The sequence below is a fragment of the Osmerus mordax genome, chromosome 25 (assembly GCF_038355195.1).
Source record: "Osmerus mordax isolate fOsmMor3 chromosome 25, fOsmMor3.pri, whole genome shotgun sequence".
Classification (NCBI taxonomy): Eukaryota; Metazoa; Chordata; class Actinopteri; order Osmeriformes; family Osmeridae; genus Osmerus; species Osmerus mordax.
The window spans coordinates 5,947,756-6,012,414 of NC_090074.1; the positions used below are offsets into that span (position 1 = coordinate 5,947,756).

Sequence of the window (64,659 nt, forward strand, 5' to 3'; positions counted from 1 at the left end):
ACGGTGTTACATGTTTTCTCCAGACAAAATAAACCTGAAAAACATACACCTCACCAAATGATCACAATTACATATGCAGGGTGGACATTATGACAGACAAAATATTTCCTTTATATGTAAAATCTGAGTTCTCATTAGCTTGGTGCTGTTTCCTCCAGATCCCCCAATGGCCATCCATACTTGATTGTGGGCGGAGACTAGACAGAGAAGACATCTTGTGGCTCCAGAGAGACTCACCAGAGAGACTACAGAGAGAGATTCAACCAGAGACCGCAGTGCCCAGAGAGAGGATCAACCAGAGACCGCAGTGCCCAGAGAGAGGATCAACCAGAAAGAGCAGTGACAGAGAGAAACAAACTTCTAGAGACTAGATACAAGACAGGATCCAGAGATACTAGACAGAGAAGAAAGAGACACCAGAGTTATGGAGAAACATCACTGCGACTCTTGTGGGAAGAGCCTTTCCTCATCCAGTAGCCTCCAGAAGCACATGCTGATCCACACTGGAGAGAAGCCCTACAGCTGTGACGTCTGTGGTAAAACCTTTAGACAGGCTGGTACTCTCAACGTTCACCGCAGGATCCACACTGAAGAGAAGCCATACAGCTGTGACCTCTGTGGTAAAACCTTTAGCCAGATTGGCAATTTCACAGCTCACCGCAGGATCCACACTGGAGAGAAGCCCTACAGCTGTGACCTCTGTGATGAAACCTTTAGCCTGGCTAATACTCTCAACGTTCACCGCAGGATCCATACTGGAGAGAAGCCCTACAGCTGTGACCTCTGTGGAAAAACTTTTAGCCAGGCTGGCAGTTTAAGAGGTCACCGCAGGATCCACACTGAGGAGAAGCCCTACAGCTGTGACCTCTGTGGTAAAACCTTTAAAAAGGCTGGCCATTTCACAGTTCACCGCAGGACCCACACTGAAGAGAAGCCCTACAGCTGTGACCTCTGTGATAAAACCTTTAGCCTGGCTAGTACTCTCAATGATCACCGCAGGATCCACACTGAAGAGAAGCCCTACAGCTGTGACCTCTGTGATAAAACCTTTAAAAAGGCTGGCCATTTCACAGTTCACCGCAGGACCCACACTGAAGAGAAGCCCTACAGCTGTGACCTCTGTGGTAAAACCTTTAGCTTGGCTAGTACTCTCAATGATCACCGCAGGACACACACTGAAGAGAAGCCCTACAGCTGTGACCTCTGTGATAAAACCTTTAAAAAGGCTGGCCATTTCACAGTTCACCGCAGGACCCACACTGAAGAGAAGCCCTACAGCTGTGACCTCTGTGGTAAAACCTTTAGCTTGGCTAGTACTCTCAATGATCACCGCAGGACACACACTGAAGAGAAGCCCTACAGTTGTGACCTCTGTGATAAAACCTTTAAAAAGGCTGGCCATTTCACAGTTCACCGCAGGACCCACACTGAAGAGAAGCCCTACAGCTGTGACCTCTGTGGTAAAACCTTTAGCTTGGCTAGTACTCTCAATGATCACCGCAGGACACACACTGAAGAGAAGCCCTACAGCTGTGACCTCTGTGATAAAACCTTTAAAAAGGCTGGCCATTTCACAGTTCACCGCAGGACCCACACTGAAGAGAAGCCCTACAGCTGTGACCTCTGTGATAAAACCTTTAGCCTGGCTAGTACTCTCAATGATCACCGCAGGACACACACTGAAGAGAAGCCCTACAGCTGTGACCTCTGTGATAAAACCTTTAGCCTGGCTAGTACTCTCAATGATCACCGCAGGACACACACTGAAGAGAAGCCCTACAGCTGTGACCTCTGTGATAAAACCTTTAGCCTGGCTAGTACTCTCAATGATCACCGCAGGATCCACACTGAAGAGAAGCCCTACAGCTGTGACCTCTGTGATAAAACCTTTAGCCTGGCTAGTACTCTCAATGATCACCGCAGGATCCACACTGAAGAGAAGCCCTACAGCTGTGACCTCTGTGATAAAACCTTTAGCATAGCTAGTACTCTCAATGATCACCGCAGGACCCATAATGAAGAGAAGCCCTACAGCTGTGACCTCTGTGATGAAACCTTTAGCCTGGCTAGTACTCTCAATGATCACCGCAGGGTCCACACCAAAGAGAAGCCCTACAGCTGTGACCTCTGTGATGAAACCTTTAGCCTGGCTAGTACTCTCAACGTTCACCGCAGGATCCACACTGGAGAGAAGCCCTACAGCTGTGACGTCTGTGGTAAAACCTTTAAAAAGGCTGGCCATTTCACTGATCACCACAGGACCCACACTGAAGAGAAGCCCTACAGCTGTGACCTCTGTGATAAGACCTTTAGCCTGGCTAGTACTCTCAATGATCACCGCAGGACACACACTGAAAAGAAGCCCTACAGCTGTGACCTCTGTGATAAAACCTTTAGCCTGGCTAGTACTCTCAACGTTCACCGCAGGATCCACAATGGAGAGAAGCCCTACAGCTGTGACGTCTGTGGTAAAACCTTTAGCCTGGCTAGTACTCTCAATGATCACTGCAGGACACACACTGAAAAGAAGCCCTACAGCTGTGACCTCTGTGATAAAACCTTTAGCATGGCTAGTACTCTCAATGATCACCACAGGACCCATACTGAAAAGAAGCCCTACAGCTGTGACCTCTGTGATAAAACCTTTAGCCTGGCTAGTACTCTCAACGTTCACCGCAGGACCCACACTGAAGAGAAGCCCTACAGCTGTGACCTCTGTGGTAAAACCTTTAAAAAGGCTGGCCATTTCACAGTTCACCGCAGGATCCACACCGGAGAGAAGCCCTACGGCTGTGACCTCTGTGGTAAAACCTTTAGCCAGGCTAGTACTCTCAACGTTCACCGCAGGACCCACACTGGAGAGAAGCCCTACAGCTGTGACCTCTGTGATAAAACCTTTAGCCTGGCTAGTACTCTCAACGTTCACTGCAGGACCCACACTGAAAAAAAGCTCTACAGCTGTGATGTCTGTAATGAAACCTTTAGCCATGCTCGCAATTTCACAGCTCATCGCAGGATCCACACTGGAGAGAAGCCCTACAGCTGTGACCTCTGTGGTAAAACCTTTGCACGGGTTGACAGTTTCACAGTTCACTGCAGGATACACACAGGAGAAAAGCCCTACAGCTGTGACCTCTGTGATAAAACCTTTAGACAGGTTGGCCATTTCACAGCTCACCGCAGGATCCACACTAGAGAGAAGCCCTACAGCTGTGACCTCTGTAGTAAAACCTTTAGACTGGCTAGTACTCTCAACGTTCACCGCAGGATCCACACTGGAGAGAAGCCCTACAGCTGTGACCTCTGTGGTAAAACCTTTAGCCATGCTGCCAGTTTAAGAGGTCACCGCAGGATCCACACTGAAGAGAAGCCCTACAGCTGTGACCTCTGTGGTAAAACCTTTAAAAAGGCTGTCCATTTCACAGTTCACCGCAGGATCCACACCGGAGAGAAGCCCTACAGCTGTGACCTCTGTGGTAAAACCTTTAGCCAGGCTAGTGCTCTCAACATTCACCGCAGGATCCACACTGGGGAAAAGCCCTACACCTGTGAATGCTGCGATAAAGCCTTCTCTACCTCAGGTACTTTGAAGAATCACAGTAGGATCCACACAGGAGAGAAGCCCTACAGCTGCCCACACTGTGACTACTCAGGTAAAACAAATGGCAATCTGAAGAGTCACCTGCGTATCCACAATAGAAAAAACCCAAAGCAGTGATGTGTGGGGCCAAGCTGTCCCAGCAGTCACCACCTGAGAGAACTTCTGTATGACCCACAGCTGGAAGAACTACTGGCCTACACCTACTGGGACAGCACATGCAGTAACACCAGATCTACAGTCCAACATGTCAGCACACACACAGGAAATGATACTCTACCCCTCTAACGATGGAGGGGAAGCTCTGTCAGACTGGGTAGAAACCTGGTCAACTCTGGCTGACACCTTTCTGTTCTGAAGCAACTGAATTCAAGCACGTATAATTTTCTGTTGTTGTTTTAAAGGATCTGGTATTGTAAATATAGAAGATGTTGAGGGGCGTGTGGGTTGTTCCAAACACACCATGAAATGTATTTCCTGTGATCGTAGACTTGGTGGTTCTGATGTAGAGGGTTACTGTGTCTCTCACCAAGTGATCATTTGCTATGGTTTTTCAGACCATACGGAATATGCTTCAGACAAAACTGACTATGTTGAATCTGTCTATATTTACTCTGACTATATTGAAGTCCTGTTGTTCTATGAACTTTCTTTCTGCTATTCTTTCTACATACACTAGTTGTTGCTTTGGATAAAAGTGCCTGCTAAATGAATATTCATTGCTTCACGTTGATACTTAATTATCACTTAGATTCAGTCTGTTAGCTTTTGTGGTAAAGCTTTGGTGGTAAAGCCTTTTGTCAAACTGATTTGAAAAGTAATGTACAAATAAAGCTGCCTGAAATACCTTCTCTATCTCTATATATGTTTTGTGACAGTTCACCTAAATTGGGTGGTGTTTCCAAACTACTTGTGAACATAGGACAGAAGTTACTGACAAACTGTATTTCACTGCATTTTAGACTTGTTTACAGAAGGATGTTATTGTCAGCTTTGGATGTCCATTATGCTCATGAGTATGTGTAACATTCAGGATTGTAATAATAATTCAAATCGTATCTCAACAAACTTCTTTCTTAAGTTTAATATTGTGCTTTATCGCGTTGTACATTCACACTACAATACTGGATATGATCCTAACATTGGAAGGCCAGAAAATGTTTTTTTTTTTTTGTATTCAAAATAACACACCATTTAGGCTTACTGAGATGGGCTTGTAGCTGTGAATAAATTCACCTATACACGTCAAGACACACAAACTTGTTTCTTAAGTTTAATATTGTGCTTTATCGCTTTTATTACATTAATGTTACAATAGTGGATAGGATCCTGACACTGGAAGGCCAGAAAAAGTAGTTGTTATCCAAATTAACACACCATTTAGGCTTACTTAGATGGGCTTGTAGATGTGAAGGAATTTCCCTTACACTTCAAGTATCATAGAAAGCGATTTACTCGATTGGATACCAAAATAGTCAGAATCTGTTTCAATAATTAGTTGTCCTAAAAAAAAATCCTGAATAATGTTGCCTATGACCAGTCCAATGCACACTGATCTTCATCCATTGTAGAATATGGACACACATTCTCTGTATTTACATTTGCAAGTCAAGGGTCATGAGCATGAATGGTTGTAAAACAAAGGGGTTAATAGTCCTATTTACCAGATGATAGCCTGATAACAGGGCATTTACACTTTTCTCTCCTGCCTCACTGGAACCTTTTCATACAAACTGTATTTTACCCTCCAAGTTAGATCTCTTAGACTATTGCATAACCTGCTGTGTGTCTATAATATAAACTTTGATAAAGTTCCTCTTTGTTTGGGTTAAATGAACGTCTTCAGATGTGCAATTTGCATCCGGCAGAGAAATGATTCACAAAAAAGTGGAAACTATGAAAGTTTTCATATTTGAGTCAAGTTCCTGTAAGGATACAATATTTCTCCTTATTCAACTGTCTATGGCTGGCTGCCATCTTGGAGACACACAAAAAAGGGCCTGTCCATATTCCTCGTAGTAAGATCGGACTTCTCCAGGGGGGGCATACCGTTAGAGAAAGAAATAGGTGGGGTTGTTTTTTATAATCTAGACAATAATTTCTGTAGGTAGCAAGAGTCCATGTACTCAAAGAGATCTTGCCATCTAAACTGACACATAGGGTACATGAACCATTTGTTACAATATAATTACACCTCCCATTCCCTTTGAAGGTCATATTAGCTGCAAACACACTACAGAGGAACCGTTTTGGTAAAGTGCAACAGTTTCCATTAAGGTTATGATATAGGCTAATGCATTTCACCTAGAGTGACAGTAAGAATGCTTTGCTGGAAAGAGGGGAGGACGCACTGGTGTTACATGTCATTATGGACTGTACCAGCGACTTGAACCTACCTAATATGCTCAAACAAAAGCATCAGAAACACAAAAAGTGATATTATCCTTCTTCATGAACATCAGTAGTTAAATTGAACTCTAAAGGTTGCACAACCACACAGAGACAGTAATTTGCATGAAATGCTTGTGTAGTAACTAATCCTATATTATTATTTAGAAGAAAATGTAATTACTATAAGGAGGAGTTGTATGCCAGGGATAACGTTTTTATCACAGTGTTACATGTTTCTCCAGACAAAATAAACCTGAGAAACATACACCTCACCAAATGATCACCATTACATATGCAGAGTGGACATTATGACAGACAAAAGATTTCCTTTATATGTAAAATCTGAGTTCTCATTAGCTTGGTGCTGTTTCCTCCAGATCCCCCATTGGCCAACCATACTTGATTGTGGGCGGAGACTAGACAGAGAAGACATCTTATGGCTCCAGAGAGACCCAACCAGAGAGACTACAGCAAGAGAGAATCACCCAGACAGCAGTTCAGTTGCTCTACAGAGAAAGGATCAACCAGAAAGGAGAAGTTCTAAAAAAAGTTCTAAAACAAGCTTCTAGAGACTACATAGGATCCAAGACAGGATCCAGAGAGACTAGACAGAGAACAAAGAGAGATCAGAGTTATGGAGACGCATCCATGTGACACCTGTGGGAAGAGCCTTTCCTCATCCAGTGGCCTCAAGAAGCACATGCTGATCCACACTGGAGAGAAGCCCTACAGCTGTGACGTCTGTGGTAAAACCTTTAGACAGGCTGGTAATCTCAATGTTCACCGTAGGACCCACACTGAAGAGAAGCCATACAGCTGTGACTTCTGTGGTAAAACCTTTAACGAGGCTGGCAATTTCACAGTTCACCGCAGGATCCACACTGAAGAGAACCCCTACAGCTGTGACATTTGTGGTAAAAAGTTTAACCAGGCTGGCAATTTCACAGTTCACCGCAGGATCCACACTGGGGAAAAGCCTTACAGCTGTTACCTCTGTGGTAAAACCTTTGGACGGCTTGATAGTTTCAGAAATCACAGCTGGATCCATACTGGGGAGAAGCCCTACAGCTGTGACCTCTGTGGTAAAAAGTTTAACCGGCTTGACAATTTCACAGTTCACTGCAGGATCCACACTGGGGAAAAGCCCCACGGCTGTGAATACTGTGATAAAGCTTTCTCTACCTCAGCTTCTCTGAAGAATCACAGCAGGATCCACACAGGAGAGAAGCCCTACAGCTGCCCACACTGTGACTACTCAGGTAAAACAAATGGCAATCTGAAGAGTCACCTGCGTACCCACAATAGAAAAGACCCAAAGCAGTGATGTGTGGGGCCAAGCTGACCCAGCAGTCACCACCTGAGAGAACTTCTGTATGACCCACAGCTGGAAGAACTACTGGCCTACACCAACTGGGACAGCACATGCAGTAACACCAGATCTACAGTCCAACATGACTGCACACACACAGGAAATAATACTCCTGTAACGATGGAGGGAAGCTGTGTCAGACTGGGTAGAAACCTGGTCAACTCTGGCTGACACCTTTCTGCTCTGAAGCAATTGAATTCAAGCACATATAATTTTCTGTTGTCGTTTAAAAGGATCTGGTATTGTAAATATAGGAGGTGTTGAGGGGTGTGTGGGTTGTTCCAAAGCACCATGAAAATGTATTAGCATTTCCTGTGATCGTAGACTTGGTGGTTCTGATGTAGAGGGTTACTGTGTCTCTCACCAAGGGATCATTTGCTATGGTTTTTCAGACCATAAGGAATGTATTTCAGACAATATTGACTGATTATGTTGAATCTGTCTATATTTACTCTGACTATATTGAAGTCCTGTTGTTCTATGAACTTTCTTTCTGCTATTCTTTCTACATACACTAGTTGTTGCTTTGGATAAAAGTGCCTGCTAAATGAATATTCATTACTTCATGTCGATACTTCATTATCACTTGGATTCAGTCTGTTAGCTTTGTTGGTAAATGTAAAGCCTTATGTAAAAATTGATTTGAAAAGTGATAAACAAATAAAGTTGTCTAAAATTCCTTCGCTATCTTGGTTGATTTGTTTTGTGACAGTTCACCTAAATTGGGTGAAGTGTTTGCAAACTACTTGTGAACATAGGACAGAAGTTACTGACAAACTGTATTTCACTGCATTTTAGACTTGTTTACAGAAGGATGTTATTGTCAGCTTTGGATGTCCATTATGCTCATGAGTATGTGTCAGGGTTTGAGGGGTGACCTAGTGGTCACTGGGTTTCGTGGCAGCGCTCTTTCTGTCAGCAGCTTTTTCCTTCTCATCACCTGTTCCCTGTTTTGCGCTGATTACACCCCTTATAAATACCCTCTGTTTTCCCTCCTTCTTTGCCGAAGAGTTTTGTTATGTTTGAGACCAGGGGGGTATTCCAGGTAGCGGGTTTAACAAACTCTGAGATTAACCCTGAACTCAGAGTTGAGTTACTCTAACATGGGAAACTCCGAAAATTCGGTTCCAGAACACCTGATATGAATTAGTTAATTCGACTCGGAGTACGTCAACTCTGAGTTTAGCGCGTGCACGAGTTCTACTAAAAGCCAACATCTATGGAGCTCCGATACTAGGATTCACCATGGAAAAAGGCGACAAAAAAAGGGCTTCCTATTTCACCGCAATGGAATTGGAAATTTTAATCCGTGCGTATGGCGAGTCCGAGCACATATTTCAGAAAAAAAGTAATAAGGCTGTAGCTGCGAAGGACAGACAATTGGCGTGGGAAAGAATTGCTGATCGAGTCAATGCGTAAGTTTGAATTTAGTCCATAAATCGAACATTTAATTTCCGTTAATATTACAAGTGTTGGAATTGTAATTTAATCAAATACAATGTCCATATAGGTGCAATCCCACAGGCGTGAAGCGCACTTGGCAACAACTGAAAATTAAATATAAAAACGTAATACAAATAGGTAAGGCATATTTAGCCTTTTGGCCTATGATGGGGATGTGGGTGCCATCAATGCAGCCAATCACATTGGGAAATCCTGCAAAATGGAAAGGATTTACTCATCCCAGTCTGAGATTGCAACATTGTCATTCACATGATTTCAAATTTCTTCATTGACTTAAACTGAATGTGTGCTACATCAGTCACCTGAAATCATGTGAAATTCCTCTTTGATGGTCCTTAGAGGTTTGTGCCCAGGAAAGACTACGTAGGTCTGCAGTAGGCTTTTCAGTGCCAGGGCCACTTTTCTTATGGCTCGGCTGACTGTTGCTTTTCCGAGATGTTCTGCATCGCCAATGTTGTATAGGAAACTCCCGTTGGCAAAGAAACGGAGAGCAACGCATATCATTTGGTCTGTTCTGAGAGCACGTCCACGGTGTGTTACATTAGCAATGTATGGGTGGAGAATGTTGGTGAGATAAATTATTGAATGTGATGAAAAACGGTAACGTTCGCGTAGGTATTCATCGGGGAATGAAAGTACATCCAATCGCGGTCTTAAAATCCTCTCCTAGCGTAAGGCTATGCGAATTATATTTTGCTCAAAATCGATTGGCCGACCCAGGAAAGGACACCCCATGTCTGCAAACTGTTTCAAGATCCGAAAGTGGGTGGGGATTGCTAGGAAAACGCAGAGTTTTTCATAGAAAACCTGCTAGCGAGCAGGTTAGTTTCACCGCGTAAGTTACCATGGCAACTTACCAAAAGGTTTCGTTACCTCTCTTTCTGGAACGTGGAACTCGGAGTATGCCTCTTTTCAGGGTTAAACAACTCAAAGTTTTCACTAAACCCGCTACTTGGAATACCCCCCAGTTCTAGACCCTGCGATACGCTCCTTGTTCCAGCCATGTTGAACCGCTGCCTTACCCTTCCCTGGACGTACTGGATTGCCTTCCCGATCTCAGACCCTGCCTTTCCTGACTACGTTTTTCGGACCATCCCTTTTTGAGTTACCTTCTACGGCTTGTTTTCTGTTTTTGTTCCAGAGCTTTGCTTGTGAGATTTCAGTTGTCCTTTAATAAACTTCCCGTTCCGCACTCCGCTTTTGGGTCCTCCTTGCAGCCAGCCGTGACAAGTATGTGTAATATTCAGGATTGTAATAATAATTCAAATCGTATCTCAACAAACTTCTTTCTTAAGTTTAATATTGTGCTTTATCGCGTTGTACATTCACACTACAATACTGGATATGATCCTAACATTGGAAGGCCAGAAAATGTTTTTATTTTATTTTATTCAAAATAACACACCATTTAGGCTTACTGAGATGGGCTTGTAGCTGTGAATAAATTCACCTATACACGTCAAGTATCATAGAAAACAATTTGCTTGATTGGATACCAAAATAGTCAGAAGCTATTTCAATAATTACTTGTCCTAAACAAACATCCTGAATAATGTTGCTGGTGACCAGTCCAATGCACACTGATCTTCATCCATTGTAGTGTACGGACACACAAACTTGTTTCTTAAGTTTAATATTGTGCTTTATCGCTTTTATTACATTAATGTTACAATAGTGGATAGGATCCTGACACTGGAAGGCCAGAAAAAGTAGTTTTTATCCAAATTAACACACCATTTAGGCTTACTTAGATGGGCTTGTAGATGTGAAGGAATTCCCCTTTACACTTCAAGTATCATAGAAAGCGATTTACTCGATTGGATACCAAAATAGTCAGAAGCTGTTTCAATAATTAGTTGTCCTAAAAAAAACTCATGAATAATGTTGCTTATGACCAGTCCAATGCACACTGATCTTCATCCATTGTAGAGTACAGACACACATTCTCTGTATTTACATTTGCAAGTCAAGGGTCATGAGCATGAATGGTTGTAAAACAAAGGGGTTAATAGTCCTATTTACCAGATGATAGCCTGATAACAGGGCATTTACACTTTTCTCTCCTGCCTCACTGGAACCTTTTCATACAAACTGTATTTTACCCTCCAAGTTAGATCTCTTAGACTATTGCATAACCTGCTGTGTGTCCATAATATAAACTTTGATAAAGTTCCTCTTTGTTTGGGTTAAATGAACGTCTTCAGATGTGCAATTTGCATCCGGCAGAGAAATGACTCACAAAAAAGTGGAAACTATGAAAGTTTTCATATTTGAGTCAAGTTCCTGTAAGGATACAATATTTCTCCTTATTCAACTGTCTATGGTTGGCTGCCATCTTGGAGACACACAAAAAGGGCCTGTCCATATTCCTCATAGTAAGACCGGACTTCTCCAGGGGGGCATACTGTTAGAGAAAGAAATAGGTGGGGTTGTTTTTTATAATCTAGACAATAATTTCTGTAGGTAGCAAGAGTCCATGTACTCAAAGAGATCTTGCCATCTAAACTGACACATAGGGTACATGAACCATTTGTTACAATATAATTACACCTCCCATTCCCTTTGAAGGTCATATTAGCTGCAAACACACTACAGAGGAACCGTTTTGGTAAAGTGCAACAGTTTCCATTAAGGTTATGATATAGGCTAATGCATTTCACCTAGAGTGACAGTAAGAATGCTTTGCTGGAAAGAGGGGAGGACGCACTGGTGTTACATGTCATTATGGACTGTACTAGCGACTTGAACCTGCCTAATATGCTCAAACAAAAGCATCAGAAACACAAAAAGTGATATTATCCTTCTTCATGAACATCAGTAGTTAAATTGAACTCTAAAGGTTGCACAACCACACAGAGACAGTAATTTGCAAGAAATGCTTGTGTAGTAACTAATCCTATATTATTATTTAGAAGAAAATGTAATTACTATAAGGAGGAGTTGTATGCCAGGGATAACGTTTTTATCACAGTGTTACATGTTTCTCCAGACAAAATAAACCTGAGAAACATACACCTCACCAAATGATCACCATTACATATGCAGAGTGGACATTATGACAGACAAAAGATTTCCTTTATATGTAAAATCTGAGTTCTCATTAGCTTGGTGCTGTTTCCTCCAGATCCCCCATTGGCCAACCATACTTGATTGTGGGCGGAGACTAGACAGAAAAGACATCTTATGGCTCCAGAGAGACCCAACCAGAGAGACTACAGCAAGAGAGACTCACCCAGACAGCAGTTCAGTTGCTCTACAGAGAAAGGATCAACCAGAAAGGAGAAGTTCTAAAAAAAGTTCTAAAACAAGCTTCTAGAGACTACATAGGATCCAAGACAGGATCCAGAGAGACTAGACAGAGAACAAAGAGAGATCAGAGTTATGGAGACGCATCCATGTGACACCTGTGGGAAGAGCCTTTCCTCATCCAGTGGCCTCAAGAAGCACATGCTGATCCACACTGGAGAGAAGCCCTACAGCTGTGACGTCTGTGGTAAAACCTTTAGACAGGCTGGTAATCTCAATGTTCACCGTAGGACCCACACTGAAGAGAAGCCATACAGCTGTGACTTCTGTGGTAAAACCTTTAACGAGGCTGGCAATTTCACAGTTCACCGCAGGATCCACACTGAAGAGAACCCCTACAGCTGTGACATTTGTGGTAAAAAGTTTAACCAGGCTGGCAATTTCACAGTTCACCGCAGGATCCACACTGGGGAAAAGCCCCACAGCTGTGACCTCTGTGGTAAAACCTTTAGGGTGGCTACAACTCTCAATGTTCACCGCAGGATCCATACTGGAGAGAAGCCCTACAGCTGTGACCTCTGTGGTAAAACTTTTAACCAGGTTGGCCATTTCACAGCTCACCGCAGGATCCACACTGAAGAGAAGCCTTACAGCTGTTACCTCTGTGGTAAAACCTTTGGACGGCTTGATAGTTTCAGAAATCACAGCTGGATCCATACTGGGGAGAAGCCCTACAGCTGTGACCTCTGTGGTAAAAAGTTTAACCGGCTTGACAATTTCACAGTTCACTGCAGGATCCACACTGGGGAAAAGCCCCACGGCTGTGAATACTGTGATAAAGCTTTCTCTACCTCAGCTTCTCTGAAGAATCACAGCAGGATCCACACAGGAGAGAAGCCCTACAGCTGCCCACACTGTGACTACTCAGGTAAAACAAATGGCAATCTGAAGAGTCACCTGCGTACCCACAATAGAAAAGACCCAAAGCAGTGATGTGTGGGGCCAAGCTGACCCAGCAGTCACCACCTGAGAGAACTTCTGTATGACCCACAGCTGGAAGAACTACTGGCCTACACCAACTGGGACACCACATGCAGTAACACCAGATCTACAGTCCAACATGACTGCACACACACAGGAAATAATACTCCTGTAATGATGGAGGGAAGCTGTGTCAGACTGGGTAGAAACCTGGTCAACTCTGGCTGACACCTTTCTGCTCTGAAGCAATTGAATTCAAGCACATATAATTTTCTGTTGTCGTTTAAAAGGATCTGGTATTGTAAATATAGGAGGTGTTGAGGGGTGTGTGGGTTGTTCCAAGGCACCATGAAAATGTATTAGCATTTCCTGTGATCGTAGACTTGGTGGTTCTGATGTAGAGGGTTACTGTGTCTCTCACCAAGGGATAATTTGCTATTGTTTTTCAGACCATAAGGAATGTATTTCAGACAATATTGACTGATTATGTTGAATCTGTCTATATTTACTCTGACTATATTGAAGTCCTGTTGTTCTATGAACTTTCTTTCTGCTATTCTTTCTACATACACTAGTTGTTGCTTTTGATAAAAGTGCCTGCTAAATGAATATTCATTGCTTCACGTCGATACTTCATTATCACTTGGATTCAGTCTGTTAGCTTTGTTGGTAAATGTAAAGCCTTTTGTAAAAATTGATTTGAAAAGTGATAAATAAAGTTGTCTAAAATTCCTTCGCTATCTTGGTTGATTTGTTTTGTGACAGTTCACCTAAATTGGATGAAGTGTTTCCAAACTACTTGTGAACATAGGACAGAAGTTACTGACAAACTGTATTTCACATTTTTTACATGTTTACAGAAGGATGTTATTGTCAGCATTGGATGTTCATTGTTCTCATGAGTATGTGTAATATTCGGGATTGTAATAATAATTCAAATCGCATCTCAATAAACATGTTTCTTAAGTTTAATATTGTGTGTTATCCCTGTTTGTACATGTATGTTACAGTAGTGGATAGGATCCTAACATTGGAAGACCAGAAAAAGTAGTTTTTATCCTAAATAACACACCATTTAGGCTTACTTAGATGGGCTTGTAGATGTGAAGGAATTTCCCTTTACACTTCAAGTATCATAGAAAGGGATTTACTCTATTGGATACCAAAATAGTCAGAGGCTATTTCAATAATTACTTGTCCTAAACAAACATCCTGAATAATGTTGGTGGTGAACAGTCCAATGCACACTGATCTTCATCCATTCTTGTAGAATATGGACACACATTCTCTGTATTCGCAAGTCACGGGTCATGAGACTGAATGGTTGTAAAACAAAGGGGTTAATTGTCCTATTTACTAGATGATAGCCTGATAACAGGGCATTTACACATTTATTTCCTACCTCACTGGAATCTTCTCATACAAACTGTATTTTACCCTCCAAGTTAGTTTAGATTTGTTCTTATTAGACTATCGCATAACCTGCAGTGTGTCTATAATATAAACTTAGATAAAATTCCTCTTTGTTGGGGTTAAATGAATGTCTTCAGATGTGCAATTTGCATCTGGGAGAGAAGTTACTCACAAAGCAGTAGAAACTATTAAAGTGTTCATATTTAAGTCATTCCTCTAAGGATACAATGTTTCTTCTTATTCAACTGTTTATGTCTGGCTGCCTTCTTGTGTGTGTGTGGAGACAAAGAAGACTGTGGAACAGAGCTGTGTTAAACATCAACTTAATGGAGGAGTTTTGGGTACATTGGGAGTTTTTTGGAGTTATCATCAAAAAGAGCAATACTGCCTCAATTAACAGGGTGAGGGAGATTGCTAAGCAAAACTAGCTGGCTGGTTAAGTGCATAAGTTGTAGGCCTATCCTAGGCATGGAGGCTAATTGACAAAAACAGACATAAGTGCAATGCTGTTAATTAGCCAACTTGGATGTGGACAAAGTGAAGCCTTTCTGACAGTAATCATTTGTCTGTCTTCTCAACAGGAGCCATCTCAACAGCCAAAGAGTAATGTAACAGTAAGTAAAAACTGTATTTGGACAAAAACACTGCAGAACATCTTTGTTTGGATGTAATTAGGCAACCCTCAACTCCACCCTTTGCAGGGCTCTCAAGTTTTATCAAAAGTTTGCTGGTGAAGTTTCTGATTGGCTGGTTTATAACTGTGTAACTCGAGACAACTATCTACTCGGCAGAAATCTGCACCTCATCCATTAATTGTATATAGCGGGACAAGTTATCCCTTACTTCTCAGCGAGAGAAATTGTTGAAATTCGTGAGAGCTCTGGATTAGCTTGTTTGATTTGAAGAGGGGCTTGTATGATTTTGGGCTTTCCTGCATTGCCTTTAAAATGTCAGCATTTAGTAGATGCTTCAATCCAAGCCATTTACAGGGGGGATATGAATTTACCACCTCTTGATGTGCTGTCAAATGCTATGCTAATCTGCTATATCAAACAATTGTGAATAGTTACAAAAATGACTCTCCCATATCTTTCCAATAAATCTATATATATTACTCCTAAATAATAAATGTAACAATCAAGAAGATATGGAATTCAAAAAGTGATGCCAACTGTTTTCTTAAAACAATTGACTGCTTTTATATGCGAAGGACCAAAAAAAGATTTCAAAGCAGAATAGATTCCAAATGGAGAATGAATAGGAGGGTTTCTGTTGCTCCTCAGGATTAAAAGGCAAAATGTGTGCTCTTGCATCAGTTCCACTCACATCAAAAAATGACATGACAAGCACGTGTAGTTAACACTTAACTACACTTAACTGAGGAGGGACTGAGACTTTGAAAATTACATATTTTCCAGACGGGTGGATATCATTTACAAACGACAGCAATATCACAAACTCCGCAAACACATCTCAGAAGCATACCAAATACGATGCAAGAGCAGAGCAGTATGTTCTGCACAGATCGTCCTTCAAAAAGGAACATCTTTGAAACCATAACTTAACGGATCACTCAACAGCGCATCAAAAACAGTCAATTAAGAAGGCAGCGAAAAAACTTCTTGTATTTATTCAAATACAAATTTAAAAGGTCTTGTTTTTTTAATGCTAGGTAATGGAAGGAACAGGACAGTTCTGCAGAGAAATGGAGGAGTCATCCGGAGCAGCGTACAATCATGATTGGCCCCAGAGAGGCTGCCGATCAGTCCTTAGAAGGCCGGGCCAGACCAGGCCCAACAGGACCAATGTGTCAGAGCATAGCAGCGCCAGTTCAACTGAGGGTCTGGCAGGAGGGCTCTGACCCAGTGTCCACACCACCCTCCCTCCCCCCGGTCCTGCTCTTGGGGGGAGCTCGTGGCCGAGTCCTGGGCCGCCTCCTTCTTGTCCAGTTCCTGTTGAGTTTGGATCTTCCGGATGAGCTCCTTAATCTCCTCACGCTTAGTCTTTCATCCGTTGCTGTGGGAACCATTACGATAAAACCTAAGAAGTGGATTCTGCGTGTCAACATCGATAAAAAAGGGTTATCGTTAGTTCATTGATATATTAAAAGATAATCGTGGTTTATATTCAAAATATATAATAATAAATGTTTCTAAATAACTACTCCACATCCCCAAAGCTTTTTGGGCTGGTGTGCTGAATGTCCGGTCCAACCTCTGCTCTCACCTGGATGAAGCTTTCCACATACAGCAGGATGTACAGTCCACAGTCGCTGAAGTTGTCCTACTGAGACACTCGAGCCCTTCATCACGTCCTTCCCAAAGCTCCGCTGGCTTCCTTTCCTTTCTTCGCCTCCCATTCCACCTCCGGGTACCTGCAGCCACACACACACACACACACACACACACACACACACACACACACACACACACACACACACACACACACACACACACACACACACACACACACACACACACACACACACACACACACACACACAATGTCACCACCATCTTATGACACAGAGGAGCGTCCCATGTTCTGAATGAGGGTCACTTACTCTCAAGTTTTTCACAACAGTGCATCTGGCAGGGCCACGCAGAGTCCATCAGAATCAGAATTGTTTTTGATTGCCATGTAAGTTTACACAAACACAGAATTTACTGTGGCAGGAAGGCTTATACAGATCTTAATTGAAAAAAGTAGAATGTATGAATAAGAGAGAGAGTGCGTCCAGCACAGACAGTGATTCACCCTGCCCTTCCGCTGGACTATCCAGCTGACCCTAACCCGCTCCACAACCCACCAGAGACCCACCGCACCCAATACTTCTACTCTCAGTACACCCACAGCAACACGCAACCCTAAGTAAGGAAACTTAAGGGTGAACAGTTGTCCTGGGAGTAAGCAGTGGCTTACCTCCCAGGTGTGTGTTGAGCAGCCTTGTGGGTGTGCGTTCATGCTACTCTCTAGTGTCCCCTGTGGCATTTAGATGTCATGGTCAGCGTCTACATGGCGGCTTCCCTGTCTTCCTCCTCTCCCAGCGTGTTTCTCTGCAGCTGCTCGCTCCTTGTTGTCTCTTGTTGTCTCTTGCTCTCCCGTACAGAGTCTTCACCTATTTTGGTGAGGGGCAAAGTGTCCTACCCCCACCCCACTCCCATAGGCCCAGCGGGCAGACACTCACATATCCTTTTGACCGCTTGCCCTGTCGGTCAATGTTCATTAGTTAGGTTTAGAGGGCATAAGTCATCAAAAAGACAATAACATTTGATGAAAAATAATAATACACAACTACACAGAGGAAAAATAAAAGTAACTGCAAACCAAGTTATAAATCACTGCAAACCAAGTAAACACAGTGGAAAAATGGACAGTGGACTGTCACCCCTTCCTCCACAAGGACTTTGATGATAATAAAAACCCATGATTTATTTTATTCACAGACAAAAATGGTAATCCACTTATGGAAAAAGTCTTACAAGGAGAGGTAACCTTTGTTTTTAAAGTAATACAATTATGAACATGCCCGTCTGGTATTTTAGTCCTTTTAAATGAATGAAATGCACATAAAAAATGATTTGCTTACAGTAAGTAAAACTGATTATAATGGTGTGTTATTGTGTAACAATCACTTCCATCATCATAGTTTCAGGGCTGACTGTAACACCTACACGTCCCTATGTACTTTCACCTGTTCACCACCAGAGGGCATCATCTCCTGAATTCTAGCCAGTCTCTCTCTCTCTCTCTCTCTCTCTCTCTCTCTCTCTCTCTCTCTCTCTCTCTCTCCCCTCTCTCTCTCCTCTCTCTCTCTCTCTCTCTCTCTCTCTCTCTCTCTCTCTCTCTCTCTCTCTCTCTCTCTCTCTCTCTCTCTCTCCCCTCTCTCTCTCCTCTCTCTCTCTCTCTCTCTCTCTCTCTCTCTCTCTCTCTCTCTGTGAAAACCATGAGACGATCCTTGATCCTGAGAGAAGCCCTGTGTCCCCTGTCTGTCAGCAGCAGCACCATGGACAACAACCCTGCAACACACCACCCCAAGCACCCCAGCTGGGCCCCGTCCACCAATCAGCTGCCAGCGAGCTCCCCTGTGGTCTCCAGAGAGAGACAGAGGTCAGACGATGAGTAGGAAGGGCCTGACCCCCGTGCTGTCTCTCCCCACCAGCGTCTACATCAAAGACCACCACACCACCACCTGGCGCATCCCGTACCGTGAGGTCCAGACGGCCCAGGCCCCGGTCCATCCCGTACCGTGAGGTCCAGACGGCTCAGGCCCCGGTCCATCCCGTACCGTGAGGTCCAGACGGCCCAGGCCCCGGTCCATCCCGTACCGTGAGGTCCAGACGGCTCAGGCCCCGGCCCATCCCGTACCGTGAGGTCCAGACGGCTCAGGCCCCGGTCCAGTGGGGGGGGCAGCTGAACCCTCGGCACGCCTCATCTCTCCCTTTCCCCCCCAACATTGAAGAAACGCCCCCTCGGGGCTTAGCAGCTTCTGGAGGGTGTCAGTCTCTGGGTTCTCCCTGACTCACTATGGAAGACAGATCCTACTTCTTACAAGATCTCAGAGCCCCAGTGATCAGGTACTTGTGTTGTTGCCGGTTGTCGGGTCTCCTTTTCAAGCCAGGTTTATCTGTCCGTATTCAGTGGTTCATAATGTTTTGGATCAGAACGATCTGATTGCTCCACCCAATAGGAAAAGAGTTGAAACCTGGGGCTTTGGCTGCGGGTGTGGGGGTTGCAGACTCTCCTCCTTTCCTGGTGGCAGCAGGGTTGAGGGGGAGCTGTCCACACCAGACGACCGTGTGCTCAGAGGTCGACTGAGGAACTCCGAGGCCCTGGGTGCGGTTCTTCAATGCTGGGGGGAAAGATGTTCAGAGAGCGCACACACGCACACGCACACACACACACGCACACAGACGCTCACATGCACTCACATGCACACACACACACACACACACATGCAAGCACGTGCACAGGATCGATGCAAGGAGCCAATGAAAGAAGAGCCATGTGCTCTGCCACGGTGTGGTCTGCTCCACAAATGGATCAGCTGTTTGCCCTGTATGTGGATGCCAGCAAGGTGGGGGGTGCTTTTGCAAGCTGGTCCAGAAAGCATTGAGCCTCCAGTCAGTTTCTACTCCAAAACGTTTCATTCTTACCAGTTGAACTCTTCAGTCATAGAGAAAGAGGTGTTGGCGTTGGACTGGGCACTACAGCATTTTGAGGTTTATGTTGGGACAGGTCCCTTGGTTGTGTATAGTGACCACAACCCACTTACCTTTTTGCATTCCTTCCAGAACCCCAACCAGCGCCTGATGAGGTGGGGTCTGTTCTTGCAGCCTTACCATCTGGATGTCCGGCATGTGAAGGGCTGTGGAAACGTGTTGGCTGATGCGCTGTCCAGCGCGCCTTGTGCCTCAGTGACCTTGCCCTTCCTCATGTCCGTGTCTTCCCAGTGTGAGCGTTCTGCTCTCGTCTCTTCTAGGAGCTTCTCTAGGGGCCTTGCTGTGAGGTGCTGTGGCTGGAGCCGTGCTGGTGGGATCGGGCATGGACAGGCCTCGGGGTTGTGCTTGGAACACCGGTGGTGACCTGGTGACCCTGGTCACACACACCCCTTTTATGGGGGGGGGGGGGGGGGGGGGGTGCAGGAGTGGGTGGGGGCTCCCCACCTGAGCTGACCGTCTCACTGAGGAAGCCTCGTCTTTGCTGCACATACATGCATGCTTACGCACTGACACTCAATAACACTGGCTGATAAGTTTGTATCATGTTGCATTAGATGTTTAGTAAATGAAATGACTCTTGTAAAAACCTTTAGTTGTCTTTACTTTGTCTCGCAAACCTTGAGTACGGTGGCCGAGAGGGGCAAAACAACATTACAAAATCTGAAACACTTTTACAAAGCTTGAGACAAATTTACATTTTGGAAAACATTTTTACATATCATTAAACAAAATTACATTACCAAACCACATTACCAAGTCCCGAAACAAATTTACATTTCAGAAAACAAATTAACTAGACGCGAAACACTTTTACAAGTCCCGAAACAAATTTACAAGTGGCGAAACAAATTTACAAACGACATTAGCCGGAAAGGGAATGTACCAATTCCAAAGTTGACGCGGAAGTGATAACGGAAGCGCTCAGTTTGAGTTGATGGCGGTTGATGGAGTTCATGGTGACCCAAAATGGACAGCGATAGAGTGGTGTTTTGCCCGTTTTGTGGCAAACATATGAGCCAATTAACAAGATTTTGTTTTTCGTGTGGTCGGTCTTTGGAGTTTTTAAATGGCGCAGACCAGACAGAAGGACCAAACACACAGGGGACATCTCAACAGCCGGATAATGCTAAACAAAGTAAGTGCAGCATAACGCTCGCTACCTGAATGAAAGTGAATAGCGCTTTTGGTTAGCGGCCGTTAACTTTCTATTTTGAAACTGAGCTTTGCTAATTTCAGCAGAAAAACCTTGCACATCATACAAACAGTTCATGGAGTACAGAAGTTCAAAGTCCAAAGAGCGTCAGTCTTTTAACTACGGGCCGAGAGGAAAACACGTCCAGGTAAATTGTACTGACTGTTAGCTTATAACTCGACTGTCTGACTCGAGGTGACTCTTAAATGGATCTGTATCATAGTAGATTTATTGTACAGATTAAATTAAGTTAAAAAGAAAAACTAACATATTTGAAGAGGGTATCTTTGCGTAGATTTAGGCAGAATAACAGAAGCTCTCGTGCAGGGCGAGATGCTCGCCCGAGATGCAGGGCGAGACACTATCGAATTGGAGAGTGCAGCTTATTGACATGTTCGGCTCACTATGAATCTGTGGTGGCACCAATTAGACCATGGAGGGACAACACATTCTCCATAATTAATGGGAAACACAGATGTATGTATAGTCTTTTATTTTACCTATGTTTAATACATCTTTGTCATTTTATTAGATAAACATTGGATTGATGGTGCCAAATGGAACTGATTTAAAACCTCTAAGAGGGAAAACACTCCCGTTATTTGTAGACCCAGAGGTAGCAGCACCTGATGTACTGACACAAGCTGTCCAGAAAATGAAAACATTTAACAAGGACATGCCAGAAGGACCGTACATCCTTTTGTATCCAGACTGCTCAGAGGTGGTCCATGTGCCTGGATCAGAAAGGCCATTCAAATTGGCAGAATATAAAAAGGAACTAGGAAGGCCATATTGCAGGATCACATTTTTCATTTGCCTAGAAACATATTTTAAAGGAGGAGGTTAGTGGATCTCAGGATTCAACATTTTTACATATTTTAGATACTCTACTGAAGGATGCATCTGCATTATCTACATGATCTGTTTGTTTGTTTTTACAGCAACGGATAATACTTCAGACTCTGATTCTGAAATTGTCATCGCATCAAGGAGCACAGCTGAATTCAATCGAGCTGACACAGTGGTACATCAATTATTTATTTATTTTAATACTTATTTATTTATGAATGCATGTATTGATTTATCTATGACAATACTGACAACCTTTCACCATCATATATATATATACTGTATGGGGTAAGGGAACAGTTATCGAAGCTATTACAAATTGTTGATAAATTAATGCGTTTCCTCTCAGGTTTTTGAACCACAAAACCGAAGTACTCCCAAACTCAAACCTAAAGATGAAAGGTAGGTACATTTTGACATCTAGCCTTTGTCACACAGTCAACATTTTTTATCCTTTCTAGTGGTAATCAAACAATAGGAATCTTGCCTGTATTCGTTTACATTCTTACATGACTATTGTAGGCCTGAAGAACAGTAATAATTAATGTAGTAATTGTATTATTTGTATCATGTTTTAGAGATGCACCGGGACATTCAGCAACAATTCGGCCTGGACAGGTAATAGGGCAGACTGTGGCAGCCTGACCTTTCTTAGAGTTGTTGTTTCTCCCTTGTACGTCGCTTTGGACAAAAGCGTCTGCTAAATGTAATGTAAATGCTTCAGACATTTTAATTTGTTTTTCAGATAGTAATATCTGATGCTGAGGATATGGATCCATCTGAAACAAATCCAGACAAGACTTGCTACAGGTAAAAAATAAATTAAAAAAAGGATAGTGACACATACTTTCAATTTAATTCATGGGGAAGAAATTTGTGTTTGTAAGATGTTTTAACATGGAAATTGTAATTTCCCAACAGTAAATACACGGACCTGTATGCACCAGGTGTTGAGGAAGAGGATGAGGAGCTGGTTGCAGTCAATGTGGAGAATTTCCAACACACGGCAGTGTAAAATTAGCTTTTGAGTGTGGCATTCCGGTATTTAAATAACTGTTGTAAAAGTGTGCACTGTCTGGGATATCCATTAATTAAATCACTTTTTGTCATTACAGGGAGGAGATGGACATTACACTACCTGACATTGTAGCAAACCTGGCGCTTCATATTGATCACAAAAGAGTCAGCAGGTTCAACATCTCAAGGGCTAATGTTTGGGATGGAGCCGTCAGAGGTTTCAAGCGTACAACATATTCTGAAACCTGTGACATGCTGGTCAGATTTACTGATGATGCTGGTATTTTTGAGGAGGGAATTGACACTGGTGGTCCAAGACGAGAATTTTTATCTCTGCTAATGAAACACCTGAAAGACCGGCCCATTTTTGATGGACCAGAAGGACATCGGTTCTTGGTCTACAATGCAAATGGTATGTATGGGGTTAGAAGTGTGCTATACTAATGGTTGGTTAATGATCAGTAAACAAATAGATGACACAGCATATGCTTTTTTCCTCAATATCTTAAAGTATATAATGTATTGTATGTTTTCATTTTGCAATATGAATTCATTCATAGCTGTTAGGGAGGATGAATACTTCATGGCAGGAAAGATGATCGCAGTGTCAGTTGTACATGGAGGTCCAGGACCCCATTTCCTGTCAGAAGATCTTGTACATTATCTTGCCGGCCAGCCTTCATTCAAATCAACAGTTAATTTAATAACTGATGAAGAAATAGGTAAAGCTTTGCGAGAGGTGAGAATAGCATAAATCTACAATGTGGTAGGACAGAGTTTGACATAGTTCCTGCACTGTTTTAAGACAATGTTTACTTCCTATATTGCATACACAGAATTTGCAGAATGTATTTGTTTTTGATAGGGTAGGGTTACTGCATGTCACAGAATAAAAATGGGCAAGGATAGTACATAGTTATTTACTGGGGTGTTTATGACTATTTGTCTTTAAGATTGAGAATGCTGCTTCATTGGATGCTCTGCAAGAATGTATCATGAGACACAGCACAATGTTACAGACAGCAGGCTGTCTGAGACATGTGGCTGCTGTGGAAGAAAAGAAAGAAATTGTGGCAGACTACCTCCAGTGGTATATTATTGACCGCAACTCATCTGTAATTGACAGGTAAGATAATATTTTGAATTATGATGGTGATTTTCTTTTTTATGTTTATGTATGACATTTTTGTTTAAAATGCTTCATGGCATGTGTATCTGTTATTAGTTAGCCACTGTGACAAATGTTTTGCCTTAGGCTTTCAGTTGTAATACACTATGTGATGTCTGTCTCTCCATTCCTTGCCAACCTGCCCTCTGTGTCATTCCTCCGTGTGATTTTTTTTTTGCAGTTTGTAACACCTTTCCATGTGCAAATCAAAAGAATGTTATCACACAACCATTTTCCCCAAATGTTTTTTTTTAGGTGGATCATAATTGTCGTGAAGAGAACCTCAAAAAGTTTTCTTTAGATAATTTAACCCTTGTGCTGCCTTCGGGTCACATGACCCAAAGGTTCATAACGAACCATCGTTGTGTTTACCCAATTTTACGCAATACAAAAACAAATAAAAATATTTTTCTTTTAACCTTCGCAATGTGGGGGGTCTGAGACAGCCCAACGGTTAAAAGAAAATGCTTCACTTTGTTTTTGTATGCGTTAAAGTTGCCGCAATACGACGGTGGGTCACAATGACTGATGGGCCAGAATGACCCGAAGATAACTCAAGGGTTAAATGCAGTTGGCACTACACAGCAGTGAAACAGTGTTTGTGTTCACTTTGTAGATTCAAAGATGGTCTTTCAGCCCTTCAGTTTCTGACTACACTACAGCAACACCCAACTTTGCTGACCCCTGTCCTGTGCCACTTTGAAAAGCGACTCACTGGCTTTGAGCTCGAAAAACTCTTCAAACCTGACCTCAGCCCTTCAGGGAGTAATAGGAGACTAAAAGAAAGTCAAACTGTGGCCTACTGGGCAGACTATCTCCTTGACTGTGAAGGTTTGTAAGGTTTTTTGTAACTAATTGGAAAACCACATTACCATGGTATATCTGAACATTTATTTCTTTGCAGAAGGCGCGGCTGCTGTGTCTGTGGAGGACGTTTTGATGTTTGCAACTGGGCTGACATCACTTCCCCCATCTGGCTTGCAACCATTGCCACAAATAGAGTTCCTGGATGACTCCCCATTCCCAATGGCAAATACATGTTCAAACTTGTTGAAATTACCACTCCTGGACACATATAGTGTGTTTAAATCACAAATGGACTTTGGAATTCAAAATAGTCCAGGATTTGGCTGTCTATAAGCCCTATGACTGGATAACCCCTAGAGCTCTGACTCTAAAAATGTTGTTTCTTTGTTGCTGTTATAGGTTATAGTTGCATTTGTTAAGGAGGCTTTTATAATGTAAGGGTATGTGAGCATTCTCAGTTAGCATTTTGACAATTGTTTTAGATTGTGATCCATGACCCATTATTTTTATTCCCACTTTGAAATATTGAAGCTGTGGAAGACACTTTGTGTACATGTTCCACCACCATTACAATAAATCTCCCAATCAATCAATTCATAGATGAGCAATTTCTTTTAATCTCAGATACAGTTCAGTTGAAGACTGCCAGTACTCTGGCTTCTGTAAATGATTGTGCTCCATGGCTAAGTCCAAGTACTCCTGAATGTTTGGGTCCCCACATGGAGCTCTTGTCAGGTGAGTCTCAGGAAAGGCATCCAGTTCAGCCTGCTCAATTTGAAATCCACAGTCTCTGGAGCCAAACCTATGTTAAACAGAAGATATAATTAAAAGTATTTAAATTTAAGATAAAAGCAAAACAAATACCATCTATCACCAAAGTATTACCTGTGTGGTAAGTAGTAGAGCTCATTGGGCAATCCTCCTGGACATAATGCTGTTTTGGAGGGGCGAATCCTGTGACTGTTCCACAGTCTCACACACTCATCCAAGTCCTTCTGAAGAACATCACCAAAGCAATATCTCAGTAGACACTGATGCTCGTGACTCCCGTTGAAGTATCCGGCATCTGTAAGGTCTGCAAATAGCTCCATCCAGAACTGAGCCCTATAGAAATCAATAAATAATAAAAAAGTTAAAGTTTTAAGCATATACGTTTGAATGAATGAAGGTTACACATAATTAAATGACTTTATGAAGGCCACTTACCTTCCCTTTCTGAATATGGACCACCATGACTCAATCCTCTGGTTGCTTGTGGATGAGCCATACATGTGGCTGGACGCTCCAGAGTAGTAGTCATTGTGGTGGTGGCGTAGGGTGCACTGAATTGCGGCCATGGTCCCGTTTTCCGTGCCGCAATCAGTCCTCAGTCTCATGGGGATGACACCGAGGTTTCGCACACATGACAGGAAATAGTGAGCGATCACAGTTGGATCATTATTTGTTGATCCACATACAAGCCACAGTACTTTACGCGAAAATCCATCGATACACCCTGAAAGAGCCAAACCGAATGGCTTGAGTTTATCATAACCATCCGCGTGCCAAATATAGTTCGGTCCCATGGAGTGGTAGGTTCTCCTTATAAACCTTCTGCGTGCTCTCCTCTCGCACCCTCTAGGATTGAGCTCCCGGAGCAAATTCATTACATGATCCCTCTTCACTCGCAGATTGTACTTTTGTTTGAGCACCTACCACATCATGCGGTAGCCAAACAGCTGTCCAGGTCCACGAAGTTCCAGTCGTATTGCCCTAATTATGACGTTTGTAGAGGAGAAATCCTTTCTGCGATATAACCCAGCATCATTCAGTTTGCTTTTCAGAGACCTCAAGCTGATGTGCACACCGTGTAGACATGACATCATGTCCACGATTACAGCGTACGAGTGTCCCTCATTAAAATATGGTATGCACTGCTGCAACACATCTGGTCCTTCACTCTGGTCTGCGCCATTTAAAAACTCCAAAGACCGACCACACGAAAAACAAAATCTTGTTAATTGGTTCATATGTATGCCACAAAACGGGCAAAACACCACTCTATCGCTGTCCATTTTGGGTCACCATGAACTCCATCAACCGCCATCAACTCAAACTGAGCGCTTCCGTTATCACTTCCGCGTCAACTTTGGAATTGGTACATTCCCTTTCCGGTTAATGTCGTTTGTAAATTTGTTTCGCCACTTGTAAATTTGTTTCGGGACTTGTAAAAGTGTTTCGCGTCTAGTTAATTTGTTTTCTGAAATGTAAATTTGTTTTGGGACTTGGTAATGTGTTTTGGTAATGTAATTTTGTTTTATGATATGTAAAAATGTTTTCCAAAATGTAAATTTGTCTCAAGCTTTGTAAAAGTGTTTCAGATTTTGTAATGTTGTTTTGCCCCTCTCGGCCACCGTTCAGATTTTGTAATGTTGGTTTGCCCCTCTCGGCCACCGTACTTGAGCCAGTTTGTAACAAACACAAAGATACATTGTTATCTTTCTTAAACCTAATATTTACTACTTCAAACATGTTTTAAAATTTCACTTACATTATAATCATAAAATATAATTGAAACGGATTTACTTTAATTTTGTTTGTGCTGTACATATAGAAATAGGCTACTCAAAGATCTACTGATTTTAAAACCATGAACAAATCAGTTAGTGGAGATCTGCTGCATGACATCTTAACACAAATATGTCACAAAAATGATCACAGTAAAATTCAGCAATTATAGCTGACGATGTTTGTATGAATGAAGTCTCTGACTTCCTCTGTTTCTCTACATGTGAGGAGTGCTCCTTTTACTACCTTCTCTTACAGCGTGGACCTCTGTCAAGAAGTCTTCACTGAGATCTCTCAGTTTGTTCTTAAGTCTCTATATATCCAAATCCTTCTCCTCTCATCTACACTCTTGCCCTCCTCTCCTCTCTCGTCCTCTCCTCCTCTATGTTTGAGGGCTTTTCCATTCACTGATTTCATTGACCTCCTCTATAAACTGACCACTGAGATCCATCAGTCGTTGTATCAGTTTCTCTATCTCTATATCCTTCACCTCCATCTCTCTAGCCTTCTCCTGTATCTGTCTATCCTTCTCCTGAATTTGTCTGCTGAAATCTCTCTGCATCTTAGTGTGTGAGATCATGATGCTCCTCTGTAGCTCAGGTAGGACCACCTTCATCAGGTTTCTCTCTGCTTCAACTCTGGCCTCTCCTTCATAGTTCTCCCTGAACTCCTCCATCTCCTGCCTGTGTCTCTCCTCCCTCTCCCTCCTCTCATTCTCTCCCTCCTCTCTAAATCTCTCCAGCTTTCTCTCCATCTCCTCTCTCCGGTCAGTCTCTCTCTTCAGCTCCCTCTCCAGCTCTCTCTTCTTCTCCTCATCCCTCTCTTCCTTCACCTGTCTCTCCAGTTCAGATGTTCGATGGCTGAGTGTTCTGATGTCTCCCTCGTGCTCCTGGATCACTCCCTCTATCTTCTTCAGAGAGTTCTGCAACTCTGTCTCAAACTTCTCTTTCCTCTCTGTCTCCTCCCTCTGCATCTTCTCCTCTCTCTCCCTCTGAATCTTTCCCTCCATCTCTCTGACCTGGGCCTCTGCCCCCTGGTAGGTCTGACTGCTGTAGAAGCTCTCTCTGTTTCCTGCCACCATCTCCTCTACCTGGTGCAGCAGCTCTGGGACCTGAGTGCCATGGGCCCTGTCCTTCATGTTGAGGACGTGGTACCTGTTCCCACATTTCTCTACAAGCTGCTGGAGGTCCTGACTTCCTGTTTGGAGAAACTCCTCCATGCTCTGCTCTCTCAGACTGTCATCATGGGTGAACAGGATGACAGTGTGTCCCCAACAACCCTCTCCAAACATGTCCTCCATTCTCTCCATGGCTCCTCTCTCCTCCCCCTCAGAGGGCTCCACTGGTATGACCAGAAGGAAGGCGTGGGGTCCCGGGGCGGACAGACGGACACACAGCCCCACATCCTGTCTCATGTCCTCCAGAGAGAGTCCAGGGCAGAACCAGTCTGGAGTGTCCACCAGCACCAGCCGTCTCCCACACACGTCCCCCTCTCTCCTCCTGCTCCTCTGGGTGACTGCAGAGGGGCTGTCCTGGGCCCCAAACTCCTGTCTGCCCAGGATGGTGTTTCCTGCTGCCCTCCTCCCAGCCCCAGTCCTCCCCAGCAGCACCAGTCTCAGCTCAGACACACTGGGAGACACTGGAGGGTCTGGACTGCTGCTCTCTCCCCCCACTGCAACACAACACAGGGACATGGTCACACCACTGGTCTAGTTAGAGAGGAAAGTACATCGGCACATCAAGGCTAATATTAACTACTCAGTTAGCTGTGTTTTAAAACTGTAATTGATATCTGACAAATACAGACAACATAGAATAACATGAATTAAAGGCTATAACGAACATCTCTTTCAGAATAAATCATAATAAAATAAATAAAATAAAAAACTGCAGAGCAGTATACATAGTAGTATCAGGCCGTTTGAGATTATAAACCTGAACTCAATAATCACTATGAAACACACAGTAGGATAGAAGATGTAAGGACAGTAGAGGATGGGTTAGATGTTCAGGTGTTTGTAGGTGTCTGTAACAGAGTTGATGACTCACTGTTTGGAGGGTCATCCTTGCTGCGTCTCCTCCTGACTACAGGGACCACAGTAGAACCTTCATCCTGTGGTAGTGGTGGGTCTGTATCTGGGGTCTCTCCTCCCACTGCAACACAACACAGGACACAGCTCAAACTACTGACGTGAGGGTCACCCTGGACATTCATACCAGATGTTCACCTCAACAGAGTCATCTGACGGTGATACTGAACACAGAGTTAGACAGGTTCCTGTAGGTGCATGACCAGTGTATAGAGAATGGACTGGGTCAGATATTCAGGTGTTGAGGGCTCACTGTTTAGAGGAGGCTCCATGCTGTCTCTCCTCCTGATTGGTAGTTTGGGGCCTGTTTCTGAGATATCTCCTCTCTCTAACACACAAGATGAAACAACCATTCAGAGGGCATCATATTTAGAGGGAAATATTCAAACTAAAACTTCACATTATAACACTCACCAGTGGTTTTAACCGATAACTCATTTCTCTGTCTCTCTACCTCAGTGTTTAGGTCACATATCTGCTGTGCTGAAATAATAGAAAATAAAAACCATAACCATACCATTTCCAAACACAAAACACTTCAAATGTATCACAGAAATGATATGAAATTCAAGTTACGCCATGAAATCTTACCAAGTTTAAAGTTTTCATTTTTGACATCTTCAACATGTCTGTCTCTCTCCTTCAGCAGTTCACCTCTCTCTGCCAGTTGAATGTCCTTCTCTTCCAGTCTCTTCTGTGTCTCTTTACCTTCACTCTCTAGTCTCTCCAGTCGTTGGTCTCTCTCTTCTAATTCTCCCTCCTTCTCTCTCAGTCTCTGGTTCCTCTCCTCCAGTTCAGAGTCTTTCTCCTGCAGTTGGACTGTGAGCTTCTCTACTTGGTTGTTCTTGTCCTGCAGGTCTTTTCTAAGCTCCTCCTGTTGTCTCTCCTTCTCTCTCACCTGCTGGCTCATGTCATCCAGTTGTTTCTCTTTCTCCTGAAGGTGTTGGTTCTTCTCCTTCAGTTGTGTTGTGGTTTCCTCCAGTCTGCTCTCTGTGTTCTCTAGTTGTTTATTCCTCTCCTCCAGGAGTGAATCCTTCTCTTCTATCCTCTTTTCACTCTCCCTCAGTGTCTTGTTCACCTCCTCCAGGTGTCGGTCCTTTTCCTCCAGCTTCTTGTTCCTGTCCTCTAGAAGTTCATCTCTCTCTCTTAGCTGTTTGTCCTTCCCTTCCAGACTCTTCTCTAACTCTTTACCTTCACTCTCTAGTCTCTCCAGTCGTTGGTCTCTCTCTTCTAGTTGTTTGTTTTTCTCTCCCAGTTCCTCCTGCCTCCTCTTTAGTTCATCATCTTTCTCCTTCAGCTGCTTGTCTTTCTCTTCACACACTTTATCTCTCTCCTTCAGTAGTTTATCTCTCTCTGCTAGTTGTTTGTCTTTCTCTTCCAGTCTCTTCTCTCTCTCTTTACCTTCACTCTCTAGTCTCTCTAGTGTCCGATCTCTTTCTTTTAATTGTACTCTAGATGCTCGTAACTCTTCTTCAAGTTCATTCCTCTTTTTCTCTGTCTCCTTGTGTTTCTCTTCCAGCTCCCTCTTCTCATCCAGATGTTTCTCTAACTCCTTCATTTGATTGGTCTCTCTCTCTAGTTCCTTTTGTTTGTCTTTTAGTAGTTGGTCTTTCTCGTCTACTAGTTTACGGTACATCTGATTCTCTAGAGGGGATGAGAAGACTTTAGTAGTAGAGCAGTAGATCTATACATCACTGACTTAGCAGGCTGATCATTTGTAGACATTTTAAATTCAGCAATACTGTAAGTCTGACTACCTGACACATTAAACACAGTTCACAAAATGCCCGTTTTGATCAAATTAAACTTTAAATGTAAATTAATCTGTATTAAGAACATAAATATACTTGATAATGTATTTTCACTATAGAAATTGAAATCCTTTTTATACATTTTTCTATTATTGTAGTTTTATACTCACCAAGTAACCAAGCAGATTCCTCTCTACTCCTCTTGTCCTCTGGACTCTCTCTTTGTAAATACTCTGCAGCTGAAACAATGATGGAGAACTGACAGGTTTGATCTGCATGTATTACACTACAGGTGCACATTCTACACTACATGGATGAAAGTATTGGGACACCTGACCGTCACACCTACAGTGGGTTCCAACATTACTGGCACCCCTTGGCAAAGATGAGTGAAAAGTGTTTTCACCTTTTTGTAATTCAACTTAATGTCACATTGGAAACAATTTGAACAATTCAACCTTCAATTGAAGTAAATTTATTTAGGTGCAAATACAGACGCAAATGGTTAACTGAACACAAAAACAGTCTTCTGCCATAGTCATCTCAGTCCCCTGATCTAAACCTCCTTTAAAACCAGTGGGCTGAGCTGAAGAGAAGAGTGCACAAGGGAGGACCTCGGACCCTGGATGATCTGGAGAGATTCTGTAAAGAGGAATGTTCTCAGACTCCTAGCTGTGTATTCTCCAACCTTAATAGACGTTAAGTGCTGTTTTATCGACGAAGAGAGGTTGTACAAAGCATTAAATGTAGGGGTGCCAATAATTGTGTCACACATGGTTTCACCAAAAATAATTATTTCTTGATGTCAGATTTTCTTTCTCTCAAAATGAATCTACTTCAATTAAAGGTTGGATTGCTTGCATTTCCCAATGTGACATTAAGCTGTCACTTAAAAAAAAAAACACCTACTGTACTGGAGTGTGGTCCAGAGACAGACATCTAAATCCTCCCTATTGGTCTGGTTTCTCTTAGAAAAGGACCAGTGAAGATCTCTCTCTGCTTGTACAATCCCACAACAAGACCTCCACCGTCAGTCTTGTAATACCCTGAGCCCTCAGACTCACCTTTAACCTCTCCCTTTCCCTCCGTCCATATCAGGGCCTCAGCATCTGCCTTACTGATAGACACCATCACCTCACCCCCCTCCTCCCTGAGGGCCTGCTTAGCCAGACTGTCTGCACTCTGGAACCCACATCAGTTTTACCCACACCCCCATCCTCCTCACACCATTGTGACCTCAGAGCACCTCATCCAGCAGGTCCTGTCTACTGTGGGATGTGAAGGACTGTACACTCATCAGAACTGCACTAGACTCTGAGCATATAACCACTCCAACCTCCTCCATCCACTGTAAGGCCGGTCAAATCACCAACAGCTCCACTGTAAATACAGCCAGGTGATCTTAGAAGCACTTTCAGACCAGGACCTCCCTATCAGGTACAACAAACGCTGCCCACTTGTGAATATTTGTAGTCATCCATTGTACACAGAAACACCCGACTACAGAACATCTCAGCCAAGTTGGCTCCCACCCTGTCCTCATACTGCCCCACTGCACAGTGTTAGGACCTGGGCTTGCACTGTGTCTAGCTTGGTCAGAGAAGAGCTGCTCCCCCATAGACAATACACCCATAATCTATAACTGCTCTAACCAGAACCACATAGTACGTGTTCACATACACTTCTTCAATATGATCAGCCCAGGTCAAACTCTCATCAAAATAGACCCCAGAAACCTGAGTACCTGCTCCCTCTCCAAATCATTCCCATACAACATCAGGCAGCTTCTTAAACGAGAAGTTTGACTAACATCAGACCTGGACCCAGGCTCAAGTGGATCTCAGGAGCAAAGCTTATTATGGGATACATCTGAATAATACTGTGAGTGTATCTCTGCTCACAGGTTTGACCATGAAGGGAGGGTTTTCAGATATTTAAATAATGGCAACATGAAATTTAAAAGAAAACAATAGCAGTGTTATCTTCAAAGTCTGAAATATATTGGTACATTCTTAAACCATGATAATGTATGTCATATAACAGATATATGACATTACTCACCAGCTATTGAAGTTGTGTAGAAGGACATAAAATAGAAAGTTAAAACATCATTATAATAGAACACTTCAGTTATATACTGTGTGAGTTTATCTTAAACATTGATTATGAATAACATGGTAGTGTCAGTAACCAGATTTGTTGAAAACAAGGATGCTCTATGAGATGCAGCTGCTGTATGTTAATGGTCCTACATCAACATACATCCGTGTAATCTATGGCGCTATGAGTTGCATGTTTTTTTCAACATGTTCTTCACTATGCACCACTGCTAAGTGAGCCTCTCTTATCAAACACTGTAGATATATACAAGCTTAGAGTATAGAGTGGTTAGAATGGGCAGCATAACCAGCTAACCACCTCTAATGCTCCAACTCCTACTTACATTTGAAAGTATAATTGTATTTGTACATGCAGAGAGACTGTATCGTCATAGTTAATGTAAAGATGTTCATAATTATGTTCTTTACCTATAGAACAATGACCCTCCCTGGACCACAAACCCACACTACGATGACCTGACAGATGTCCCCTCCTCTATCTGACCTCCTGTAGTCTCTCAGCCTCAGAGACAAGTTGCCTCTCTCCAGCTCCTGGGTGACCAGACTCACTCTGCCCTCATAGCCCCTCCCCTCTATCACCTGGCCATTCTTATACAGGTTAATACACTCTGTTCATCAAACTACAGCTACATCAAAGTTCCCTCTAAACTGATCAAAACATGATAGTATGTTTTAATACATGTTAGAGGACAGCCTAGATGCATACCTTCTTTGCCAAAATATCTTAAATGTGAGAGTTTATAACACATTGTATTCACCCTCTCCTTATTAGGGTCCTTCTCTATGTGGTGTTGTACCAGGGAGCAGGTTCAAGTGCAGCTTAGCAGCACAACTTATTATGGGATACATCAGAATAATACTGTGAGTGTATCTCTGCTCACAGGTTTGACCATGACGGGAGGGTTTTCAGATATTGAAATAATGGCAACATGAAATTTAAAAGAAAACAATAGCAGTGTTATCTTCAAAGTCTGAAATATATTGATACATTCTTAAACCATGATAATGTATGTCATATAACAGATATATGACATTACTCACCAGCTATTGAAGTTGTGTAGAAGGACATAAAATAGAAAGTTAAAACATCATTATAATAGAACACTTCAGTTATATACTGTGTGAGTTTATCTTAAACATTGATTATGAATAACATGGTAGTGTCAGTAACCAGATTTGTTGAAAACAAGGATGCTCTATGAGATGCAGCTGCTGTATGTTAATGGTCCTACATCAACATACATCCGTGTAGTCTATGGCGCTATGAGTTGCATGTTTTTTTCAACATGTTCTTCACTATGCACCACTGCTAAGTGAGCCTCTCTTATCAAACACTGTAGATATATACAAGCTTAGAGTATAGAGTGGTTAGAATGGGCAGCATAACCAGCTAACCACCTCTAATGCTCCAACTCCTACTTACATTTGAAAGTATAATTGTATTTGTACATGCAGAGAGACTGTATTGTCATAGTTAATGTAAAGATGTTCATAATTATGTTCTTTACCCATAGAACAATGACCCTCCCTGGACCACAAACCCACACTACGATGACCTGACAGATGTCCCCTCCTCTATCTGACCTCCTGTAGTCTCTCAGCCTCAGAGACAAGTTGCCTCTCTCCAGCTCCTGGGTGACCAGACTCACTCTGCCCTCATAGCCCCTCCCCTCTATCACCTGGCCATTCTTATACAGGTTAATACACTCTGTTCATCAAACTACAGCTACATCAAAGTTCCCTCTAAACTGATCAAAACATGATAGTATGTTTTAATACATGTTAGAGGACAGCCTAGATGCATACTTTCTTTGCCAAAATATCTTAAATGTGAGAGTTTATAACACATTGTATTCATCCTCTCCTTATTAGGGTCCTTCTCTATGTGGTGTTGTACCAGGGAGCAGGTTCAAGTGCAGCTTAGCAGCACAACTTATTATGGGATACATCAGAATAATACTGTGAGTGTATCTCTGCTCACAGGTTTGACCATGAAGGGAGGGTTTTCAGATATTGAAATAATGGCACCATGAAATTTAAAAGAAAACAATAGCAGTGTTATCTTCAAAGTCTGAAATATATTGGTACATTCTTAACCCATGATGTTGTAGGTCATAAAACAGATATATGAAATTACTCACATAGTGCTGAAGTTGTGTAGAAGGATATGAAATAGAAAGTTAAAACATCATTAAAACAGAACACTACGATGACCTGACAGATGTCCCCTCCTCTATCTGACCTCCTGTAGTCTCTCAGCCTCAGAGACAAGTTGCCTCTCTCCAGCTCCCGGGTGACCAGACTCACTCTGCCCTCATAGCCCCTCCCCTCTATCACCTGGCCATTCTTATACAGGTTAATACACTCCGTTCATCAAACTACAGCTACATCAAAGTTCCCTCTAAACTGATCAGAACATGATTGTATGTGTTAATGGAGTTAGATTAACTGAAGTTCGGGAGGAAGATAGCGCACCAAGACTCCTCCTTCACTCCAATCAACTGATACGCATCAGCCCAGTTAAAGCACGGAGGAATGCGACCAAACACAACTCCCTGTTTCCAATTACAAGTTCTGCATGAAGTCTTCTCCGTTCCTCTGGTCCTTGTGCTAGCATGTTATTGTTTGGCATGCGTACATCTCGCTGTCTTCGCTGCTGCGTGTTTGTGTGTCTGCTGCTCCCGTTGCTGTTTCAACTCGTCGGCTCTTCGCCTCGTCTCCTGGCTCCCGCAGATCGCCTCCCGGCCCTGACGTCTACGGAGGAATGGACGTTCTGGACCTGTTCCCGTTGGACGACGAGTTCCCCTCCCGGCTGGAAAGGCGGTCCCGTCCCCGGCGTTCTGGCTGCGTCCCCGAGACCCCCGGTCGCTCCCCGTGTGGTGCTGCTCCGGGCTCCTCCGCCTCCCTGGGTCCCACGGCTCCACTTCCTGTTCCCGGGCTTCGGTTCTGCCGTCCTCCGAAGTCTCCGCCTCCGGGGCCTTCCGCTCGGGATCGCTCCCGGGCTCGGCGGCTGGCTTCTTGCCTCGCCCCCCCCCCCCCCCCCCCACCCCCCCCGTTATCTTAAATATCTTAAATGTGAGAGTTTATAACACATTGTATTCACCCTCTCCTTATTAGGGTCTTTCTCTATGTGGTGTTGTACCAGGGAGCAGGTTCAAGTGCAGCTTAGCAGCACAACTTATTATGGGATACATCAGAATAATACTGAGTGTATCTCTGCTCACAGGTTTGACCATGAAGGGAGGGTTTTCAGATATTTAAATAATGGCACCATGAAATTTAAAAGAGAGCAATAGCAGTGTTATCTTCAAAATCTAAAATATATTGGTACATTCTTAACCTATAATGTTTTATGTCTTGAATCAGATATTTGAAATTACTCACTTCTTGCTGAAGTTGTGGAGAAGGATATGAAACAGAAAGTTAAAACATCATTAAAACAGAACACATCAGTATACTGTGCGAGTTCATCTTAAACATTGATGATGAATAACATGGTAGTGTCAGCAACCAGATTTTTGGAAAGCAAGGATTCTCTATGAGATGCAGCTGCTGCATGTTAATGGTCCTACATCAACATACATCCGTGTAATCTATGGCGCTATGAGTTGCATGTTTTTTCAACATGTTCTTCACTATGCACCACTGCTAAGTGAGCCTCTCTTATCAAACACTGTAGATATATACAAGCTTAGAGTATAGAGTGGTTAGAATGGGCAGCATAACCAGCTAACCACCTCTAATGCTCCAACTCCTACTTACATTTGAAAGTATAATTGTATTTGTACATGCAGAGAGACTTTGTCGTCATAGTTAATGTAAAGATGTTCATAATTATGTTCTTTACCTATGGAACAATGACCCTCCCTGGACCACAAACCCACACTACGATGACCTGACAGATGTCCCCTCCTCTATCTGACCTCCTGTAGTCTCTCAGCCTCAGAGACAAGTTGCCTCTCTCCAGCTCCTGGGTGACCAGACTCACTCTGCCCTCATAGCCCCTCCCCTCTATCACCTGGCCATTCTTATACAGGTTAATACACTCTGTTCATCAAACTACAGCTACATCAAAGTTCCCTCTAAACTGATCAAAACATGATAGTATGTTTTAATACATGTTAGAGGACAGCCTAGATGCATACCTTCTTTGCCAAAATATCTTAAATGTGAGAGTTTATAACACATTGTATTCATCCTCTCCTTATTAGGGTCCTTCTCTATGTGGTGTTGTACCAGGGAGCAGGTTCAAGTGCAGCTTAGCAGCACAACTTATTATGGGATACATCTGAATAATACTGTGAGTGTATCTCTGCTCACAGGTTTGACCATGACGGGAGGGTTTTCAGATATTTAAATAATGGCACCATGAAATTTAAAAGAGAGCAATAGCAGTGTTATCTTCAAAATCTAAAATATATTGGTACATTCTTAACCTATAATGTTTTATGTCTTGAATCAGATATTTGAAATTACTCACTTCTTGCTGAAGTTGTGGAGAAGGATATGAAACAGAAAGTTAAAACATCATTAAAACAGAACACATCAGTATACTGTGCGAGTTCATCTTAAACATTGATGATGAATAACATGGTAGTGTCAGTAACCAGATTTTTGGAAAGCAAGGATTCTCTATGAGATGCAGCTGCTGCATGTTAATGGTCCTACATCAACATACATCCGTGTAATCTATGGCGCTATGAGTTGCATGTTTTTTCAACATGTTCTTCACTATGCACCACTGCTAAGTGAGCCTCTCTTATCAAACACTGTAGATATATACAAGCTTAGAGTATAGAGTGGTTAGAATGGGCAGCATAACCAGCTAACCACCTCTAATGCTCCAACTCCTACTTACATTTGAAAGTATAATTGTATTTGTACATGCAGAGAGACTTTGTCGTCATAGTTAATGTAAAGATGTTCATAATTATGTTCTTTACCTATGGAACAATGACCCTCCCTGGACCACAAACCCACACTACGATGACCTGACAGATGTCCCCTCCTCTATCTGACCTCCTGTAGTCTCTCAGCCTCAGAGACAAGTTGCCTCTCTCCAGCTCCTGGGTGACCAGACTCACTCTGCCCTCATAGCCCCTCCCCTCTATCACCTGGCCATTCTTATACAGGTTAATACACTCTGTTCATCAAACTACAGCTACATCAAAGTTCCCTCTAAACTGATCAAAACATGATAGTATGTTTTAATACATGTTAGAGGACAGCCTAGATGCATACCTTCTTTGCCAAAATATCTTAAATGTGAGAGTTTATAACACATTGTATTCACCCTCTCCTTATTAGGGTCCTTCTCTATGTGGTGTTGTACCAGGGAGCAGGTTCAAGTGCAGCTTAGCAGCACAACTTATTATGGGATACATCAGAATAATACTGTGAGTGTATCTCTGCTCACAGGTTTGACCATGACGGGAGGGTTTTCAGATATTGAAATAATGGCAACATGAAATTTAAAAGAAAACAATAGCAGTGTTATCTTCAAAGTCTGAAATATATTGATACATTCTTAAACCATGATAATGTATGTCATATAACAGATATATGACATTACTCACCAGCTATTGAAGTTGTGTAGAAGGACATAAAATAGAAAGTTAAAACATCATTATAATAGAACACTTCAGTTATATACTGTGTGAGTTTATCTTAAACATTGATTATGAATAACATGGTAGTGTCAGTAACCAGATTTGTTGAAAACAAGGATGCTCTATGAGATGCAGCTGCTGTATGTTAATGGTCCTACATCAACATACATCCGTGTAATCTATGGCGCTATGAGTTGCATGTTTTTTTCAACATGTTCTTCACTATGCACCACTGCTAAGTGAGCCTCTCTTATCAAACACTGTAGATATATACAAGCTTAGAGTATAGAGTGGTTAGAATGGGCAGCATAACCAGCTAACCACCTCTAATGCTCCAACTCCTACTTACATTTGAAAGTATAATTGTATTTGTACATGCAGAGAGACTGTATCGTCATAGTTAATGTAAAGATGTTCATAATTATGTTCTTTACCTATAGAACAATGACCCTCCCTGGACCACAAACCCACACTACGATGACCTGACAGATGTCCCCTCCTCTATCTGACCTCCTGTAGTCTCTCAGCCTCAGAGACAAGTTGCCTCTCTCCAGCTCCTGGGTGACCAGACTCACTCTGCCCTCATAGCCCCTCCCCTCTATCACCTGGCCATTCTTATACAGGTTAATACACTCTGTTCATCAAACTACAGCTACATCAAAGTTCCCTCTAAACTGATCAAAACATGATAGTATGTTTTAATACATGTTAGAGGACAGCCTAGATGCATACCTTCTTTGCCAAAATATCTTAAATGTGAGAGTTTATAACACATTGTATTCACCCTCTCCTTATTAGGGTCCTTCTCTATGTGGTGTTGTACCAGGGAGCAGGTTCAAGTGCAGCTTAGCAGCACAAGTTATTATGGGATACATCAGAATAATACTGTGAGTGTATCTCTGCTCACAGGTTTGACCATGACGGGAGGGTTTTCAGATATTGAAATAATGGCAACATGAAATTTAAAAGAAAACAATAGCAGTGTTATCTTCAAAGTCTGAAATATATTGATACATTCTTAAACCATGATAATGTATGTCATATAACAGATATATGACATTACTCACCAGCTATTGAAGTTGTGTAGAAGGACATAAAATAGAAAGTTAAAACATCATTATAATAGAACACTTCAGTTATATACTGTGTGAGTTTATCTTAAACATTGATTATGAATAACATGGTAGTGTCAGTAACCAGATTTGTTGAAAACAAGGATGCTCTATGAGATGCAGCTGCTGTATGTTAATGGTCCTACATCAACATACATCCGTGTAATCTATGGCGCTATGAGTTGCATGTTTTTTTCAACATGTTCTTCACTATGCACCACTGCTAAGTGAGCCTCTCTTATCAAACACTGTAGATATATACAAGCTTAGAGTATAGAGTGGTTAGAATGGGCAGCATAACCAGCTAACCACCTCTAATGCTCCAACTCCTACTTACATTTGAAAGTATAATTGTATTTGTACATGCAGAGAGACTGTATTGTCATAGTTAATGTAAAGATGTTCATAATTATGTTCTTTACCCATAGAACAATGACCCTCCCTGGACCACAAACCCACACTACGATGACCTGACAGATGTCCCCTCCTCTATCTGACCTCCTGTAGTCTCTCAGCCTCAGAGACAAGTTGCCTCTCTCCAGCTCCTGGGTGACCAGACTCACTCTGCCCTCATAGCCCCTCCCCTCTATCACCTGGCCATTCTTATACAGGTTAATACACTCTGTTCATCAAACTACAGCTACATCAAAGTTCCCTCTAAACTGATAAAAACATGATAGTATGTTTTAATACATGTTAGAGGACAGCCTAGATGCATACTTTCTTTGCCAAAATATCTTAAATGTGAGAGTTTATAACACATTGTATTCATCCTCTCCTTATTAGGGTCCTTCTCTATGTGGTGTTGTACCAGGGAGCAGGTTCAAGTGCAGCTTAGCAGCACAACTTATTATGGGATACATCAGAATAATACTGTGAGTGTATCTCTGCTCACAGGTTTGACCATGAAGGGAGGGTTTTCAGATATTGAAATAATGGCACCATGAAATTTAAAAGAAAACAATAGCAGTGTTATCTTCAAAGTCTGAAATATATTGGTACATTCTTAACCCATGATGTTGTAGGTCATAAAACAGATATATGAAATTACTCACATAGTGCTGAAGTTGTGTAGAAGGATATGAAATAGAAAGTTAAAACATCATTAAAACAGAACACATCAGTATACTGTGCGAGTTCATCTTAAACATTGATGATGAATAACATGGTAGTGTCAGTAACCATATTTGTTGAAAGCAAGGATGCTCTGAGATGCAGCTGCTGTATGTTAATGGTCCTACATCAACATACATCCGTGTAATCTATGGCGCTATGAGTTGCATGTTTTTTTCAACATGTTCTTCACTATGCACCACTGCTAAGTGAGCCTCTCTTATCAAACACTGTAGATATATACAAGCTTAGAGTATAGAGTGGTTAGAATGGGCAGCATAACCAGCTAACCACCTCTAATGCTCCAACTCCTACTTACATTTGAAAGTATAATTGTATTTGTACATGCAGAGAGACTTTGTCGTCATAGTTAATGTAAAGATGTTCATAATTATGTTCTTTACCTATGGAACAATGACCCTCCCTGGACCACAAACCCACACTACGATGACCTGACAGATGTCCCCTCCTTTATCTGACCTTCTGTAGTCTCTCAGCCTCAGAGACATGTTGCCTCTCTCCAGCTCCTGGGTGACCAGACTCACTCTGCCCTCATAGCCCCTCCCCTCTATCACCTGGCCATTCTTATACAGGTTAATACACTCTGTTCATCAAACTACAGCTACATCAAAGTTCCCTCTAAACTGATCAAAACATGATAGTATGTTTTAATACATGTTAGAGGACAGCCTAGATGCATACTTTCTTTGCCAAAATATCTTAAATGTGAGAGTTTATAACACATTGTATTCACCCTCTCCTTATTAGGGTCTTTCTCTATGTGGTGTTGTACCAGGGAGCAGGTTCAAGTGCAGCTTAGCAGCACAACTTATTATGGGATACATCAGAATAATACTGTGAGTGTATCTCTGCTCACAGGTTTGACCATGAAGGGAGGGTTTTCAGATATTTAAATAATGGCACCATGAAATTTAAAAGAGAGCAATAGCAGTGTTATCTTCAAAATCTAAAATATATTGGTACATTCTTAACCTATAATGTTTTATGTCTTGAATCAGATATTTGAAATTACTCACCTCTTGCTGAAGTTGTGGAGAAGGATATGAAACAGAAAGTTAAAACATCATTAAAACAGAACACATCAGTATACTGTGCGAGTTCATCTTAAACATTGATGATGAATAACATGGTAGTGTCAGTAACCAGATTTTTGGAAAGCAAGGATTCTCTATGAGATGCAGCTGCTGCATGTTAATGGTCCTACATCAACATACATCCGTGTAATCTATGGCGCTATGAGTTGCATGTTTTTTCAACATGTTCTTCACTATGCACCACTGCTAAGTGATGTGAGTCTGTGTCATCAAACACTGTAGATATATACAAGCTCAGAGTATAGAGTGGTAAGAATGGGCAGCATTACCAGCTAAACACCACTATTGCTCCAACTCCTACTTATATTTGAAAGTATTATTGTATTTGTACATGCAGAGGGACTGTGGCGTCATAGTTAATGTAGAGATGTTCATAATCATGTTCAATATCTGCAGAACAATGACCCTCCCTGGATCATAAACCCACATGTAGATGACCTGACAAATGTCCCCTCCTCTATCTGACCTCCTGTAGTCTCTCAGCCTCAGAGACAAGTTGTCTCTCTCCAGCTCCTGGGTGACCAGACTCACTCTGCCCTCATAGCCCCTCCCCTCTATCACCTGGCCATTCTTATACAGGTTAATACACTCCGTTCATCAAACTACAGCTACATCAAAGTTCCCTCTAAACTGATCAGAACATGATTGTATGTGTTAATGGAGTTAGATTAACTGAAGTTCGGGAGGAAGATAGCGCACCAAGACTCCTCCTTCACTCCAATCAACTGATACGCATCAGCCCAGTTAAAGCACGGAGGAATGCGACCAAACACAACTCCCTGTTTCCAATTACAAGTTCTGCATGAAGTCTTCTCCGTTCCTCTGGTCCTTGTGCTAGCATGTTATTGTTTGGCATGCGTACATCTCGCTGTCTTCGCTGCTGCGTGTTTGTGTGTCTGCTGCTCCCGTTGCTGTTTCAACTCGTCGGCTCTTCGCCTCGTCTCCTGGCTCCCGCAGATCGCCTCCCGGCCCTGACGTCTACGGAGGAATGGACGTTCTGGACCTGTTCCCGTTGGACGACGAGTTCCCCTCCCGGCTGGAAAGGCGGTCCCGTCCCCGGCGTTCTGGCTGCGTCCCCGAGACCCCCGGTCGCTCCCCGTGTGGTGCTGCTCCGGGCTCCTCCGCCTCCCTGGGTCCCACGGCTCCACTTCCTGTTCCCGGGCTTCGGTTCTGCCGTCCTCCGAAGTCTCCGCCTCCGGGGCCTTCCGCTCGGGATCGCTCCCGGGCTCGGCGGCTGGCTTCTTGCCTCGCCCCCACCCCCCCCCACCCCCCCCGTTATCTTAAATATCTTAAATGTGAGAGTTTATAACACATTGTATTCACCCTCTCCTTATTAGGGTCTTTCTCTATGTGGTGTTGTACCAGGGAGCAGGTTCAAGTGCAGCTTAGCAGCACAACTTATTATGGGATACATCAGAATAATACTGTGAGTGTATCTCTGCTCACAGGTTTGACCATGACGGGAGGGTTTTCAGATATTGAAATAATGGCAACATGAAATTTAAAAGAAAACAATAGCAGTGTTATCTTCAAAGTCTGAAATATATTGATACATTCTTAAACCATGATAATGTATGTCATATAACAGATATATGACATTACTCACCAGCTATTGAAGTTGTGTAGAAGGACATAAAATAGAAAGTTAAAACATCATTATAATAGAACACTTCAGTTATATACTGTGTGAGTTTATCTTAAACATTGATGATGAATAACATGGTAGTGTCAGTAACCATATTTGTTGAAAGCAAGGATTCTCTATGAGATGCAGCTGCTGCATGTTAATGGTCCTACATCAACATACATCCGTGTAATCTATGGCGCTATGAGTTGCATGTTTTTTCAACATGTTCTTCACTATGCACCACTGCTAAGTGAGCCTCTCTTATCAAACACTGTAGATATATACAAGCTTAGAGTATAGAGTGGTTAGAATGGGCAGCATAACCAGCTAACCACCTCTAATGCTCCAACTCCTACTTACATTTGAAAGTATAATTGTATTTGTACATGCAGAGAGACTTTGTCGTCATAGTTAATGTAAAGATGTTCATAATTATGTTCTTTACCTATGGAACAATGACCCTCCCTGGACCACAAACCCACACTACGATGACCTGACAGATGTCCCCTCCTCTATCTGACCTCCTGTAGTCTCTCAGCCTCAGAGACAAGTTGCCTCTCTCCAGCTCCTGGGTGACCAGACTCACTCTGCCCTCATAGCCCCTCCCCTCTATCACCTGGCCATTCTTATACAGGTTAATACACTCTGTTCATCAAACTACAGCTACATCAAAGTTCCCTCTAAACTGATCAAAACATGATAGTATGTTTTAATACATGTTAGAGGACAGCCTAGATGCATACCTTCTTTGCCAAAATATCTTAAATGTGAGAGTTTATAACACATTGTATTCATCCTCTCCTTATTAGGGTCCTTCTCTATGTGGTGTTGTACCAGGGAGCAGGTTCAAGTGCAGCTTAGCAGCACAACTTATTATGGGATACATCTGAATAATACTGTGAGTGTATCTCTGCTCACAGGTTTGACCATGAAGGGAGGGTTTTCAGATATTTAAATAATGGCACCATGAAATTTAAAAGAAAACAATAGCAGTGTTATCTTCAAAGTCTGAAATATATTGGTACATTCTTAACCCATGATGTTGTATGTCATAAAACAGATATATGAAATTACTCACCAGCTATTGAAGTTGTGTAGAAGGACATAAAATAGAAAGTTAAAACATCATTATAATAGAACACTTCAGTTATATACTGTGTGAGTTTATCTTAAACATTGATGATGAATAACATGGTAGTGTCAGTAACCAGATTTGTTGAAAACAAGGATTCTCTATGAGATGCAGCTGCTGTATGTTAATGGTCCTACATCAACATACATCCGTGTAATCTATGGCGCTATGAGTTGCATGTTTTTTTCAACATGTTCTTCACTATGCACCACTGCTAAGTGAGCCTCTCTTATCAAACACTGTAGATATATACAAGCTTAGAGTATAGAGTGGTTAGAATGGGCAGCATAACCAGCTAACCACCTCTAATGCTCCAACTCCTACTTACATTTGAAAGTATAATTGTATTTGTACATGCAGAGAGACTGTGTCGTCATAGTTAATGTAAAGATGTTCATTATTATGTTCTTTACCTATAGAACAATGACCCTCCCTGGACCACAAACCCACACTACGAGGACCTGACAGATGTCCCCTCCTTTATCTGACCTTCTGTAGTCTCTCAGCCTCAGAGACACGTTGCCTCTCTCCAGCTCCTGGGTGACCAGACTCACTCTGCCCTCATAGCCCCTCCCCTCTATCACCTGGCCATTCTTATACAGGTTAATACACTCTGTTCATCAAACTACAGCTACATCAAAGTTCCCTCTAATGTTTTAATACATGTTAGAGGACAGCCTAGATGCATACTTTCTTTGCCAAAATATCTTAAATGTGAGTTTATAACACATTGTATTCATCCTCTCCTTATTAGGGTCTTTCTCTATGTGGTGTTGTACCAGGGAGCAGGTTCAAGTGCAGCTTAGCAGCACAACTTATTATGGGATACATCAGAATAATACTGTGAGTGTATCTCTGCTCACAGGTTTGACCATGAAGGGAGGGTTTTCAGATATTTAAATAATGGCACCATGGAACTTAAAATAAAACAATAACAGTGTTATCTTCAAAATCTAAAATATATTGGTACATTCTTAACCCATGATGTTGTATGTCATGAAACAGATATATAAAATTACTCACCATATTCTGAAGTTTTGTAGAAGGATATGAAATAGAAAGTTAAAACATCATTAAAACAGAACACATCAGTATACTGTGCGAGTTCATCTTAAACATTGATGATGAGTAACCATATTTTTGGAAAGCAAGGATGCTCTATGAGATGCAGCTGCTGTATTATAATGGTCCTACATCAACATACATGCGTGTAATCTATGGCGATATGAGTTGCATGTTTTTTTCAACATGTTCTTCACTATGCACCACTGCTAAATGATGTGAGTCTGTGTCATCAAACACTGTAGATATATACAAGCTCAGAGTGTGGAGTGGTTAGAATGGGCAGCATAACCAGCTAAACACCACTAATGCTCCAACTCCTACTTATATTTGAAAGTATTATTGTATTTGTACATGCAGAGGGACTGTGGCGTCATAGTTAATGTAGAGATGTTCATAATCATGTTAAATATCTGCAGAACAATGACCCTCCCTGGATAATAAACCCACATGTAGATGACCTGACAAATGTCCCCTTCTCTATCTGACCTCCTGTAGTCTCTCAGCCTCAGAGACAAGCTGCCTCTCTCCAGCAACTGACTCACTCTGCCCTCATAGCCCCTCACCTCTATCACCTGGCCATTCTTATACAGGTTAAGTACTGGTCTGACTTGTACCTGAAATGGAGTTAGGCATGAAAGGGTTAACTAAAGTTCGGGAGGAAGGTGGCACACCAAGACTCCTCCTTCTCCAATCAAACTAATACGCATCAGCCCAGTAAAGCACGGAAGAATGCAACCAAACTCCCCTTTGTCAATAAGAGTTCTGTATAAAGTATCTTCCGTTCCTCTGGTCCTTGTGCTAGCATGTTGTTGCTAGCATGTTGTTGTCATTCGTCTGCTGCTCCTGCTCCGCCTGTCCTGCTCTCCCCGTCTCCCGGCTCAGGCTGTTCGTTTCCCGGCCTCGTCTTCCACGGTGGGGATGTACCTCCTGGACCTCCGCCCGTCCCACGACGTCTTCCCTTCCCGGCTGGAGAGGCGGTCCCGCCTGTGGCGTTCTGGCTGCGTCCTCGGGGCCCCGGCCGCTCCTCGAGCGGTGCTGCTCCGGGCTCCTCAGCTCCATGGGCTCTCTGCTGCCTCCCTGCCCCGCACCTGCCCCTGTGTGCTCCGGCCCCGCCTAGGGGCCGCGCCCCCCTAACCTTGTCCTGTGCTTTTTCCCCTGAAGGTGGCTCCACTCCGGACGTCCCCTCGTCAGGCCCCTGCCCGCCCCTGCCTTCACGCTGGCCCCGGCGCCTCCCCCTGTCCGCCCCGTGGCCCCCTCTGCTTCCGGGCCTTCCCCCGTGTCTCCCTCCCTCTGGACCGCTTCCTGCTGGCCGGCTCCGCTCCGGACTTCCCGCCCCCTCCTGTCTCCGCCTTCATGCTGGCTACGGCGCCTCCCCCTGCTCGCTCCTGCCTCCTGGCCTTCCACTGTCTCTCTCCCTCCGGGCCGCTGTCCTCCTGGGTGGCTTCGCTCCGGTCCGCCCGCCCGTTCCCCTTCCCGTTGATGCCCTGCCTCTCCCGCTGCAGGGCACTGGGCCGCGCCTGGCGGGTTCCTGCCTCTTGCTTTGCCCACGCCCCCCGTTCTCCTGCCCTGGCTGCTGCCTTCGCCGACCTTCCTGGCGTTGGCGGCGTTCAACGCCTCCAGCTCCGCCCCCGGCCCTGTTCCTGCCCCTGCTCGCTCTGGACTGGCCCTGCCTCCTCCGGGCTGCGCCCCTCTCCCCCTGCCCTGTGCCTTCCCTCCTGCGGGTGGCCCCGCTCTGGCCATCCTGCCTGCCCCGGCTGCTGCCTTCCCTGTTGGGGCCCTGTCGCCCATGCTTTCGCTCTGCCCACGGCCCCTCCCGTTGCCCCCTCTGTGGCCCCCTCTGCCTCTGGGCCTCCCCACCGTGTCTGCCTCCCTCCGGGCGGCCGTCCCCCAGGTCATTACGTGGACCTGGCCGTCCTTCTCCTCCCGTCCCGGGTTGCTGCCCCCCGCACCGTTGTCGTGGCCCTGTCCTCCTCTGTTGTCGGGTTTCGCTGTCCGCCCTGCCCCCGCTCTCCTTCCCGTCCGGTCCTGGCTCCCACCTGGCCCCCTTTCGCCTCCTCCGGCCCTCCTTTCCCTGCCCCTCCCTGCAGCCCCTCCCGTCCGGCCTCGCGGGCCCCGACCCTGGTGGTCCGTAACGATTTCGATGGCTGCTCCTTGTCTCTCCTTGCCTGCCGGAGCCTCCATGCATGCTCCTTCTGCGGCAGGACCCGCTCTCGCTCCCTCGACCCGGCAGGCCTGCGGGCCTTGGGACCGCGTTCGAGGCCCTCCCGTCCGCCCGCCTTGCTGGGTTGCCTTGGGGTTCACTGGCAGCACTCAAACTGCTTGCCGTCTGCCTGGCATTGGATGCAAAAGCAGACCGTGCATCTTCGACCGTTTCTTGAAGCACTCTGCTTGATCCTCCTCAACGAGTCCAGAAGTCCCCTCCTCCTTCATCTCCTGGACGACTTCCTCCCTATCAGCCCCCCTTCATCTCCACTGGCGCAAGGCCCCCACACCGCATCAGGCTTGGCTCTGCTACCAGCCTCCACAAACCACAACAGGCTTGGCTCTGCTACCAGCCTCTACCACACTGCATCGGGCTTGGCTCTGCTACCAGCCTCTACCACACTGATTCCTGTACCATCTTCCCACGACGGCACCCCTCCACAACCTTCACTCCACACCCAGAGGCCATCCTCCAAGCTTCATTCCACGCACACATACACCTCTCCATCCGCACTTCCACTATCCTTGTGTACCTCAGTGGCATCAACTTCTTCTGCAAGTTGCTCTCCCTCTGCACGGCTCCCCCTCACTGCCGACCTGCTAGCCGCCTGCATACACACACTGCGCACTGGCTACTCCTCCCCTTCCACCGATTCCACCTTAGAGGCCATGTTCCTCCTGGCCTTCAGCTTCCTTAGGTGCTCACAATTGACTTCCACCTCCTCCACCTTTGACCCCTCTGCTCACCCATGCATCTCCGACATCACGCTACACTCCCCAGACACGCTCATCTTCACCCTGAAACGCAGCAAAACAAATCAAAGTGGGCCAGCCGTTCCCATCTTCCTCCTCAACTCTCCCCTCAGCCCCTATGAGTCTCTGCATAACCTGGTTCTTTCCAAAGCAGGAAGTCATGCCCTCCCCTCCAGCCCACTATTCACCATGGAATCAGGTTGCCTCCCGTTTCTGGTTCCACCATCATCTCCTCCTCCTGCTCGCCAAATCAGGTAACGACCCTTCTCTTTACTCAGCACATTCTTTCAGGATCGGTGCGGCCTCCTCGGCTTCCAGCCAAAGCGTGGCCGACCACACCATCCAGCTCCTGGGTCGCTGGTCCTCCCAGGCATACCGCTCGTACGTCAGGACCAACCTCCCTGACCTTCACCACACCCAGGCTGGCATCAGCCTCGCTGCAGCCCGCTAGGTGAGTCTGTTCCTTTTGGGGATCTGCTTGAGCTGCTGCTCGGCCGTGACCCACTAGGACTCTCTGCCACACCCCGAGTTCAATGCCTGGTAACTATGCATGCACCCTTCACATCATCATCATCATCATTCATTCTGCACATCCCAGTAAACACACTCTCGTCCTCTCAGGACCCCAGGCCTGGCTCTGCTACCAGCCTCCACCAACCTGCATCAGGCCTGGCTCTGCTACCAGCCTCCACCACTAATCGGGCTTGGCTCTGCTATCATCCCTACTTCAATAAAAGACATCAGTCTATGACAGTCTGCCTACATTTGACTAAGTTGCCCAGTGGACATCGGTCTCCTATGATGGAAAACACAGAGTTCCTGGTTGTCACGGCCACAGCCGTGCCCCCCTTGTTTTTGGTTTTGCCCTGCCCTAGTGTTTCCCTGTCATTGTCTTCACCTGTGTCTCGTTCTCGTTAGCGTCATTGTGTCCACCTGTGTGTCGTTTGGTTCTGTGTATTTAGGTTTCTGTTTTGTGTCCAGTCTTTGTCTTGTCCTACTACCCCTGTCCCTGTGAGTACCCTAGCTGTTTCCCGTTTTCAAGATTAAACCTTTTGTTCTTCCATGCCTCGCATCTCTCGTGCATTTGGGTCCTACCACACCTCTCAGCGTGACACTGGTCCCTTCCTGTCCATCTACCTGGCTGTCCTGTCATACTGTGCCAATCCCACACCCCCAGCCATGTGGCTACCATTGCTTAAACTGACATGCGCCAATTCAGAGAACTGTTGAACCCTGGATATGTGTTTCAACACCCATTTGCACATTTGTATTCTCTACTCCTAATGTATGACTGTTTAGCCTGAGGTCTGCACCTCTGTGTCATTGACCGTCTTTGGAGGAGGGAATCCCTCACTGAATTGCTCCTGCCAAGGTTTTTCTCAATGAGTTTTACTGGGAGTTTTTCCTTGCCTTCCTTGAAGGTTGGTTGAAGGGCATTGCTATGGGCATCTGTTAAGCCCTCTGTGACATTGCTTGTAAAAGGGACTACACAAATGAAATTGGATTTAGATTCGATGTTCCAGAGCAAAGGTTAAGGTGGACCTCAGGATCAATGCTTTTTATAGGATACAATCTGAATCATCCCATGGGTGTATCTCTGCTCTCAGGTTTGACCAATCAGGGAGGTATTAGAAGTGTTTTGTGGAAGAGGGCGGAGCTACACAAATTAAGTTATCAGATTTGTTTACAATCAGTATAACATAATTAAATATAAAGAAGTAAGACTTTATTTATATAGCACATTTCATACAAGAATTGTAGCTCAAGGTGCTTTACATAAAATCAATAAAAACAATAATACAAGTGATAAAAAATTCAAACAAAAATAAAAATCCCAATAAGATCTCTGTTCAAGAGAGAAAACAACTTTAAAAGTAGGAAAACCCTTTTGAGATCAAATTACTTAAATGCTTCGGTAAAAAGGTAGGTTTTAAGCTGTCTTTCAAAAATGTCTAGAGTGTTTGCTTCCCTAATATTTATGGGTAATTTGTTCCATAGTTTTGGGGCGTAATTGACAAAGGCCGAATCACCAATCTTCTTATGACTGCTTCTGGTGACCTCTAATAGGCCTGCATTTGATGATCGCAGTGTTCTAGCTGGTGTGTAGTTTATAAAGGAGTTAGCAATGTAGCTAGGTCCTTGTCCGTGTAGAGCTTTGTATGTGAGGAAAAGGACCTTAAAGTCAATTCTGAAGGTAACAGGGAGCCAGTGTAAAGTAGCTAGGACAGGGCTAATGTGTTCTCTCCTTTTAGTTTTGGTTAATAATCTAGCTGCAGAATTTTGAATGAGCTGTAGTCTTTCAGTGGTTTTCTTGGGAAGACCAGTGAAAAGTGCGTTACAGTAGTCCAGCCGGCTGGATATAAAAGCATGAATTAACTTCTCTGCATCATTTTGGTTTATGAATGGTCGTACCTTTGCTATATTCCTCAGGTGAAAGAAAGCTGTTTTGGTCACTTTATTAATGTGAGAGAAAAATTCTTATTAAGATTCTTAATAAGCATCTCTCTTTTGGATTTGGGGCCACATAGTAGGACTTCGGTTTTGTCTTCATTTAATTTAAGAAAGTTATCATTCATCCATTTGTTTATTGCCAACAGGCAGTTGGTAATGGAATTGATGGCCGTTGCATCGTTGGGTTCAGTGGATATATATAGTTGTGTGTCAAGAAAAACAACACATCCTAGACCACATCTCATCTCTCATGTCTGTGTTGTGAACTCGGGTTCACTCTGAACTTGAGACAACAGAAACATACTTTGGTGTAATGTTTACTATCTAAAACATAATGTAGTCCTGATATTTTGTTATGAAGAATAAGTTAGAAATTACTCACCCCATTCCTCTGTTTAAAAAGAAATGAAAAAGATCATTAAAACACCAATCATTTTATATATTACAAACACGTTATTAACAAATGTTTGTGAGTCAACATAATTAATGTTAACGAGCCTATGAAATGAATACATCATTATTATCATAAGCAGATGAACTAAGAGCAAGGATAAATGCTGCTCTATATCAGTAGTCCTACATCAACATACATCAGTGTAATCTATGGAGCTCCTGTGTTCTGTGTTCAGGCTCTTTCATGAAGAGGATGACTGTTTGGTAGTGTAGAAGAAATTGGGATTTCCTGTGTGCTTACATTATTCACTAATCAATAGAACTAGTCATTGGATACTAGTTAGTATGTTCTCATGTAAGCTTGCTATTAATAAGAGTAGATTGTGTCTATGTGTCAGGGTTAATAGATGTTCGGGGTCAGGAGAAAGTACTGGCTAAAAGTTCCTTGTCATGACTACAAGGAGAGCTCCAACTATGAACTCTCTAGTCTGAGTGGTCATGTGTTGGGAGCAGTGAATCTCTTTCTCTGAGACTGTTGTAACGTCATTACTGCATGACTGTCACAATCTATGTTTACATTCTTGTGGCCTATAAAAGATGGTCCTCCAGCTTTCAGAGCAGGGAGAGACATGATTGAGACCTAAGCCTGGTGTTGTGTTGTCATTTATTGTCAGAGGTCGGGTTTTCTCTCCCAATCTGCAGATTGATAAATACTCATTAAAATCCAGAACTCAACTTAATCACTCCGTTTATGAAGAGACGGACAAAACACTTTCTTCATCAGTAGCTACACATATAGACATTTATATTTTACTGAGAGAATATAAAAACTCCAGTAACAAAATCCAGTAAGAAAATGTAATTATTATATGAAGACTATAATTGTATCTGTGCAGACAGAGAGTCTGTGTCGTCATAGTTCATGTAGAGATGTTCATAGTCATGTTCTTTACTTTAAGAACTATGACCCTCCCTGGACCACAAACCCACACATAGATGACCTGACAAATGTCCCCTCCTCTATCTGACCTCCTGTAGTCTCTCAGCCTCAGAGACAAGTTGCCTCTCTCCAGCTCCTGGGTGACCAGACTCACTCTGCCCTCATAGCCCCTCCCCTCTATCACCTGGCCATTCTTATACAGGTTAATACACTCCGTTCATCAAACTACAGCTATATCAAAGTTCCCTCTAAACTGATCAGAACATGATTGTATGTGTTAATGGAGTTAGATTAACTGAAGTTCGGGAGGAAGATAGCGCACCAAGACTCCTCCTTCACTCCAATCAACTGATACGCATCAGCCCAGTTAAAGCACGGAGGAATGCGACCGAACCCAACTCCCCGTTTTCAATGACGAGTTCTGCATGAAGTCTTCTCCGTTCCTCTGGTCCTTGTGCTAGCATGTTATTGTTTGGCATGCGTACATCTCGCTGCCTCGCTGTCTTCGCTGCTGCGTGTTTGTGTGTCTGCTGCTCCCGTTGCTGTTTCAACTCGTCGGCTCTTCGCCTCGTCTCCTGGCTCCCGCAGATCGCCTCCCGGCCCTGACGTCTACGGAGGAATGGACGTTCTGGACCTGTTCCCGTCGGACGACGAGTTCCCCTCCCAGCTGGAAAGGCGGTCCCGTCCCCGGCGTTCTGGCTGCGTCCCCGAGACCCCCGGTCGCTCCCCGTGTGGTGCTGCTCCGGGCTCCTCCGCCTCCCTGGGTCCCACGGCTCCGCTTCCTGTTCCCGGGCGTCGGTTCTGCCGTCCTCCGAGGTCTCCGCCTCCGGGGCCTTCCGCTCGGGATCGCTCCTGGGCTCGGCGCTTGCTTCTTGCCCCCCATTATTCCCCTCCCTCCCTCCCTGCTCCTCCTGCCCTGGCTTCGGCTCCTGCCCTCGCCGACCTTCCTGCTCTGGCCGCAGCGTTCATCGCCTCCATGGGCTCTCCGACGGCTCTCTGCCCAGCGCCTGGCGCTGCCCCTGCTTGCTCTGGTCTGGCCCTGCCTCCTCCGGGCTGTGCCCCTCTAACCTTGCCTGTCCTGCTCTCCCCGTCTCCCGGCTCAGGCTGTTCGCTTCCCGGCCTCGTCTTCCACGGTGGGGATGGACCTCCTGGACCTCCGCCCGTCCCACGACGACTTCCCTTCCCGGCTGGAGAGGCGGTCCCGCCCGTGGCGTTCTGGCCGCGTCCTCGGGCCCCCGGCCGCTCCTCGAGCGGTGCTGCTCCGGGCTCCTCTGCTTCCCTGGGTCCGACGGCTCCGCCCTCCGGTCCCGTGCGTCGGCCTGGCCGTCCCCCGCAGTCTCCGCCCCCCGGGCCTTCTACCTGGGATCGCTCTGGGCATCGCTCCCGGGCTCGGCGGCCATCTGTGCTGGCCCCGGATTCTGCTCCTCGCCCCTGGCGGCCGCGGCCTCCATGGGCTCTCTGCTGCCTCCCTGCCCCGCACCTGCCCCTGCGTGCTCCGGCCCCGCCTAGTACGGGCTGCGCCCCCCTAACCTTGTCCTGTGCTTTTTCCCCTGAAGGTGGCTCCACTCCGGACGTCCCCCTGTCAGGTCCCTGCCCGCCCCTGCCTTAACGCTGGCACCCGGCGCCTCCCCCTGTCGGCCCCGTGGCCCTTTCTGCTTCCGGGCCTTTCCCCGTGTCTCCCTCCCTCTGGACCGCTTCCTGCTGGCCGGCTCCGCTCCGGACTTCCCGCCCCCTCCTGTCTCCACCTTCATGCTGGCTACGGCGGCTCCCCCTGCTCTCTCCTGCGTCCTGGCCTTCCACTGTCTCTCTCCCTCCGGGCCGCTGTCCTCCTGGGTGGCTCTGGTCCGGTCCGCCCGCCCGTTCTGGCTGCTGCCCTTTCCGTTGGTGCCCTGCCTGCTCCTGCCCCGCCTCCCGCTGCCGGGCACTGGGCCGCGCCTGGCGGGTTCCTGCCTCTTGCTTTGCCCACGCCCCCCGTTCTCCTGCCCCGGCTGCTGCCTTCGCCGACCTTCCTGCCGTTGGCGGCGTTCGTCGCCTTCAGCTCCGCCCCCGGCCCTGTTCCTGCCCCTGCTCGCTCCGGTCTGCCCCTGCCCCTCTGACCCTGCCCTGTGCCTCCTTCCTGCTGGCGGCTCTGGGCCGTCCGCCCGCTCCGGCTGCGCCCCGCCTCCGGCTCCCGCCCTGGGTGCTGGGCCATGCCTGGTGGATTGCTGCCTCGCCCCTGTTCCCCTGGTCCGGCTCTTGCCCTTGTTGACCTTCCTGCCCTGTTCACGGCGTTCATCGCCTCCATGGGCTCGCCGCCGCCCTGCGCCTGGCCCCGCCCCACTGCCTGGACCCTCCCTGTCGCCTGGTCCTGCCCCTGCTTGCTCTGGACTGGCCCTGCCTCCTCCGGGCTGCGCCCCTCTAACCTTGCCCTGTGCCTTCCCTCTGGCGGGTGTCCCCGCTCTGGCCATCCTGCCCGCCCCGGCTGCTACCTTCCCTGTTGGGGCCCTGTCGCCCCTGCTCCCGCCTGGCCTCCTCCGGCCCTCCTTTCCCTGCTGCCCCTCCCGTCCGGCCCCGGGTCATCCAGCTCCTGGGTCGCTGGTCCTCCCAGGCATACCGCTCGTACGTCAGGACCAACCTCCCTGACCTTCACCACACTCAGGCTGGCATCAGCCTCGCTGCAGCCTGCTAGGTGAGTCTGTTCCTTTTGGGGATCTGCTTGAGCTGCTGCTCGGCCGTGACCCACTAGGACTCTCTGCCACACCCCGAGTTCAATGCCTGGTAACTATGCATGCACCCTTCACATTCATCGTCATCATCATCATCATCATTCATTCTGCACATCCCAGTGAACCCTCTCGTCCTCTCAGGACCCCAGGCTTGGCTCTGCTACCAGCCTCCACCAACCTGCATCAGGCTCGGCTCCTCTACCAGCCTCCACCACAAATCGGGTATGTCTCTGCTACCATCCCTACTTCAATAAAAGCATGTCATTATTCAATCGCTGGTGATTTACTGAACTTGTGAAAAGAAAATTAACCCAACCAGATACAGATCAAAATATGGTAGCAGCACTTCAATGGATCAACTTCGAACACGACACCACGTGAATCCAAAAGTCTGCTCACAGTTATATTCCTTCGGCACCACAACGCACAACGTCGCCTACCGCGTGATGAAGAAAGTGTTTGTCCGTCTCTTCATAAACGGAGTGACTAAGTTCAGTTGAGTTCTGGATTTTAATACGTATTTATCAATCTGCAGATTGGGAGAGAAAACCAGTCTTCTGACCATAAATGACAACACAACACCAAGCTTAGGTCTCAACCAGGTCTCTCTCCGCTCCGAAAGCCGGAGGACCATCTTTTATAGGGCACAAGAATGTAAACATAGATTGTGACAGTCAGGCAGGAATGACGTTACAACAGTCTCAGAGAAAAAGATTCACTGCTCCCAACACATGACAACTCTCACACTAGAGAGTTCATAGTTGGAGCTCTCCTTGTAGTCATGACAAGGACCGTTTAGCCAGTACTTTCTCCTGACCCCGAACATCTATTAACCTGACACATAGACACAATATACTGTTATTAATAGCAAGCTTACATGATAAACGTACTAACTAGTATCCAATGACTAGTTCTATTGATTAGTGATTAATGTAAGCTCACAGGAAATCCCAATTTCTTCCACACGCGCCACATTCAGGGACTCGCCGATCTAACTTCCTGCTAGGAACTTACGTCTCTGCCTACATGACTCATTTAAAAGAGACAACAGCATTAACCGCTCTCCCTAACTACTTCCCCAGATCCACCTGGTAACACTCTCCCCTCCTTAAGTCACTGTCCTCAGATACTGCAAGAGAGTTCTTCATCTCTTTCAAAACCTCTCAAAGAAAACTGTCCCTAAACTGGCTAGTATTTGAGAAACTGCCGCTGGACTAATTGACACTGCATCCAAATCAGACCTAGGCTCATGATAAGGATTTGAATGTTGCCCTGCATGTCACCTGGTACTCCTGCATGGAGCAGGGACAGGCCTTGGACTCGGTTCATCCACTGGTTCAGGCTCAAGATCGTCAGGATCATATTCCGTTACAATTGACACAGGAACCTCACCAATAGGAACTGCTACTGTTTCATTGTCTGAGGTTTGACTGGGCCTAGGAGTAATCTCCTCCAACAACACTTCATCTTCTGAATCCTCAACATCTGACTCTGAATCCTGTGATGTTACTGACACTGAAACAGAGCCTTTGCTTCTCCTCCGTGGAGTAGGAACAGGGAGACTCACACAAGGTCTAATATCAACTCTGTTTACGTTCTGGACAGGTCCTCCATCTACAGGTTCCACTGTATATGTTGTACCCTGTATCTCAATCACTCGCTCAGGAGTCGACACCCAAGCATCTTGGATTTTATTTCTTCCCATTGGTCTGTTTTTGTGATACAAGATGATACACATTCTGGCCTTTCTCAATTGGTTGGATACTTCAACAGAGCATCCAAGGGGAGATACGGCTCACTGGAGAATGTCCTGTTTTTTTGTGTGTGGTGTCACATTGTACGCATGTACCAACTCAGGCAAATGTTCTGGCCATCTGTGTTTCTTGTCTGGAGGGAGGGTGCATAGCAGCTCATGTAGGGTTCTGGTGAACCTTTCACACTGGGCATTTCCAGTTGGGTGGTAGGGCGTAGTGCAGCTTTTCTTGAACCCATATATTTTGCATAGTTCTGCTATGACACCACTCTCAAAATGTCGACCTTGATCTGAATGTAACCGTTCTGGCACACCATATTTCATAAACCGCTCCCTGATGAGGAACTTTGCCGTAGTGTCTGCAGGGCCTCAGCGGCCGCATTATGTCCACCTGGCCGATACTGGACATCCACATCAAACACAGCCAACTGTGCCACCCATCTGTGTTCAATGGCTCCTAGTTTGGCAGTGTTGAGATGACACAAAGGGTTGTTGTTTGTAATTACTGTACATTTTGAACCAAGCAAGTATCCACGAAACGTCTCTACTATTGCCCGTTTTAGTGCAAGGAGTTCTAATTTCATACTACTCTAGTTCTTATCATTCTTGTCCACATTTCTCTTTCTCATGAAATCACTCTTTTTGTCACCTTGTTGCTGATAAAGAATAGCTCCCAAACCATGACTGCTGGCATCGGTCTCCACATTAAAGGGTTTAGTGAAATCAGTAAATCCTAGAATGGGTGCACTGGTAAGCTTATACTTTAAGGCATCGAAAGAGACCTGACATTCCCCACAAACTACTTAGCATCTGATTTGCTTTGGAATGTGCAGCACTTAGACAAGAAAAGATCTGAGTTATTTTACTGTGGACGGGACTGGCTATGGTGTGACAGTTGAGATCTTGTCAGCATCAGTAGCTATGCCATTTGCTGAAACGGTGTGCCCCAGGAACTTGACTTCTTTCTGTAAGAAATTTAACTTTGAGACCTGTCTCTTGTAGGCGTTCAAGCATTGTGTCCAACTGCTGTACGTGATATCCACCATGATATCACATGATATCCACCATGATATCATCCAAATACATTAACATTATCTAGAAAATGAGATCACTCATGGTAGCTTGCATCAACCTTTAAAAGGTTGCAGGTCCATTACAGACACCCATTATCATCCACAGATGTTCATATAGCTCAAACAGAGTGGTGAATGATGCTTTAAGCCGGTCCCACTTCTCTACAAGGGAGTCAGGTGGCTGAGCGGTGAGGGAATCGGGCTAGTAATCCGAAGGTTGCCAGTTCGATTCCCGGTCAAGCCAACTGACGTTCTGTCCTTGGGCAAGGCACTTCACCCTACTTGCCTCGGGGGAATGTCCCTGTACTCACTGTAAGTCGCTCTGGATAAGAGCGTCTGCTAAAAATGACTAAATGTACTGCTGCCTGTATACCCGAGGTCTTCATCCTCAAGGGCAAAAACATTTGTATATTTTGCTAAGACTGCACTTAACTCCACCTGCTGATCTTTAATACTAACAATGTCTAGCCGGTCTAAGATAAACTGAAAGTTATGTGGGTCCTGTACATCCTTTACATCAATGATAACTTGTTCAATACTCACAGAAATACGTTAAAAATTTACTTGACAGGACCGCTATGAATTCTGGTACTCCACTACAGACAAGACACCTAGTCAGGTTCTGGGATGGAGCCACATATCCTCCTGTGACAAATGTGCTACTTGTATGGAAAACCCATGACAGTGAGGGTCAACAAGCATAGGGAGAACTATGAGCCCATCAGGTAGAGAGGTATTAACAGATTCTACCAGCATGTGTTCCCCTTGCTTTGCACCTTTGACATGCCCCTGGGCCCTCACTGTTACCACGGACGCTGCATTTATGTATACTTTCTCTTTACCAGCTAATCTAGCCATGGCCTTCTTGTCAACTTTAAATGTTTGCACTTGCTGAATAACATTTCTCCAATTCGAATCTAACTCCCGTCCTAAAGTAGTCAAAAATTCGGCATGTACTAACTATCGGCACCTGTTGATAATGTTCATACCTATAATTCCAGGCACTGACATCTGGAGACTCTGAGGATCTTTCACCACCAAGAACCCACAGTGTGGAACTGTCATGCCCATTGTCTCAACCACTAACTCTAGACACCCCAGATAGGGTATGTCTAAACCGTTGGCTGCTGTTAACTTGAGCCAACCAGATGTAGAGAGCATATCTCCATCCTCCCTGCCCAAAAGAAGAACCCTTCTGAAATAATACTTACTTGACTGCCTGTATCCAATAGACAAGATGCTACAACCCCCCCAATCTTGATCTCCACTACAGGACATGTTCCCACAGCACGCTCTAATAACTGGTAATGAGATGGGCTGACTTTAGATGAGTCTGAGGTGCACCCCCGAACAGCTCGACTCAACACAACCGGGGGTCTCGTTTCCCTGCACACCAGACACAGTGCTATCTTTTCCGGTTACATTTCCCTTTGTGGGGCAATTCCTAGTGATACGTCCCTCTGACTGACACTGAAACATATGGGTTTGCCTTCCTCAGTGAATTGTGGTTGTGTCTGCAGTTTACTGCTAGTCCTTCTACTAGTGCCTACCTCTGGAGTAACGAGATTCTTTACAGCCTGTGTTAACTCACTAATGGCTTTACCTTGCTCTGCAACTACCCTCAAAACATCCTCCAAAGTAACTGACTTCTGCTCCCAGCCTGTCCACAACATTCACCATCACTCCTCAACTCCTACCATCATCTACAAGAAACCTTCCTAGACCTCATCTCATCTCCCATGTCTGTGTTGTGAACTCGGGTTCACTCTGAACTTTTGATAACGCTAACATACTTTAGTGTAATGTTTACTATCTAACAGATAAAGTTTTTTTTTTTACTTTGTGTTGTAATAATGTAGAAGTTAGAAATTACTCACCCCATTGCTCTGTTTAAAAATAAATGAAAAAGATCATTAAAACATCAATCATATTACAATATAGTACCAACATGTTATTTACAAATTTGTGAGTCAACAGAATTAACGTTAACGAGCCTATGAAATGAATACATCATTATTATCATAAGCAGATGAACTAAGAGCAAGGATAAAATGCTGCTCTATGTGATACCGCTGCTCTATGTCAGTAGTCCTACATCAACATACATCAGTGTAATCTATGGAGCTCCTGTGTTCTGTGTTCAGGCTCTTTCATGAAGAGGATGACTGTTCTTCATCTCCACATATAGACTACAGCATTTCATGTTTTACTGAGAGAATATAACATCTCAGAATAATCATCTTCAATCCAGTAAGATAATTAAATGTTGTCATGTGCATTGTTTGTTCAACATATTCTTCACTAATTTGCATCACTAGTAAGTGATTTGAGCTTGTCAATACTGTACATCTCTACAAGCTTAGAGTATAGAGGGGTTAGAATGGGCAGCAGAACCAGATAAGTCAGAACACCTCTAATGCTCTAACTCATAATTACATGTGAAAGTATAATTGTATCTGTACAGACAGAGAGACTGTGTTGTCATAGTTCATGTAGAAATGTTCATAATCATGTTCTGTAGCTGTAGAACACTTACCCCTGTCCAATAGATACACAGCCTCCTCCTCCTTCTGTCCTCCATAGGTGACCTGACAGATGTACACTCCATCATCTGACACCTTGAAGTCTCTCAGCCTCAGAGACACGTTGCCTCCCTTCAGCTCCTGGGTGACCAGACCCACTCTGCCCTCATAGCCCCTCCCCTCTATCACCTGGCCATTCTTATACAGGTAAATACACTCTGTCTCCTTAAACCACCTGATTGTCATGGCAGCAGTGCTGGTCTCAGGAGAGAGGTGACATGGGACGGTAACATCCTCTCCCCTATCAGCCTCCACAAGCCTCTCTGGTACCCTGAGTTTAAACTCATCTGTTGGGGAGAAGAGAAACAGTACTGACATCTCTGCAGGTGCATGACAAGTATACAGTCTGCATCTATGAAGTAACAATCACACACAGACTCTATATGCTCTATACACACTCAACCTAGAGAGACATGTAGGAAGAATCTAAACTCACATCACTAGCAAACATGAAGGACAGCATGGATGATAATGTAACCAGTAAGGAGAGGTTATATACAACACAGCAGCATGGATGGTTGTAGAGAGGGTCACACACAACACAGCAGAATGATAGCATACAAACAAACATAATGTTGGTATACTGCATATGTTCATTTAGTATTGAATTTGTTCATTTAATGACTAGAGGGATGTCAGATTGTGAACATGTTTGTACATGTTTGTACATTTATACTTAATGTTTCAATGCAAACAATGACTACTTGTGTCCACTTACTGTGTTGTCCGGCCTCTGCCATGTGTCCTTCCTGTATAGAGACAGTTACAACACTTGATCATGCTAAAACATTACAAAACATGACCGTTTCATTATTGTTCCATTTGACATGGCAAACCACAAGGACTTTATTCTTCTGACCTTTGAGTCACACAGAAACATGTTTTTGCTGCTGTTTCCTCAATACGGACATGAACACATCAAGATCTTTTCTTACCTTTTCTGAACTTGAATTCCAATACTTTATCAGATAGATGTTTAATATAAATCTCTAGCTGCCTGTAATTCATACCTTTCCATGGGGTTGAGGTTGGAGAAGGAGGAAGTGTTTAGGAGTGGGGATAGAGACAGATTCAGGGAGTCGAAGAACAGGTTTAGCAAGGCGGTGAGAAAGGCTAAACGACTGTACTCTGAGAGACTAAAACACCAATTCTCAGCTAACGACTCTGCTTCTGTCTGGAGAGGGCTCAGGCAGATCACCAACTACCAGCCCAGAGCCCCCCACACCACTAACAACTCTCGCCTGGCCAACGACCTAAACGAGTTCTACTGTCGATTTGAAATACAATTGGACTGTCCTGAACAACAACAACACCTACCCACCCTTGAGGCCTCCCCCCCCCCATCACCATAGAGACAACTCTCTCCATTCAGGAAGGAGAAGTTAACAGACTGTTCAAGAGGCAGAACCCCCGCAAAGCAGCTGGGCTGGACTCTGTCTCTCCTGCCCCCCTCAAGCACTGTGCTGACCAGCTGTCTCCGGTGTTCACCAACATCTTCAACACCTCCCTGGAGACATGCCATGTGCCAGCCTGTCTCAAGTCCTCCACCATCATTCCTGTGCCCAAAAAGCCAAGGCCAACAGGACTTAATGACTACAGACCCGTCGCCCTGACCTCTGTGGTAATGAAGTCTTTTGAGCGCCTAGACCGCCAAGACCAAAACCTCACGCCATAAGAACAGTTTCTTCCCTCCTGTAACTAGCCTTATCAACAAGGCCCCCAACTGACACTGTCACTTTATCACATACAGCCCTACTGCACTCTCAGATTGTTAGTTTTATTTGATATTTTATATTGTATAGTTCTGTCAGTATGTTGTTGTACATTTTTTAAACATTGTTTTTATATTTAAGGATAAGCACACTTACTTTAAGATTTTAAGATTCACTATGTTTATATGTTTACTGTATGCACCTGCCCACCACTCTGATTGTGAATGTATCAATATATCCTTCAAAGTTCATACATGTATACTGAATGTATCAATGCCATGATAACTAGTTAACACTTAGTGTGGTTTCCTACCTCTGCCATTTTCCCTCCCTTTATAGAGAAAGATAGAAAACATGATCCTGACTATGGCAAACATTCTCAGTTTTCTTTCATTCTTACTAGAGCATCTGCTAGATGTATGTTCCAGTCTTTAGAATGTGGAGATTGTTTCTGAACAATTGGAAACACCAGCTGTAGTTCTGGAAGGTAGAATATGACTAGAATACGACTAGAATATCAAAGTTGTACATTACCTACAATGAACGCAAACCCTTTCATTTTTTAAACATTGTGTACATCATACACAATGGTACAAAGCAACAAATACTATTCAAAACCTTTTCTCAATACTGTGTGAAGAGATTGTACTTCAGTGTAGTGTTTACTTCATATAGACAGAGACTTACATGTATTTGTGCCCGCAATTTCTGAGAACCGACTAACCAGACCAGTCAGACTTCTCAACGGCTGTGGAGAATGATGTGAGCCAAGCAGAACTGTTTCACACATAAATAAAGATCATGTTTTGTAACATGATTCTGACACATACATTGAAAATATGTTGACAGAAGTCTATATGGTATCTGCAAAAGTATCAGTCTTCTTGAAGCATTTACATATCCCCTAGATGTGTCTTTGATTATGGAAAATGTGTTCACTGGTATTTGATTTGTTCTCTTCCTCCTGTCTGTACACACACACACAGGGAACAGCTGGAATGAGGAAACAGGGATGTCAGGTGCTGTCTTTATCTAACCAGTTTAGCAGCCTTGATTGTTAACACTGGTAACATTAAACAACAGTCCAGCTCTCGAATGATGTGAAGTGATATATTTAGGTCTGTTAGGCCCAGACATACACACATAGGTTATGGAGTTACACAGACTGTTCCTTGGCATCTACTACAGTAACACTGTTACAACCAGGCACTTCTAGTCCTTGATTATCTGCAGCACTTCATACATGCACTATTATAGGTCGCTTTGGATAAAAGCCTGCTAAATTAAATGTAAACGATGATGCCAAAATATGCAACACTTTAATGATACATTCAAACATCATATCATGTGTAACATGCAGGCAGAGTCGGAGGCCTTGGGACGATTTAAGCACATTTACATTTAAATTGAGTCATTTAGCAGACGCTCTTATCCAGAGCGACTTACAGTACGTACAGGGACATTCTCCCCGAGGCAAGTAGGGTGAAGTGCCTGGCCCAAGGACACAACGTCATTTTTCACGGCTGGGAATCAAACTGGCAACCTTCAGATTACCAGCCCGAACCCCTAACCGCTCAGCCACCTGGCTCCCACACATACATGCGTTTAAAAAACAAAGGCGTCCAAGCAGAAGATTAGAAGGGGGCGTCTTCTCTTCAGTGAGCCATGCTCCGCCCAGTAACTCTCCTCAGCCTGCACCGGTTGCAAGAGAGACACCGGTTAGTTCAATCACCAATCTAAGTTGCCGGAGACCAGCGCTCAGCCTCTGCTCCCTCTCGTTTCCTCGTCCTCCTTCTTCTGAGCACCGCTGCTCTGGTTTGTGGACCGGCAGGCTGATCGCTGACAGGGCTCAGCTGTGCAGCCTGTCAGTGGAGCGTGTGGTGGATAGACGAGTGTACACTCTGCCCACCTGACCTGTCCATGTGGAGCCCGGTGTTGCCGTCCCTGGTGCTGAGAGCACGAGGAAGGCCTCGACTCTCCACAGATGTTAGTCATGGAATACCACAGCTGGTCACGTGTTGAAGTACTGGAGCAGGTGTTAGAAGTACTGGGGTAGTTGTTAAAAGCCCTGGGGCAGGAGTTAGAAGTATTGGGGTAG

At 44.5% G+C, this 64,659-nt stretch overlaps 2 protein-coding genes and 1 long non-coding RNA gene across 3 annotated transcripts; 2 read left to right on the forward strand and 1 right to left on the reverse strand.

The window, feature by feature from the left end:
• Nucleotides 1-424: 424 nt before the first annotated feature.
• On the forward strand, nucleotides 425-13,135 carry LOC136933334 (zinc finger protein 721-like). Its single transcript, XM_067228650.1, has 4 exons — nucleotides 425-2,909; nucleotides 3,006-3,630; nucleotides 6,638-7,225; nucleotides 12,218-13,135. Exons 1-4 carry the CDS (start codon nucleotides 425-427, stop codon nucleotides 13,059-13,061), a joined length of 4,542 nt encoding a protein of 1,513 aa, XP_067084751.1. The 3' UTR covers nucleotides 13,062-13,135.
• A 7,347-nt stretch (nucleotides 13,136-20,482) lies between these two features.
• LOC136933608 (uncharacterized) lies at nucleotides 20,483-24,749 on the forward strand. Its single transcript, XM_067229072.1, has 12 exons — nucleotides 20,483-20,819; nucleotides 20,921-21,024; nucleotides 21,409-21,718; nucleotides 21,818-21,900; nucleotides 22,075-22,127; nucleotides 22,304-22,343; nucleotides 22,471-22,535; nucleotides 22,647-22,736; nucleotides 22,841-23,154; nucleotides 23,303-23,481; nucleotides 23,696-23,868; nucleotides 24,527-24,749. The coding sequence occupies exons 1-12, from the start codon at nucleotides 20,651-20,653 to the stop codon at nucleotides 24,747-24,749; spliced, it is 1,803 nt and encodes a 600-aa protein (XP_067085173.1). The 5' UTR covers nucleotides 20,483-20,650.
• Nucleotides 24,750-25,286: 537 nt separating this feature from the next.
• LOC136933609 (uncharacterized) lies at nucleotides 25,287-26,788 on the reverse strand. Its single transcript, XR_010874816.1, has 3 exons — nucleotides 25,924-26,788; nucleotides 25,603-25,821; nucleotides 25,287-25,519 (listed from the first exon to the last, which is right to left on the reverse strand). It is a non-coding gene; the product is annotated as an uncharacterized lncRNA (long non-coding RNA).
• Between the last annotated feature and the right edge of the window lie 37,871 nt (nucleotides 26,789-64,659).

Coding starts and splice junctions, on each gene's coding strand:
- LOC136933334 (XM_067228650.1), top strand. CDS start 425: ATGGAGAAACATCACTGCGACTCTTGTGGGAAGAGCCTTTCCTCATCC. Junction 2,910..3,005: donor TAAAACCTTTAGCCTGGCTA/GTACTCTCAACG, acceptor GCAATTTCACAG/CTCATCGCAGGATCCACACT. Junction 7,226..12,217: donor ACAGGAGAGAAGCCCTACAG/CTGCCCACACTG, acceptor GGAGACGCATCC/ATGTGACACCTGTGGGAAGA.
- LOC136933608 (XM_067229072.1), top strand. CDS start 20,651: ATGGACAGCGATAGAGTGGTGTTTTGCCCGTTTTGTGGCAAACATATG. Junction 21,719..21,817: donor AACATATTTTAAAGGAGGAG/GTTAGTGGATCT, acceptor TTGTTTTTACAG/CAACGGATAATACTTCAGAC. Junction 23,482..23,695: donor TAGGTAAAGCTTTGCGAGAG/GTGAGAATAGCA, acceptor TTTGTCTTTAAG/ATTGAGAATGCTGCTTCATT.